The sequence below is a fragment of the Heterodontus francisci genome, chromosome 5 (genome assembly GCF_036365525.1).
Source record: "Heterodontus francisci isolate sHetFra1 chromosome 5, sHetFra1.hap1, whole genome shotgun sequence".
Classification (NCBI taxonomy): domain Eukaryota; kingdom Metazoa; phylum Chordata; class Chondrichthyes; order Heterodontiformes; family Heterodontidae; genus Heterodontus; species Heterodontus francisci.
The window spans coordinates 170,459,206-170,531,294 of record NC_090375.1 but is presented as its reverse complement, the minus strand read 5'-3'; positions in this window follow the sequence as shown (position 1 = coordinate 170,531,294).

Below are 72,089 nucleotides of genomic sequence, written 5' to 3'. Positions count from 1 at the left end.
ACCTGATAATGGTCTTTAAAATTATGAAGGGGTTCGATACTTAGAGATGATGTTTTCATGTGTGGGCAAGTCAAAAGCTAGAGGCCATAAATATAAGACAGACTGTAATAAATCCAATAAGTAGGGTTTGTTTATAAATCCAGCATTTTCCTAATAAATAATCTTAGGCTAATACCATTTTTATTCATCATTACATAGAATTACGTAGACGATATAGCTCAGAACCAGGCCAGTTGGACTAACCAGTTCATTTCAGGATAAACTTCTTCATTCAGAAAGTGGTGAAAATGTGGAACTTCATTATCACACAGAAGGGTTGAGGTGAATTGCTGAGATGCATTTATGGGGAGGCAAGACAAGTGCATGAGGGTTAAAGGAAGAGAAGGATATGATAATCGAGTTAGATGAAGCAAATAGAGTGGGATAAGGCTTGTGCGAAACATTAACACTGAAGTTGACCGGTTAGACCAAATAGCCTGTTTCTTTGCTGCAAATTCAATGTACTTCTGTGTAAATTGCAATGCAAAACGAATCATTAATGTTCATAAAATCTACTACAGTTAGTTAATCTGTTATGCCATTTTAAAAAGTTAATCTGTTACAGTATATTAAAACATAATTAATTTACTGGTCAAGGTTAATGGTGTGAAATAAACACAGAATGTGCAATCCAAATTATTTGTTGTACAATGAATCTTTCAAATATTCCCTATTAAAATCACACATTTTTGATTCAGGCTAATTCACTCATTTAATGGTTTGTTTTATCTGCATTATTAATTATATTTCACAGTGCTTTAAATTAGGGTATTTTGTATAAATCCAGCATTTTCCTATTAAATAATCTTAGGATAATACCATTTTTATTCATTATTACATAGAATTACATAGACGATACAGCTCAGAACCAGGCCAGTCGGGCCAAACAGTTCATTTCGACATTTATGCTCCACTCGAACCTCCTCCCAGCCTTCCTCATCTAACTCTGTCAGAATAAATCTCCATTCCCTTCTCCTTCATATGCTTGTCTTGTTTCCCCTTAAATGCATCTATACTATTTGCTTCAACTTCTCTCTGTGGTAGTGAGTTCCAAATTCTCTCCGGATAAACAAGTTTCTTCTGAATTCCTGATTTGAATTTTTGGTGACTACCTTATATTGATGGCTTCTGGTTTGGCTGTAATTTTTCAGCAGAAGCAGCTTCGGCAGGTGGAGCCAGGGCCACATTCTGCTGGCGGCAGCCAACTAAGTGGCTGCCGCTTGGGCTGCCGTTCCTATTAAAGACAGCGGCCCGCCCCCAAGGGCTGCCAGCCCAATCAGAGGGCTGCCATTGATGGACAGCAGCTTTATAGAGGGGTAAATGGGGTCAGGGGTAGTAAGAGCCAGGTAGGCAGGCCCCAGCGAAAGGGAGAGGGGAGAGTTAGTGCCATTGCTGTCAGCGGTCCTCTCCATGGACCAAAAAGTGCCCAAAAAGGAGGCCTTTAGCCTCTGGAACCTGCTGGGAGGTCGCCAGGTTAGATTGGACACTCTCCCCACATGGCAGCGGGACCCCCAGCTGCCGGCAAAATGCTCACAAAGGCGGGAAGTGGCCCTTAATAGGCTAAATTGGGCTCTGGGTAGGCAGCTCATCTGCCATCTTTCCTGCTGCTGGCGAAATGGCTTGCTGGCAGGACGATGTCAGGCACATTTTAGCCAGCCTTCCCTCCTCCCAGCCCATCCCCAAAGATTCTACAAACCATTTATTAGGTCACCTTGTGGCCTTCTGTTTTCCAAAGACAAGAGATTAGTCTGTTCATCCATTTCTGATAGGTATAACCTTGCAGGTCTGGTATCATCCTTGTAAGTATTTTTTGTACCCTTTCCCATGACTCTATATCCTTTTTAGAATATGGAGACCAAAACTGAAAACAGTACTCTAAGTGTAGTCTAACCAAGGGGTGATAAAAGTTTAGCATAACTTCTCTACTTTTCAATCCTACCCCTCTAGAAATAAACCGTAATGCTTGGTTTTCTTATTTTTATGGCCTTATTAGCCCATGATGCTACTTTTAGTGATGAATATATTTCTACTGCCAGATTCCTTTTCTTCTTTACCGCATTTAAATTCTTATTTTCCAAGTAATATGTGACCTCCTTATTTGTCTTACCAAATCGTAATAGCGTACACTTATCTGTGTTGCAATTCATTTGCCAATTATATTACCACTCTACATGTTTATTAGTGTCTTCTTGAAATTTGTTGCCATTCTCCTCAGTATTGGCTGTTCCCCCCAAATTTGGTGTCAACTGCAAAGCAAGAAATTGTGCTACTGATTCCAAAGTGTAAACTGTTAACATAAATTGTGAATAATAGTGGTCCCAGCACTACTCCTAGTGGGCCACCACTTCCCATGTTCTGCCACTCTGAATAGCTACTCTTTACTCCTACTCTCTGCTTTCTGTCTTGCAGCCAGCTAACTATCCATTCTGCTACTTGTCCCCTGACTCTGCATGGTCTGACCTCAATAATCTATCATCTTCCTATCTAATCTTCTTTCCCCTCTAAATATAAATGCAAGGATAAACTTAAGTTTTCTTTTTGTTACTGTTTGTTTAGAGGATGACATATTAGAATTTTTTCTTTTAATATGTAAGGCGAGGACAGCTTAGATGGAAGCAGACTATTTTCTATTGTTGAAGTCTAAAAATTAAGGGGTTACAGATACAAAAATAAATGTAAGCGATTTTGAAAAGCGGGCAGAAGAAACTTCTTCCTATAGGGAGTTGTGAGGCTGTCAAATTAACTTCCAGGGTGAGTTGCTGAGACAGCAACTAGGTCAATATTCAAGATTAGATTGGATAGGTGGATGAAGGAAAATATTTTTTTTTATTCCTTCACAGGATGTGAGTGTTGCTGGCTAGGCCATCATTTATTGTTCATCCCTAATTGCCCTTGAGAAGGTGGTGGCGAGCCACCTTCTTGAACCGCTTCAGTCCATGTGGTGTAGGTACACCCACATGCTGTTAGGAAGGGAGTTCCAGAATTTTGACCCAGCGACAGTGAAGGAACAGCAATATAGTTCCAGGTCAGGATAGTGTGTAGCTTGGAGGGGAATTTGCAGGTGGTGGTGTTCCCATGCATCTGCTGCCCTTGGCTTTATAGGTAGGTTAAGGTTGCGGGTTTGGAAGGTGCTGTCTAAGGAACCTTGCTGCAGTCCATCTTGTAGATGGTACACAATGCTGCTACTGTGCATCGGTGGTGGAGGGAGTGAATGCTTGTGAATGGGGTGCCAATCAAGTGGACTGTTTTGTCCTGGATGGTGTGCAGCTTCTTGAGTGTTGTTGGAGCTGCACCCATTCTGCCAAGTGGAGACAATTCCATCATACTCCTGACTTGTGCCTTGTAGGAATTGAGTTACTCACCGCATAATTCCTATCCTTTGATCTGCCCTTGTAGACACAGCATTTATATGGCTACTCCAGGTGGATCAGCAACTCGGCACTTCTGGCTGAAGATTGTTGCAAATGTTTCAGCCTTATATTTTGCTAAGATGTGCTGGGTTCCCCCATTTGTGGGATATTTGTGGAGCCACTTCCTCCAATTAGTTGTTTAAATGTCAACCACCATTCACCACTGGATGTGACAGGACTGCAGAGCTTAGATCTGATCGGTTGGTTATGGGATCGCTTAGCTCTATCGCATGCTGCTTACGCTGTTTGGCATTCAAGTAGTCCTGGATTGTAGCTTCACTGGGTTGACACCTCATTTTGAGGTACGCCTATTGTTGCTCCTGGCATGCCCTCCTGCAGTTTACATTGAACCAGGTTTGGTCTCCCGGCTTGATGGTAATGGTAGAGTGGGGGATATTCCAGGCCATGAGGTTACAGATTGTGGTTGTGTACAATTCTCCTGCTGCTAACGGCCCACAGCGCCTAAATGAATGCCCAGTTTTGCTTTGCTAGATCTGTTCAAAAGCTATCCCATTTAGCTCAGTGGTCATGCCACACAACACGATGGTGGGTACCCTCAATGTGAAGACGGGACTTCATCTCCACAAGGACTGTGTGGTGGTCACTCCTACCAATATTGTCATGGGCAGATGCATCTGCGGTAAGCAGATTGATGAGGACAAGGTCAAGTAGGTTTTTCCCTATTGTTGTGTCCCTCACCACCTGCTGCAGACTCAGTCTAGTGGCTATGTCCTTTAGGTCTCAGCCAGCTCGGTTAATAATGGAGCTACCGAGCCACACTTGGTGATGGACATTGAAGTATCCCACCCAGAGTACATTCTGTGCCCTAACCCCCCTCAGTGTTTCCTCCAATTCTGTTCAACATGGAGGAGTACTGATTCATCAGTTGAGGGGAGTGCGGTAGGTGGCAATCAGCAGGAAGTTTCCTTGCCCATGTTTGATCTGATGCCAGGGCAACTTCTTCCCGACTGTGTACCTCTGTGCCGCCACCTCTGCCAGGTCTGTCCTGCCAGTGGGACAGGACATACCTGGGGATAGTGATGGCAGTGTCTGGGACATTGTCTGTAAGGTATGATTCACTGAGTATGACTATGTCAGGCTGTTGCTTGACGAGTCTGTGGGACAGCTCTCCCATCTTTGGCACAAGCCCCCAGATGTTAGTAAGGAGGACATTTTTTTTATTCATTCATGGGATGTAGGCATTGCTGGATAGGCCAACATTTATTGCCCATCCCTAATTGACCTTGAGAAGGTGGTGGTGAGCTGCCTTCTTGAACCGCTGCAGTACCCAAGTGGACAGTATTCCATCACACTCCTGACTTGTGCTTTGCAAATGGTGGACAGGCTTTGGGGAGAAAAGGAAGTAAGTTTCTCACCACAGAATTCCCAGTATTTGACCTGCTCTTATAGCCAAAGTATTTAGTCAATTGGCCCAGTTCAGTTTCTGGTCAATGGTAGCCCCCAGAATGTTGATAGTGGGTGATTGAGTGATGTTAATGCCATTGTATATCAAGGGGAGATGTTTAGATTCTTTCTTGTTTGAGATGGTCATTATCTGGCACTTGTGTAATGTGAATGTTACTTGCCACTTATCAGCCCAAGCCTGAATGTTGTCCAGATCTTGCTGCATATGGACATGGACTGTTTCAGTATCTGAGGAGTTGCAAATGGTGCTGAACATTATGCCATCATCAATGAACTTTCCTACTTCTGACCTTCTGATGGAAGGAAGCAGCTGAAGATGGTTGGGCCGAGGACACTATCCTGAGGAACTCCTGCAGTGATGTCCAGGGACTGAGATGATTGACCTCCAACAACAATCTTCCTTTGTGCTAGGTATGACTCCAACCAGTGGAGAGTTTTCCCCCTGATTCCCACTGGTTTCAGTTTTGCTGGGGCTCCTTGATGCCATACTCAGTCACATGCTACCTTGATGTCAAGGGCAGTCACTCTCTCCTCACCTCTGGAGTTCAGCTCTTCTGTCCATGTTTGGACAAAGGCTGTAATGAGGTCAGGAGCTGAGTGGCTCTGGTGGAACCCAGACTGAGCGTCAGTGAGCAGATTATTGCTGAGTAAATGCTGCTTGGTAGCATTGTCAATGACACCTTCCGTCTCTTTGCTGATGATCAAGAGTAGACTGATGTAATTGGCCGGGTTGGATTTATCCTGCTTTTTGTGTACAGGACATAGGTGGGCAAATTTCCACATTGCCGGGTAGATGCCAGTGTTGTAACTGTACTGGAACAGCTTGGCTAGGAGCGCGACAAGTTCTGGAGCACAAGTCCAGTACTATTGCTGGAATGTTGTCACAGCCCATAGTTGACAGGATATTGGAACACATTGGGTAAATGTTATTAGGACTATTTGCTTGTGCATAGGGTAAACACTTTCAGGGGCTTGTTGGGCCAAATAGTCCGTTTCCATTTTACAACTTCTATGTCTTTCTCTCTTAAGGGGGCAGATTCATGGGGTCCAGCTTCTGTCCCACAAACAATTCTCCAGGACCTTACCCAAATGACCATTCTGTCCAGTGAATGTCAGCAGACCCTTCGATTGAATGGCAAACATACAGATATTTACATGCACACTTTTCAGCAGGGGCTACTGGTTAATGATCTGTTGCAGAAATCCTGATTAAATTCACCCCTTTCCTTCTAACCAGGGGTGATTAATGCAATTATAGCACTCTAACTATCACCGAAGCTGGGATTAGACATAGACTGGGGATTGAAAGTGAGTCCTTCCCCATTTGTGTGTATTAGTGTCATACCGGACAGTACCTTTATCAACTAAACAATTGACAGAAGATGCCACTGTTATCTAACAATAATTTCTATCATACTAAAAATGTTATTGTAGAAGTCTATCAAACTATCATTCCTAAATATGCATCAGTGATACCAAAGAAAGAATAATGAGCATAAAGCTGTGCTTTACGTAATTAATTAATAAAAGGATAAACACATTTTTGAGTAGCATTGGCAAGTATACAGTACTTTGAATCATGCATATAATTGCTAAAAATGAATGTACAGCTAACCCAGTGTTGCTTCACCTTTGCTAACTGATCAGGACATTATTGTTCAAGTTACCTCTTTTGTGCAGTAAATTTAGTTCAATGCATCATCTCTAAGCAATGAGGCTATTACCTGCATCGATATAACAGAATCCTAGAAATATCCTGCTTATTCTGACACTGCATGCAATGTCTTTGCATCAAAGTTTCTAGAGTCATGTTACAGGTTGATTTACAACTTTCTAAGAGATAAAGCAGTTTAAAGAATTAAGGATTTTTGTATCATTGAACTCTTTTGCAAAGTATCACACTGGGCAGTAATAGGCCACAGAAAATGCCATTAGCTTGTTGAGAAAAATATAGGTTGGATATCATTTTCCTCAGTTACTGTAACTTCATGCTGAGAACTGAGCTTTATGATCCCTGCAGGAACTTTCTCATGTTTTGTTATCTTTGAACTAGAAAATTCTAATGATTTAAAAATCTCTATGTGAAAAATGGGCCTCCAAAAGTAAATCAATGATTCATAAAAAGTGAGTTATAGAGTGAATTTTTAGTGCTTGTTAAAGACCTTGTTAAGGTGGTAAATGAGGAACGCTTGCCGCATGCTGCAGTTGCATAGTCACACTGCAAATAAATATTTTATTCCAAGTTAGAACTGAAGTTATTCCAAGTGAGCTGAATGAAGAGAATAATTCTGAAGTATTATCACAGCAGTGAAAGAATCGATAGTTACACAGGAGGGTTTCTTTTTGATAGGCAGCATGGCTGCAATGAGCATTGCCAGGTATTTTGCAGTAGAAGGAGGAGAGAGGAGCCTGGTAGAACAGAGGGCACTGGAGGCTTGACTGTTGTTTGCCATTAGGCCCACAAAGTCCTGCAGAAACAGTCAATCAGTAGTAATGAAAGGTACCACTGTCCTCAATTTAAATGCAACAGGGACCTTTCAGGTATCCACAGGGAACATCTCTGGAGTCAGCAACTTGGAAAACAGTTACTTTCTTTTCTGTACTAAAATGACAGATTATAAGATTTTAAAAAGTAGTGTTCTTAAACTGTGTAATGCGAGTAGTGTATCTCCACAACAGAGCTTACAAGCATGCATTGTTGGTAAAATGGACCTCATGGAAATTTCATGGGTGGATAAATGAACATTTTGACATTTATGCCAACTAAGTGACTCATTAACTGAATGGGAAATATCAAAAGATCATTGCAGAAATACCAATGATTGCTGATAATTTTCTTAATTTCCAACAGAATCACATCTTCAGACTTTCCCAGATTTCATCAGTAAGTCTTGTATTGTGTTGAGCAATGGGCATTTCTGTTGGTGTTTTTTGAATAAAGCATGGCTCATAATTTGGAGTCTTGTTCAGCATTCGCAAAATCTGTGCAGATTCTCACCATTTCATATATTAATACAGAAACTGTGGGCCAGGTGTGATGCTGGGAATTGTGAAGCACCGTACACTTTTAATGCAATAGTGGCTAAGCCAGGTCAAAGAACACTCACTAATATGTGTTCTGTAAATAAATCAGTTCCAATTAAAAAGCACAAATAGGTATAGACAGATGGTCATCGGAATTGAACATTTTGCCAGAGAGCTAATGGGAGAAAATGAGTATAAATAATACAAACAAAGCAAGACAGTTTGCCAAGAGACTGAGCTAATTAAGAATAATAAATATTTCATAAACTGGATGAATTCAGGAAACTCAGATACCACATTAACTGGCTTAGAGTTTGAAGGATTGAAACAAGAAGCTGCTCATACCTTTGTGTGAAAGTAAAAAAGGATGCTGTGCTGTACATTTTAATGGGCATATTGGACAGTGGGTGCCTTGTAATTTGTCTGTGTTCTCTGTTGTAGCCAGCAGACACTGCTTTTATTGTGACTGTGAAAGAGTGAAGCACAGAAAATATGAAGTAAATGCTGCATTACAAACATCTGTATCTGCCAGGGAAGCTTTGTTGCTTGGCATACTGACAATTGTTCTCCTGAAATCTGTAGTTTTACTCAAATTGTTCACTTGATATCAAGATACCACTTATTAGTGGCCTTGTTTATGCTTTGGAAGGATGGGGGGAGCATGGTGGTTAGAGAGGAATGGGATTCTGAAAGAAATGGTTAATATTACGTCAGCAAGGATGGATTTGCTTTTACGAATGTTGGTAAGCTAGCAAATATCATATCTGCAAAGAAAATTATCTATATTTTTTGACATTTTTTAATTTCCTTTTCAGATAACCCATCTCACACATGATGATGGGGCTGAAATTCATTAGGGGTTCAGCTGGTCTCCCATCATATCTCCAGCAGGAGACCAATGGGTTCCCGCTCATCCCCCGAAAGTGACTGAGACACAGTTGCACCTGTCTTGGAATGTGGCAGATCCTCTACCCACCTTTTGCAAGGCAACTATCTTCAAGTTGGGCAGACGTGGCCCCAGGCCAGATTTTCAAATGCTGGCGGGGTCGGGACCGGCTGCGAACATGATTTAAAAATTGTGGTCCCAGATGCAGCTCTGCATCTCGACGCCTCCAGAGCAGACTCCAATTTTTAAGGTGAGGGTTACAGGGAGAGAACAGGGAACCCACTCACCTCCAGTTAAGGCCCATTCAGCTCCTAGAGGAGCTTTTTAAGGGGCCGGGGAGGTCGGGACTGCAATTTTCAAATGGGATTCGGTGAACCCAGACAGTCTGGTGCACATTAGTGTACAGCTGTTGGGTTCGCAGCAGGGTGAAGGGAAATTTTTTTTCTGAGTTTAAAAATGATGGGGCCGTCGGGGATCTTGCACCAGATTGTCATGATTGTATGTGTGGGCTTGAGTATTGGAGAATATATTGCACTTGGGAGGGAAACTGAAAATAACTCAGTGCTTTGGGGAAAACACCTGACCTGGGGGTTGTTGTAAAGTTAAATAGCTTTGCAGCCACAGTGAGAGCAGTAAGCAAGAACTCTGCAGAAGTCTTTCATAAAACATTTGTTAAATCTTTGTTAAAGTTACAGCTGTGATTTCAAGTGTGATTGCTTTCATCCTGGGATGTGACATTGGCAACATGATAAATTCAAAGATATTTAGGATTGTGTCATGACATTTGCTGGAGCTGATATGTCTGCAGTCCAGAAATTTGAGCCATTTGATCTGACGGGTGATGCCCATTCCATCTGTGTAAAATGGAAAATGTGGCTGGAGGAGTTTGAAGCATATGCTGACAATCGCAGTTTGTTATAAAAACAGCAAGTGCTGGAAATATTAAGCAGGTCAGGCAGCATCTGTGGAGAGAGAAGCAGAGTTAATGTTTCAGGTCTGTGACTTTTCATCAAAATTGCAGCACCAGAGATTTAGCAACACAAAATCCATAAGGTGATACAAGGGATCCCAGGAACAGCCAGTATCTCAGATGACATCATTATTCATGGAGCCTATAGAGAGGAACATGGCGAGAGACTGATATTAGTATTGGCCATATTGCAGTCAGAATGACTTATGGTAAAGGCTGACAAGTGCTTGCTGGCCGTGACAGAGCTAAAGCTCATGGGGCATAAACTCACGAGCAATGGAATCAATCCTGCCAAAGACAAGATGGAAGCAATAGCAGAGGCATGTGAACCACAAAATGTCAGCGAAGTGAGAAGTTTTCTGGGACTTGTGAACTATTGTGCGAGGTATATCCCGAACTTTGCTACCCTGGCTGACCCATTGAGGAGGTTAACCAGAAAGGATGAACAGTTCAGAGTTGATGAAGAACAGAAAGCATCATTCAAAGCTTTGAAAGACAGCTTGACAAGTGCTCGAACCCTGGGATACTATGATCCAAATGCACCAATGAAAGTCATTGCAAATGCTAGTCCAGTAGGATTAGGAGCAGTGCTGGTGCAAATATATGTTGACGGTCCGAGAATTATTGCTTATGCGAGCAGATTGCTGACAGATGTGGAGAGGAGATATTTTCAGATGGAAAAAGAGGCCCTAGGATTGGTGTGGGCATGTGAAAGATTCCATGCATACTTGTTTGACATTGGGTTTGAATTAATGACGGATCACAAGCCATAACTGATGATTCATTCTCCCAGATCCAAACCATGTGCCAGGATCGAAAGATGGGTTTTGAGACTCCAGCAATACAAGTACAGGTGGTTCATATTGCTGGAAAGGTGAGCGTTGTTGACTCGCTGTCACAGCTACTGCGGGAGGATCAAACACGCAGATCTTCACTACAGAAAGAAGCTGAATTGTTCGTGTGGTTTGTGGCAGTTCATGTTACACCGGGAGCAATAACAACTAGAGAGATTGAAAGAGAGTTAGACAAAGATCCAGAATTGAATGACTTCAGACAGAGAATCCAAGCTGGAAATTGGGAGAATTGCCTATTCAGAGTACGCATTGTTATACGAGATGAACTATGCACAATTGGGAAGTGAATTCTCAGAGCTAACAGACCTATAGTGCCACAAAAGCTTAGGCCTAGACCGGTGATGCTAGCTCATGAGAGTCAATTGGGAGTGGTTGGTACTAAGCAAAACCTATCAACCAAAGAATGGTGGCCAGGGATGAAGAAGAATGATGAACAGTTTGCCAAAACATGTTATGGATGTCAACTTGTTAGTTGACCCAATCCACCAGAACCAGTACGCAGTATACTGTTACCGGCTGGACCATGGGAGGATGTAGGAGTTGACTTCTTAGGTCCATTTCCATCAGTAGAGTCCATGCTAGTGGTAATTGACTATTACAGGCATTATTCTGAGTATGTGGTAATGAAGTCTACAACAGCAGAGAAAACGGTGTTTGCATTGACTGAAATATCTGCAAGGCATGGTCTACCAGTCACATTGAATTCAGATCACAATTCATTTCACAGACCTTTGCAGATTACATGCAAGTCACAGGTATTCACCATCACAGTGTAACACCTATATGACCACAGGCAAATGGGGAAGTGGAAAGCCAAAACCAGTCCTTAGAGAAATGGATGAGGATTGCTCAGGCCGAGGGTAAAGACTGGAAGGAGGGTTTTTTGTCATATGTGGCCATGTATAGAGCAAATACACACACTATGACAGGAAAGAGCCCAGCTGAGTTGTTATTTGGACGCAAAATACGCACCGATACCAGAGTTGAGGGACATTAGAGTTGATCAGGAGGTTCGAGATCATGATGCTGAGAAAAAGGGTGCTGCAAAGTTATGTGCAGACCACAGAAGGAGAGCTAGACAGTCTGATGTGATTCCAGGTGATGAGGTATTGCTGAGACGGGAGAGTCCGAGTGAGACGGATATACCATATTATCCCAAGCTGTACACTGTCATTGCCAAGGAGGGAAACAGTGTGACTGTGCAGTCGCCAGAAGGAGTAATGTATGTCAGAAATTCTTCATGCATTAAGAAGTATCTTGTTGACAAAAACACAACAGCAGATGAACCAGATGTAGGAGCTAAGGTGAAGATGACATTCAGCAATTCAGAAGTCCAAGCCAGGGATGCTGTTGGCAGGCAGACAAACTGTTATCCAGAGGGAGAAACATTGGTTCCAGAGGGGCCGACGACATTTTCTAATCCTGACAGAGTGACTAGAGTTCTTGAGACAACAGGAAGACCACAGTGTGAGAGGAGACCACCAAAACAATATGAAGATTATGTGTTGTGATTATGTTCAAAAATCATGGACATGATTTGGGTTGATAAGGGCGGAATGTCATCATTGTATGTGTGGGCTTGCGTATTAAAGCATATATGGTAATTGGAAGGGAAACTGAAAGTAGCTTTGTGCTTTGGGGAAAGCACCTGATCAGTGGGTTGTTGTAAGCGCAAATAGCTTTGTAGCCACAGTGAGAACAGTAAGCAGGAACTCCACAGAAGCCTTTAATAAAACACTTTCAAGTGTGATTCCTTTCAGCCTGAGATGTGACACGGATCATCCACATTACCTCAATTTTGGATGTTTGAACACGGTCTTGTTGTTTTATGCTGATGGCCTTCCAGAGTAAAATCAATAAAGACTCACCTCAATGTTTTAAGTCTCTCGCCTCCTTTCCATTTTTCTTGTGTACCCAGCGCCCAGGTGAACCACATGCTATGGCCCATGGGAGATCCTATTCAAATGATAAAATAATCATTTTTCACAAGAAGGTTAATTTAAAAAACAAGAGGGCTAAGTAAATAGGCAAGAACATGGCCAATGGAATATAAGTGATCCACTTTGGATCACTTAAAAGACGGAGTATTTCTTAAATGGTGAGAGGATGGGAAGTGTTGCTGTTCAAAGGGACCTGGGTTTCCTTGTTCATGAGTCATAAAATCTAATATGCAGATGCAGCAGCCAATTAGGAAGGCAAATGGTGTGTTGGCCTTCATTGCAAGAGGATTTGAGTACAGGAGTAAAGATGTCTTGCTACAATTGTATAAAGCCTTGGTGAAACTGCAACTGGAGTGTTGTGTACAGTTTTAATCTTCTTATCCAAGGAAGGATATACTTGCCATTGAGGGAGTGCAACGGAGGTTCACCAGACTAATCTCTGGGATAGCGGGATTGTCTTATGACGAGAGATTGCAGAAACTGGGCCTGAATTCTCTCGAGTTTTGAAGAATGAGAGGTGATTTCATTGAAACTTACAAAATTCTTACAGGGCGTGACAGGATAGATGTGGATAGGATGCTTCCTCTGGCTGATGATTCGAGAACCAGGAGACATAGTCTCAGAATAAGGGTTAGGCCATTTAAAACAGAGATGAGGAATAATTTCTTCACTCATAGGGTGGTAAATCTGTGGAATTCTCTACCTCAGAAAGCTGTGGAAGCTCAGTCATTGAGCATGTTCAAGACAGAAATGGATAGATTTCTGGATACTAAAGACATCAAAGGATATAGGGATAGTGGGGAAAAATGGCATAGATCGGCTATGATCTGTTTGAATGATGGTGAAGGCTCGATGGGCCGAATGGCCTTCTCCTACTCCTATTTCCTATGATCCTATAATACACCAACCACAATCCTGTCTCTGATCAGCTCTTCCCGTAAGCTGCCGTATTCACAATCCTTCACAAGTTTGTACAAGTCATTGAGAAATGAATCATTGCTCTCCTCTTTCTGCTGTGTACGCTTATTAAATATGGCATGCTCCATGATGACATTTTTCCTTACATTAAAGTAAGTCTCGAATGCCTTAATAACTTCTTCATATGTAGTATTCTCTTCATCTATGCCTTGGGTCATGAGGATATCGTCTGCACACTCCCCTCATAGCATACAATAGCATACTGACCTCCTCCTTGTCTGGCTTCTGTGCAAGACCTAATGCAGTACGATACCTTGCAAATCTCCAGACCCATTTCAGCCACGCCTCAGCTTGGTTCCGTCCAGTTACTTTTTTGAAGTTCTCTGGTAAAGGCAAAGATTTTTCCATCTTCTTTTTAATTTTCTGCTGCCACCGTATAATAATCTGGTAACCATTAGGCATAGTACAGAATATATAAGAGTCTGACGTTTGAAATAAGGGGAGTTTATTGAACACATCTTGGATCTATGGTTTCCTCTAGAACTCTCCACGAGGTTCTATACAGATTACATTATGTCACTTCCTGTGATGATGCACACAGTCTATTTATAAAATCTTCCCAGTAACACAAATATTCCTACTTACATAATTTTGGATTAGTACATTGGCCGGCACAGACACGATGGGCCGAAGGTCCTGTTTCTGTGCTGTATAACTCTATGACTCTTTGACTCTACTATATTACATTATATGACATTGACAACAGGCCTGCCAATAAACCAAGCATCTCTGTGTGCACGCCCATCAGCCTTTTCCTCATCTGAATTCTCTGCAGCAGAACTCGTGTGTGTCCTCACCCTCTAGGGAGCAGGTACCTGTGTTATCTTTTCCCCTCCACCCACCGGCCTGGCTGCAGTTCACTTGTGCCCTGTAACTCACCATGTACAGATTCCGACTAGCATCTAAAATTGCCCAGTGCTGGTATCTGAGCTGGTGGCTGCAATTGTCAGATTGAGTGATGGTGTTTCTCAGTCCTCAGTCCACCCACACTGTAGACCTTCAGTATCTGGCATTACTGGCTGACCATTCAGCTATTTGAAAGTATAAATGCACCGAGGGAGCTTTATGGCGAAGGAAGTGGGAGGGAAAACAAGAGTTGCGTAGTTACGCTGTCTGCAGCTTGTACATCATGACAGATTGGGGGTAAAGTGGGATTTGAGAAGATGCATTAGGCAGGAGCACAGAACCATTCTCAAATGCAACAGCCACACTACCTGCCACAGCCACAGTGATGCTACTCCAATTACTCACAGATCCATCTCCTCCATGCCTGTCCCCCACTGGTTAGCTGCTGCTGCCATCTATTATGTACCACCTAGTCCTGCAAAAGAGAGGGAAGTGTGGCAGTGAGTGTGGCGCAATGTGTGTGAGTAATGTGCCTGCCAAAGTTGAATAGCTGGCAGTGTATGCAATCTGTGAGTTGTGATTGTGAGGCTTCCAGCAGTGTTAAGTTTGTGAGGGTGAGGTGAAGCATATGAACATAAGGTTTGAGTCATGGTTGATGTAGGTTGTTGCTGGCGAGTGAAGGGGGTGAGGTGAATGGGGCAATGCGTGAGGCTAGTGGTTGCACTTGGTATGATATGGCACTTGAAGTTACATTCACTGACCTTGACCACTCGTGTGAGGTCATTAAACTTCTTGCAACACTGTATCCAGCTCCTCAGCCAGACTGGTGGTGTTGATGACCACAGCCACCTCACATTGCCTTCTGAGCTTGTCTGGTGGCCCTCCTGATCCTCTCTCCTCTGATCAACCTCCTGCACCAATGATCGAAATGTCATCCGAAAACCTGGGTGTATGCTCTCTGGCCTGCTGCGCCATTTCTGTTCTTTCCTGAGCATTTTCAAATGTTGTCCAAACATTTCCAAACCCTGCTGTAGCCAGAATGCACCTTGCCTTTAAGAGACGTGGTCTGGATTTTATTAGTGCAACCTAGCTTTAGGGGATATAAGTCTTACATGAATGTAGGTCCCTGATCAGGCATGCAGCCACTCAGCAACCTGTTCAGCACTGGGTTGCATGCCACTATCATGGAAATGAGCAGGCAGCATGAAGTTTACTTGTTGCCTGCATCACTTTGAACAGATATGGGGTAATAGTACATGGTGATCACTGCACCCAATTTCAGGGGCTATCCATTTAAGCTCCCACAGGGCTTTGTTGTCGCCAAAATTTTGCAAGATAAGTTATGTACCATGTCACTGAATTGCTGATTTAAATAAATTGAAAATATTTACAGTGCATGGAAAATAAAGATCTGCAATTGGAGTGCAACCTGAGTCAAGACTGCATGAATAATCACATTTTCTTGGACAGCAAATTATCCCTATTTATTTCAGACTAAATAGTTGATACTTTTTTTTCTCAGAGGATTTATAGCTCATTGTTGTACACTGGTAAAATAATATCAGAGTGACACTTATAAACATTATTGATTCTATAAAACCATTTCTGAAGGTTAATCCTTACTCAATGAAATTTGAGCCTTCTTGGATGAAATCAAACACCCAATGCAGAGACTATATAAAGGCATTTAAAGTTCTGTTTGCAACACTTGTTTTTATTGAAAGTGGATTTCATCACAACATTGGTAACCTTAAGCTACTTATGCTTAAGAGAGAGGATCATATTGAATTCCATGAACAAGAAAGCTTAAGGCATCTATGATTTTATTCTTCCAGAATACTGACATCTTATTTAGACCCTGACATGAGAACTTGAAAGACCAGGCAATACCTTTTATTATAGGAGCCCGGACTCTAGTAGAGCGGAAAAATGCTCCTAATGCATCCTCAGAGAGCAGTAACCTCAACAGATGAAAAACACTTCTCTGAAATGGCTTGATATGAAAACTGCGGTTTACAGCCCTGTATGAAAGTCTGAGCCTTCTAATCATAGTCAGTATTGATAGCCATTCACACTGGATTACCTTGCAATTTTAAATTGATCCTGACATTTGAATTCAGAGCAACATGCATTACGCAGTAAAAAAGATGCTCAGAAAAATGTATCATTGTACATTTTTCAATGTGGTATTGATTTCCTTTCATTGTATAAACTACATGTTACGTTAAAATGCACTTACAGTTCAGTAACCAATATTGATCCTGCTTTTGCTACAAACTGAAAATGTCCTGCATCTTCTTAAAGTCATTGATAAAATTGTCTCAAGCAAACATGAGGGATTGCCAGTCAATGCAGCCACAGTGATGGTATTGTTACTAACTCCAGCCTTCAAGAGAGTGCAGTACAATGTATTCCTTTTGATTGCATAATTGGATTTCAACAATGTTTTATACACTTATTATTTGTAAAGCACTTAATATGCAGCTAGGAAGAGTAGATAAAAAAAGTATAGTCATGGTTCATTATGTGTGTAAATGAAGTTATGATACTCAGTTACATTGGGCACACTCTCATAGTCAGTGAATAATGAGACCTTTAATTTAAAAAGGCTACAAGTAAAGGCTGTGGATTTAATTTACAAATCCAATTTATAAAGGTTGGCATTATACTTTCATAACTGCACATGTGTCTTGCTTTTTTCTATCAATTCCTGTAATCAGCAATTGTAATGTTTCTGTGTGGACTTTGCTAAGTATAAATGGAAGTTGACATTAACTTAAATGATGGATTAATGAAATATAACAGCAACTTGTGTTTATATAGCGCCTTTAACAAAGTCAAACATCTCAAGGTGCTTCTCAGGAGCACTCTTCAAATCAAATTTAACATTGAGCCACATAAGCAGATAATAGGACAGATAACCAAAAGCTTGGTCAAATCAGTAGGTTTTAAAAAGTGCCTTAGGGGAGTGAGATAGGTGGAGAGGCAGAAATGTTTAGGGAGTACATTCCAGAGCTTAGGACCTAGGCAGCTGAAGGCACAGCTACCAATGGTATAGCATCAAAATTGGAGATGTCCAAGAGGCCAGAATTGGAGGAGTGCAGAGATCTCGGACATTTGTAGGGCTGGAGAAGGTTACAAAGATAGTTAGGGGTAAGGCCATGGAGTAATTTGAAAATAAATGGCAGATGTGAGTTTGCATTGTGTTTCTCTGTTTACGATCATAATGGACTCACAATATATCATATTCAAAATATAGTTGTGCTATGAGAAGTTAGCACAGTTTGGCCTAAACTGGAGTGAGTGCATATTCAAGTTACTAAATTATAATTTTTGACGAGTAAGCAGTGAACTTGAGATTTTTGTATGTTGTTTCCCAGTTGCTAAAGTAAAGTCTGATATCAAATAGATGAAGAAGCCCTTGGAAACAGGGTGAGGGTATGAACCAGAATTTGTAGTTCATCTCAAAATTGTAGAATCTTATAGCACTGAAGGAGCCATTCTGCCCATTTGCCCATGCCAGCTGTCTATAAGAACTACCAATTAGTCCCATTCCTCTGCATTTTCTCTATATCCTTTTAAGTTTATCTCCTTCATCCACTTTCATTTTAAAGCTATGATGGATTCTGTTTGCAGCTCTGTTTCTGGCAGTCCATTCTGTGCCTTGTGTTTCAAAAAGAATCTAACCTCTCCCTTTACTCCTTTGGTAATGATAATTTTTTGTGGACTGATTTTTGACTGACTGGCCTGTGGAAATACCTCTCCTTAAATTATTTTATCACACCTCTCGTAATATTGTAATAGTGAATATCTCGGTTTGTTCATTTGACAAAAGTCTAATTTTCTCCAGTCTCTTCTCATAGCTAAAACCTCTCATCCCCGTATCATCTTAGTGAATGTATGCTGTATCAGTTTAAAAAATTTAGGACATATTTCCTAACATAAAGCTTTCAAAACTAAACACAATATTCTAACTGTAATTTAACTGATGATTTGTGTAGGTTTAGCATTAATAGTTTGCTATTGTAAGCGATGCTGCACGTATGAAACTTAAGAGAGAATTTAACTCCTGGATGGTAAACTAGCAGAATGCATGGCAGCCCACCAGGGAGCTGCAGCAGGAAGTCTAGTCCAATCTAATGTCCAGGTCTCATTAGCATTCCACCAGCCAGCTGCCAGAACAAAACGGGCATCTGGAAAATTGTTCTGCAGCTTGGTCCTATGAAGATCTGGCATACTGGAGACCACCAGGTCAGCAGTCAGATAAGTCATGGAGCGATGGGGGATCACACAGAGATAAGTTTTAGACTTAGCCTACAGGGTGTCTGCTAGGTTTTACATCAGAGTGCAGTCCCTACTTAGTAGGCAGCTAAAATAGCAGGTTTAAATATGCTGGCGAAGGTACCTGCCTGATTTTCCATGATTCACTGTGCTCAAGTGAACTAATGCACCTAGGTAGAGAATCAGAAAATCTTTTGTTGCTATTCGAAGGGAAATTTCACAAAGCAGTAGCTCAAACCTAACATGGACAAATCACAAGCCATCTTGGAAATCTAAGGCAAGTAGTAGCAGAGACTCTGGGGCAAAATTAGATAGCCCTCTAAATCAGCACTGCGATCATGATACGTGATTATTCCGCACCGGTTCAAAGTGCTGCAGGCAGCAGGTAAACTTTGTGCTGCGTGTTCATTTTCTTGATTATGGCATGCAGTCCATTGCTGAACGTGCTGCTGAGTGGCTGCATGGCTCAGCACGGGGGCCAAGTTTGTGCGAGGTTAGCACCAATTAAAGCTAGCCTACATTATTTAAAGCCAGACGGTACCTGATATAGGTGACACACATGCTGGCTGCAGCAGGGTCTGGAACTGCTTGAACAAGATTTAAGATCTTCAAGAAGTAACAGAAATGGCACAATAGGCCAGAGAGCATGCCTTCAGATTTTTAGATACTATGCTGTAGTCATCAGTGCAGAAGGAGAGAAGTTCTCTTCCCTCAGGGAGACAAGTGCTCAGAAGGCAGTGGGAGGAGGTGCTGAGGACCTGGATGCTGTGCCACAAGAGGTTTAATGATCTCACATGAGTGGTCAAGGTCATTGAATTCATGCTGAAATTCCACATCCTACCAATAGCACCACTAGCCTCAGCCACTGCCCAATGCACCACACCCCCATCACTCACCGACCAACACTTATCTCACATTCATAGACTCACCTCACCCTCACATACTTAGCACTGCTGTAAGCTGCACGGTCACAGCTCACAGCTTGCACACACTGCCAGCTATCCAACAGTAGCAGGCACATCACTTAAACACATTGCACCACACTCAATGACACACTTCCCTCTCTCTTGCAGTACAAGTTGATCCATAATGGACAGCAGCAGCAGCTAACTGGCAGGGGGCAGGCACGACTGCATGTGCTGGCCCCCATGGAGGAGACGGTGCTGAAAATCATTGGAGCGGCCATCACTGAGGTGGTTGCTGGACCCATGGTGGCAAGCGCTGTGCCCTCATGATATCCAAATAGTGGGGGATGTAACAGACCCTAGAAATTGAGACATCTCCTTTAGTGAGTACTGGAGAGCTACTCTTCGGTGGTCCAAGCAGTAGAATCATTGTTGCAGTCCCCCAATTGTCAGCTCAATAACATCACTCATGGCAACATGACTTTCATTGAACAACTACTGGCCACGTGTGATTGGGTTCCAGAGTGCAGTCATCAGCCTGGTATTGAGTGGATAGTCCTTGTCGATGAGCAGCTACCCTCTTTTTCGACATGGTAGCTGAAAGATTGATGGAACAGTGGTCTGGCACAGGATGAACAATTTATTACTGTTACCAGGATTGTGGGCATTCAGCAGCAAGATGTACTGAGCATACTGTTACAATCAGGTGGGAAAGGTGTTTAGGGGTCCCTTTTAGCCTTCACCTGGTCTTATTGTAACAGGGTTTATGTTTTAAACACATTGTGTTTTGAGCCCCCCCTTGGTGAATCCTTGTTCACCACTTTCCAATTATAAGGCAAAGAAATGAGCATAAACAGGCTATCTTAGGTTTAAAGAAGAAAAATAAAAATGATTAAACCTTAAACTTTTACTCTAATTCAGTTAGGCCAGATACACACCCCACGCTAGCATGTATACGCGATACGCACATGCAAATAGGGACAGAAAAGAGCAGAAGAAAAATAAAATGGAGAGGTTTGAGGCAATATCAGAAGAGTTTCTTGTTACTGTGTTTCGAGCTCGCTATAATCCTTTTGTAGGTAATTCTTGCTTTTCGTTGGGGCCCAGTATTCTTCTTAAACCTTGTAGGAGACTTTTCTCTCATGGGGTTCATATGTCTTCAATGGTTTCTGAAGCTGGTGAGAGTGAGATGAGAGCGGACAGGAGAAAGGTCCTTTCAGGAGCAAACAGCTTTCTGTGTTCAAAATTCTCTGTGGTAAGTTCAAATTCAAAAAACTCCAACAGTCAGTTTGCCATGTGACTAAACTGGTCTGACCACGTCTGTTTGTGTATTAGGCCATTTTTGCAGTTAACCTGGAATGCTAGCCTCTCCACCTTCATTTCATTTCTGGTAATCAAAAGTCCATTGTGGATTAAATTGGAGCAGGGAGTGGTCCCTTTGTCCTTTCCAAGTACTGGCTGTTACGATGCAAATGTTTTTCCAGCCAGAGGCTTGGCAACCCCTTGTAGTAGGCTTTCTTTGCTTCCCAGCAGCAATTTTAAGTTTTAATGTTCATGTAGTGAAATAATGTGTGCCTCATTCTTGGCAGGTGGGGGCCTACATGACACAGCAACTAAACATTAAGCGAATGGTAACCTTTGCAGTTTTGGTACATCTCAGCATTGAGATGTGGTGCCAGCAAAACCGTGTGTGTGCAGCTGATGGAACCCTGCACCATGCGGAAGCCCACTGTCCTGGCAAATCTACATGCATGCTCCTCCTGCTTCTCTCAGTTTCGAGAGAAGACAATGAAGTACCCTCTCCTGGCATACAGACCCTCTGTAACCTCTCAGATGCAGCGATGGATGGCGGACTGCAAGATGTTTGCTATGTTGCCTGTTACAGTCTGGAAAAAAAATAAGGGTCACTGTCTACTTGACGGACAGTTTAAGAGAGGGTGCTAACTAGATCAACGAGGTCAAAAATGACAGATTGGTCATCAAATCAGTGTTAGACTCTGACTCCATATATTTACGGAGCTCACACGTAATGACCTCGCTATCACCCTCAGCAACATGACAATCAGCGCAGGCTGAGCTGGAAGTGGTAGATAGTGACACGGATGTCATTCTTCATCTAAGCCAGCTCCTATAGCCCCAAAACTACCAGCACTATGGAGCCAAATTTTGCGGCATCAGGCTATAACTGTCCAAGGTTGTGTCGCAAGAAAAATGTGCGAGAGAGAATTGATGTCACTCTTGACAAAGGTTCATGAAGAAGCATAAAGTTATACACTAATTATAGTTGTTGACAAATTACTAGTGTCTAATGATAAGGGATTAAATTATTAAGGATTTGAAGAAATATGAGTTGATGAAACCCAGTCAATATGAATTTCTAATCGGTTGACTGTGCTTGGCCAAACATCATAGAATTCTTTTAAGAAATAACAAAGAGTAGATAAAGGAAGTTCACTGGAAGCAGTGTCTATGGTTTTTCAAAAAAAAAATTGATAAGGTACAACATAAGAAACTGATGGCAAAATTAAATTCACAAAGAGTTAAGGAAAGTGAGTCCAGATGGATAGAGAGATGATGGCTTAGTGGTAATGTCATTGAACTAGTAATCCAGAGGTCCAGGCTAATGCCCCGGGGACAGGGGTTCAAATCCCACCACGGCAGCTGGTGGAATTTAAATTCAATTAATCAATAAAAGTCCGTAATTGAAAGCTAGTCTCAGTAATGGTTCCAAGAAACCATTATTGATATAAAACACATCTGGTTTACAAATGGCCTTTAGGGAAGGAAATCTGCCATCCTTACCTGGTGTGGCCTACATGTGATTCCAGACCCACAAATGTGGTCAACTCTTAACTGCCCTCTGAAATGGCCTAGCAAGTCACTCAGTTGTCAAGGGCAATTAGGGATGGGCAACAATTGCCGGCGACGCCTTCATCCTATGAAAGAATAAAATAAAACAAAATAAAATAGCAGTAAGTACTACATTTTGGAAGTAAGTATGGTATAAGACTATAAATGAAGTAGCTGAGCAGATGGAAAAGACTTTATTATTTTTTTCATTGGATGTGGGTGCCATTGCAAGGCCAGCATTTATTGCCCATTCCTAATTGCCCTTGAGAGGTGGTTGTGAGGGTGGTAGGTACACCCATAGTGCTGTTAGGGAGGAAGTTCCAGAATTTTGATCCAGCGACTGTGAAGGAATGGAGATATATTATCAAGTCAGGGTGATGTGAGGCCTTGAGGGGAACGTGCATGTGGTGGTGTTCACATGTGCCTGCTGCCCTTGTCCTTTTAGGTAGTAGAGGTCACGGTTTTGGAAGGCACTGTTGCAGGAGCATCTTGTAGATAGTACACACTGCTGCCTCATTGTTCTGCTAGCAGAGAGAGTGAGGGAATGTTTAAGGTGGTGTATGGGGAACCAATTAAGGGTTTTTAAGATGATGGATGGGCTGCTTTGTTCTGAATGGTGTCGGGTTTCTTGAGTGTTATTGGAGGTGCACTCATCCAGGCATGTGGGAGTATTCCATCGCACTCCTGACTTGCGCCTTGTATATCGTGGACAGCTTTGGGGAGTCAGGAGGCGAGTTACTCACCACAGAATTCCCAGTCTATGATCTGCTCTTGTAGCCACAGTATTTATATGGCTGGCCTAGTTAAGGTTCTGGTCAATGGTAACCCCCAGGTTGTTGATGGTGTGGGTTTCAGTGATAGTAATGCTGTTGAATGTCATGAGGAAATGATTAGATTCGCTCTTCTTGGAAATGGTCATTGCCTGGCACTTGTGTGGCACAAATGTTACTTGCTGCTCTTCAGCCCAAGCCTGCAGGTTGTCCAGGTCTTCCTGCATATGGGCATGGACTGCTTCATAATCTGAGGGGTTGAGAATGATACTGAACACTGTGCAATCATAATTGAACATCTCCACTTCTGACCTTACGATGAGGGAAGGTTATTGATGAAGCAGCTGCAGAAGACTGAACCTAGGGCATTGCCCTGAGCAACTCCTGCAGCGATGTCCTGGGGCTGAGATGATTGGCTTACAAAAAACCACAACCATCTTCTTTTGAGCTAGGTATTATTACAGCCAGCAGAGAGTTTCCCCCATGATTCTAAGGTACAGATGTGCAAATCATAGTTATTAAAGCTGGGAACACACATAGATATGGTAATATAAAAAGCACATTGATTTTTTGTACCCAGAGGCATAGAATACAAAAGCAAGGAGGTAATGTTGAACATAAACAAGTGCTTAATTAGGCCTCAGTTGATCTATTGTTTATAGTTTTGAGTATTCAATTATAGGAAGGAGATAAAAGCATCAGGAAAAAGTGCAGCATAAATTTAGTGGGATGCTGTCAAGGACAAAAGGTTATAGTTATGAAGAAACTCTTAAGAAGTTAACGTTTTTTTCACCAGAATGAAGAAGTTTAGGGGAATACCCAGATGAAGGCTGAAAGTTTCTGAAAATTTATGATAAGGTTAGTGGTGATAAATGTTTCCACTAGTCTATGAGATAGCAATGAGAGTGTGGCTCGAATACTGCACACAATCCACATTGAAACTGAGACTATATTTTTTTAAAGTGGGGTGGTAATAACTAGATAGTTGAGACTGAAGTGTATCTCTTCAACTTAACAGTTAAGGGGTCTCGGGAGCAAGTGGGAGAGCTGGATTAGATCAGTTGACTCAAAATAAACAATGGTGCAAATTTGCTTGTTGCTGTGCTGGAACATCCTGTGATACAATAAATTTACTTTGAGTGGACAGACATCTTGTACCAACTCTATGCTAATTTGAAATCACACATTTAGTGGGGAATTTTAACATTCTTATGTTCTGAGAGCTGAAGGGGTCGGGTAGTGCTTGGGAAACCCTGATATTCATGTTTTTCCACATGCTGTGGAGATTCAACTGTGTGTTTCATCATCGGCAGGCTCTGTGCCCGAAAGTCAGTCCAAATGACAGGTTTGACTTCCACTCGGGCGAGTAGCACACCGTTGCAGTATCAGGTAGGTCCGCACCGTGGAGGTAGTTGAGGGTGGGTGTCCAATACCGACAGGGGGTAGGATCCCTGCCCGTGATCAGGATGCGATATGCAATCTTGGGGTGGGGATACCAATCCTGGGGCAGGGTGATGGTGGCAGGTGTTGTGCTATTGTTTGAACTGCTTGAGTACTGGTTAACATACTGTTGAATATGTAAATAGTTTAGTATACATCATCACAGGAAGTGATGCAAACCAACATGTAATATAGGAGTTGGAGCAGTGTTGTAACAATAGACATTTGAAGGACCATTTTTTACAGTTCTGCTCGAGACACACAGCCTTTCTTTGTTTATACTTGTTGATTTGATTGCGGGCATCACTGGCTAGGCCAGTATTTGTTGCCCATCGCTAATTTTCTTGAAAAGGTGGTGATAAGACACCTTCTTGAGCTGCTGCAGTTCTTGTGGTGTAGGTATACCCACAGTACTGTCAGGAAGAGAATTCCAGGATTGTGACCTTGCGACAGTGAAGGAATGGCGTAATAGTCCCAAGTCAGGATGGTGTGTGTCTTGGAGAAGAACTTGCAGTTGGTGGTGTTCCCATGCATCTGCTGCCCTTGTCCTTCTAGGTCTTGGAGGTTGTGGGTTTGGAAGGTGCCTTGGTGCGTTGCTGCAGTGCATCTTGTAGATGTTACACACAGGCAAATGGAGAGTATTCCATCACACTTCTGACTTGTGCTTTGTAGCTGGTGGACAGTCTTTGGGGAGTCAGGAGGTGAGTTACTTGCCACAAATTCCCAGCCTCTGACCTGTTTTTATTGCAATAGATTTTATATGGCTGGTCCAGTTAAGTTTCTGGTCAATGGTGAGCCCCTAGGATGTTAATGGTGGGGGATTCAGCAATAGTAATGCTGTTGAATGTCAAGAGGTGATGGTTAGATTTTCTTTTGTTGGAGATGGTCTGACATGAATGTTACTTGGCACTTATCAGCCCAAGTATGAAAGTTGTCCAGGTCTTGCTGCATGCAGATACAGACTGCTTCAGTATTTGAGGAATTGTGAATGGTACTGAATATTGTGCAATTATCACTGAACATTCCCACTTCTGACCTTATGGTGGAGGAAAAGTCATTTATGAAGCAACTGAAGATGGTTGGGCCTAGGACACTCCTCTGAGGAACTCGTGCAATGATGTCATGGGGCTGAGATGTTTGGCCAACAACCACAACCATCTTCCTTTGTGCTATGTATGGCTCTAACCAGTGGAAAGGTTTCCCCTGGTTCCCATTGACTTCAATTTTGCTCGGGCTCCTTGATGCCACACTCGGTCACATGCTGCCTTGATGTCAAGGGCAGTCATTCTGAACTCAACTCTGGAATTCAGCTCTTTTTCCATGCTTGGACCAAGGCTGTAATGAGGTCTGGAGCCGAGTGGCCCAAGTGGAACCACTCTGGTGCAGAGCACAATTCTTAATGGGATCGTGTATGTAAATCAACATGGCTGATTCTTGGTTTCCCCAATTTCAGACTGAAGAAGATATTAATGTTGCTAGATGCTGTACTGCTGACCAACAAGCCATTATACCTCTGAAAATTTAGTCAAACGACTCCAATACTAAAGTCAATGAATTTTGTAATGCCTCCTTTCCCATAGTTCAACTTGTCCATAAGAAATCAGGGCAATACTAGATGGATATCAATACTATGCCGATGTCAATACCAGTAGTGGTTGGCTACTTAAGTACAAAATACATTGTTGATTGTGAAGTTACCCTTTTTTATAATCTATTGTGTTTTCCTTCTTCCATTATTTTTTGTTGCTATTTAGACCTAATTTTTTCTACATACATGACATTTATTCAAAATCCTTTTCTTACAATCATCTAACCTCCAGCTGCTATATGGCAAACATAGTGATGAAAACAGGGATTCCTTTGAAGTTTCAAATACCATTATTGTACGTGGTTTAAGGAAAAGAGTTTTTGAAGGAACAAGAAAGACAGATGTGACTATAGGCCGAATTTTGTACGGACCTTGATGATGGGAATGGAGTCGGTGGTGGGGGGGGGGGCATAAAGTGGGGACAGGAGGTGTCGGACAGGAAGTCTGACATTGTGACATCCCATCCCAGTTTCGTGCATGGCTGAAAACATGGAGGGCTGAGAGAAGATATTGACAGGGCAGACAGGCAATTAAGGTACTTAAGAGGCCTATTGACAGCGATTTTATTCTTGCTTTTAAATTTCATTAACGGCACATGGGAATCACAGGGCTTCAGAGGCTTGCCTTGGTAAGGGAGGCAAGATGGAGGCAGGAGCTCATTGCTGGCTGCAAAGGGATGCCATCAGGAGAGGCAGCATCTATTGCCAGGCAGGGTGGAGAAGGGAGGGCATACGACATCATCTGAGAAGTGGGGGCAGAGGTCCCAGAACTGTGGGGGGGGTGCCATTCCAAGGAGGGGACAACAGGCAAGTGCTACCTCAGAGGTGACAAGTGAGGGGAAGGAGGGAGGCCGCCTGCAGTGAAGGACTTTCATTTAGAGGGAGGCCACCTATCACCTAGGGGAAGTACGGCAGAGTGGGAGGGAGGTCCCGGCACCTGCAGGGGTACCGCAACAACCTGTGAGGGCACAGGAGGGTCAGCAGAGGCTTCCAGATGGTGGAGTCAGTGTCAGAGGGGAAAGACTGATGCCTCCCTCATGCAGAAGGAGGTACCATCCAGAGAGGGAACTACTGGTCGAGTCTAATCTACCTAGAGATGTCAGAGAGGCAGTGCTCCAGGGAGACCATCACTGATCTATGCGCTATGATGCGGGACAAGATGTGCCCCAGAGTACTTGGTGGAAATCCAATGGCAGTGGCACTGAAGGTAACTGTGACACTGAACTGCTACACCTTTGGACATTCCAGGGACTAGACCATGGCTGGAATTTTACAGCCCCCCCCATCGACCGGGCTGATGGGCGGGGGTAAGTGTAGAATTGAGTGGAAGGTAGGGGGCCATTCCCTTTGCCTTCCTGCCCCGCTGCAAGTATATGCAGAGTGGCAGTGGTGAGAAATGGCCTGCCCACTCTAGGCCAATCAAGCCCTTAAGTGGCCAATTAACTGGCACTTAAAGGTCTCCTCCTGCCGCCTCTGGTATTTTGCCCACGGCGGGGGGTTTGGGGGGTGGGGGGATGGGTGGTGTGACAAAAACCCCAAGAAGGCTGCTGGAAAGCTGGCAGCCTATTTGCGAGCTGGGGGGGGTGGGCCTTCCTGATCAGGCACCCTGTGCCCCATGGAGGACCGCTCCCGAAGCCCCAACTGTTCCCACCGCACAACACTACCCCCCGCACCCCTCCAACCGAACCCCCCCCTTGCCTCACCGGGGCCTGGCCGATTGTCCCCGGTGAGGCCCCAAAAACCTACCTGAGTTCCGGTACCATCCTTCAGCTTGCTTGCGATGGCTAGGTATAATGTCAGCAGTGGTCACCACTCACAGTAAGAGCTATCGGCCCGCTGATTGGCCGGCAACTCCATTAGGCAGGCTCAGCAGGTGGAAGTCTTGCCCAAGACCAATTAATTGTCCGGGGAGCAAAAAATCCCAGTGTGACTCCACAGGCCCGGCGAAGGCGGGCTCGCACCCGACTTTTCAACCGGTGGGCAGGGCCTCCCGCCCAATACAAAATTCCAGCCCATGTGTGGGATCTCGCATGGGTCCCATCGGATTCAGGGCCATCACTGGATTCCCCAAGGTGCGGGGGGGTCATCAACTGCACGCATGTGGCCATCAAGGCTCCTGCACACCAGCCAGCAACCTTCATCAACAGGAAGGGTTTCACTCCCTCAATGTACAACTGGTCTCACACATCATGTACTCACCTGCCCTTGCCACAAGAATCTCACTGACTGACACAATGCCAGAGGACAGCCAAATTTAATTCTTCGACTTCGCAGAGCAGGTAATCAGATAAGTAAAGAAATATTTGCATTTGTGTAACTCCTTTGACAACACAGAATATCCCAAAGTGATTCATAGCCAATGATGTACTCTTCAAGTGTAGTCACTATTGTAGTATAGGGAACTATGGCAGTCAATTTATGTCCTACAAACAGCAATGAGATAAATGACCAGATAATCTGTTTTAGTGATTAATTGAAAGTATGGGGATAAATATTGGCCAGGGCAATATGGGGAGTGGTGCGTGTTCCTTGAACCTCTGTGCTAGTAGAGACTGTACACAAAGACTGACCACTCCAGATGGGATCAGTAACACAATATTGTGTTTTCTTTACTGTGTAATGTTAGAGAAGCTAGTACATCGAGATATTCACTGTACAGGTGTTTCTTCAAGACTGTCAGACTCTTCGAATCAAGTGGTGTGTTACATCATAGCTTTTCCAAGACTAACGTGTTCTTTGTAGCCACACCTCATAAAAGTGTACACACACAACAACCCCCTTTTCCCAAAAGGAAAAGAAGAGGAATATATTTACAAATTTAAACATCTCATTTAGGCAAATAGAAATTAACTATATACAGTTACAGAAAAGTATTATGAGATGATACAAAAGAAACAATAAGAATATGCAAGAACATCAATCACAAAAACGTATAGGTGGTTTGATAACTCTGCTAGATTTAGAATCAGTGCAGCAATTCTCGGACACTGGAACAGATGTTAGTGAATTGGATTTCATGGAAGAAGAACGTGTAGACTCTGAGATATAATCGTCGATCTTTTCCGAATTGCAATGGAGTTTTCCGTGGATTTGGAATTATGAACAGCTCTGATTTGACCTCGGTTATGACTCAATATAATGCCAGTAGGTGTAGTTACTTTGTGGTTCTGGTCAAACTTTGGAGACAGTTGTAGAACTTCATGTACTAGTGAAAGGGTTTTGAATGGTAATTTGCTGACCAATAGCTAATTTGGGAAATTCACTTCCAGTGTTATGCCAGGAGAACATCTGTAACTTCATACACTGTATACTGTTCGCACTGGAGGCGCTGTATGTCAGATGTAACATCCTCGTCCTTGTTCTCACTCTTAGGAACCTTGAAACCACAAGATGCGCAGAAGTTGAAAAGAGCTTCTATCTTCTGGCCACAATATTGGCAAAAATTGGAAAACCATTGGAGAAATCATGACCTGCATTGCACTCCTTTGTTACAAGGCTCCTTCCAGTCACGGTCTGGGGACTGGAGGAGATAGTACTTAGTGTCACCCAATGCTGTGGATGGTAATCGGGGTTAGGTCACTGTATGTTCACAGTCCAGCGATAGCAGGTCCAGTCGTTTGAACAACATAGAAAAGTTGGGGTTTCCAATCCAAATCATTCTAACACCACATAATCAAAATGGATCCGAGACACGGGATCAGGGACCCATTGTAAGCAGTTAGCTGAGCATTGGTCGGAGTTATCATGGCATGCCATTTACCTGGATACATGCTCTTTAGGATGTATAGGAGTAAAATATTTGCACTGGCACCGTGTCCACTTTTGCCCAGAGTAAATCAGTGCCCTCTTTTCCTGGACATGAAATACGAATGGATGCAAATGCTTCTAGTGGAGTAATCGAATCAATGTGCTTGGTAACATTGACAACATGGAATATCTATTCCGCTCGCTCACTTATACTAATACTCTGAGCTTCAGGATCAGTAGTGCTAGTGTCACCCGAAACTTCATGGTTGGATCTGTTGTATTGTGACAGAAAATTGTAAAGTTTGTCAGGGCGCGAAGATGTCCTGCAGTTCGACTGTTTGTAGTCAGGATTCTTACCCGCAGTGTCTGTCTTGACTTTGCGATATTGTCGCAAAGTGTCCCCTGACACTGCATGCTTTGCATATGGAGTTAAGTGCTGGACAGGCTTTAGGCGAATGTAAAAGCCGGCATGTTGTACATGGTGTCTTGGATTTGGAATCCTTATTCATTTCACCTATAGTATTTGTAACAAATAGAGACTGAAGACTTTGTTGAGCAGCAATGATGGACTCATATTTGCAGCACTACTTCAATAAGGCGTCAACTGTGTACTGTTTCGGTTTGTCGAAAAGATCCTTTTGGTGGAATTCCTTCGTGTAGATGCAATCACAAGCTCGATGATGCGATCTGCCAATTTGGTGTCAGTAATATCACATTCTCAGTCTTTGGCATGACTATGACTGACAAACTGGTCTATGGATTCACGAGGCTGTTGTCTGTAAGACATAAATTGTACTCGAGAATTGAGGTTGAGGTGTAATTGTTCTACAGTGGACCAAATCTTTGCAGGACCCTTCTGTTCTTTGCCATTAAAAGCAGAGCAGTTGAGACGATGTAGTCCTTCATTGCCAATAGCTATGGGCATCTTTTCTGCTTGCTTCTGTGGATCATTGATGGCTAGGTGGTTGAAACAAAGCTTGACTCTCTGCTTTAAAAGAAGAAACTCTGAAAGCAGGTCAGATGTTTTACAATTAATGGTAGGGAAAAGGTGTTGCCATAATTGCAATGTCTCTGTGCCATAGTATCTACAGGAGAAAAGAAAAGTTGTGACTACAAATAGTTGGAAGACTTGCAGTACCAGTTCTGGACAGACTTGGATGGTGTGATGCTGTCTTTTGCAATGATAAAAAAAGAGTTTCAGTTCCACTTGTGAACTTGTCTGGAGGTTGTGGTGCTGCCTCTTGCTGTGGAGACATGTTGCAGTACCACAAATGAACAGACTTGGAGGTTGTGGTGCTGCTGCTGAATTTGTGCGCTTTTGGCTTAGTCCTGCCTATGATGGGTGGACATGGCGCGAAGAAAAATAGAAGGACCAAAACTGTAATGGCTATTTTCCTTCGAAAAATAGCAAGAATGATCACTCCTTCTGCAACAACAATAAAGACGTTCCTCTGTTCCGTGTCTTGACTGTCGCCCGTTCCGCTGCTCACTGATGGATCTCAGCGCTCCCCGTATTGAAATATGCTGATTTTGTGCTCAACCCCTTAGCCCACTGCTGTGATAGCACTCAATCGTCTGATGCCCCTTGCGAACATAATGGGATCTGTTACCTCTGTACAGTGTCCAACTTGCCCGGACTTCCTGCTAATGCTCCTGATGCGAGAAAAAGATTGTAGTATAAGGACCTAGAATCATAGAAAGTTTACAACATGTAAGGGTTAATGTTGGAGACAGTGAGAGCAACACCTCCCATGGTAAATATTATGATGCAGTAATCACACGGCAATTGTTTTTGGAGAGGAGAGAGTAGCAGCACGAAGTGTGCTAGCTAAGGAGGCTTGAGGGGAGTGTAAATAATAATGTATATATAATAAAGACTTATTAGTTGGCCTAACACAGACTCCGAGACTTTATCTACAACACCCTAGCTACACTACAACAACGATTACAACCACATGCAACATAGTGGCACTGGTTAAATTGACCAGAAAATATTGAAATCACCTTACCTCATGCAGTAATGCTAGGAAAACAGCAGATCCCGTCAGGAGACTGCTGCAAACTGCAGAGCTGCTCCACAAATGAAGAAGGTGCAGCCAGTCGGTGAATCAGCTGTGCAGGCATTCAGATCGCACCACAGTCTGTGGTCTGCAACAAAACATTCAGGTCCAGCAATTGAGTTCCAAGTCTTAGCACTGGGCCACCATCCAGGATCGGGTGAAAGAATTTCAAAGGGGCCATTCTTGGCTAACGGCGCAATGGCGAGAGGTTGATTAGGTGACAAGGCGATTAGGGAATCAGGCGGAGGTGGCAGCCATTACTCAACCAGACTACAGAGAGAAGCACAGGAATGGTCAGAAAGCACAGGAAAACCCCAGAAAGAGTGCAAACACCTCCATTAAAGCCAGTAAAATTTAAAAAGAATGGGGAACACCCTAAAAAACCTAACAAAGCATAAGGAAAAGAGTGGATTCAAAATTCAGAATGACTGAAAGCTTCCACAATCAGGAAAGACTCAATCAGGTACAAAATTGGTCCATATGGAGAAAAAGATTCCTACGATTTAGAATAGCTTCCCAGTTGCATACTAGATCAGAAGCAGAACAAGTAAATACCCTCTTATATTCTATGAGTTCGATTGCGGATGACGTGACCGTAAGGCAAGGTATAAATGAGGCATCTGATAAATTTGAGGCTGTGTTTCAAGCCTTTGACAAATATTTCAATTTACGCAGTAACAAAATTCTGGTAAGAGCAAAATTTAACAAGCGAGTCCAGAGAATAGGCGAATCTGTTGATTCTGTTATAATTGATCTGTATAGCCTGGCAGAGGGATGTGACAAAGAAGAATTAAGGGACCGAATATTTGTCTGCACAGCTGATGAGTCTCTGTCCGATTTCTTGAAGTCCAATGATGACCTTACACTCGAGAAGGCAATTCAGATTGTACAGCAGGTGGAAGTAATAAGACAAAACAGTGCCATTCTGAGAGCTGAAGAGAAGCCTTGGATTAGATGCCAACCAATTACTGTACAGTTCCTGAAGCCAAAGACAGAGAGATAATTTATTGAGAAGAAGACACACACAGGTGAGAAGATGCATGACACTGGGAAAGCACGCCAACACTGTGGAGCCAAGCAGACCCACAGAGGGGAGCAGTGTCCTGCTAGTAAAGCAAAGTGCTTCATCTGTAACAAGACTGGGCAGTATGGAAAAATGTGCCACAGCAAGACCTCTTCGCTTAAAGTTGTAAAACAGAAGACCTTCACACAGAAAGTGGTGAACGAAGCACATCAACTTCCAGCAGAAAAGGAACCAGGAAACGTTAATGACCAAATCAAGGATATTGAGCGGTGGTTATCTATATAAATGGATACCGAACAAATTTTAATATGAACACAGGTGCTAGTGTCACAGTTCTGTCGGACCAAGAGCCAGGGTTGGTGAGACCCAACTGAAAGTGAAGGGTAAGCTTCAAACAACTCGCCAATATAGAAGGAGATAAATTATGGAAATCTTATACGTCTTGCAAAACCAAGCATTTTCCTTGCTAAGTAGAAAAGGGTGCTCAGACCTGCATCTGATCATGATTGACAAAGTCAAATAGCCACAGGTAAACAGGAGAACACCCAAAACTTTTCACAGGTTACAGAAGACTCAAGACAGAGTATAGCACTACACTCAAGGACAATGCCAGACCAATGTGTATGTTTACACCCAGAAAGATACCTCACCCATTGATGAACCAAGTTCAAGACCAGTTGGAAGAGATGACCAGACGGAGTCATTTCTCCGGTTGCACAACCAATGGAGTGGTGTTCAACCATGGGCCTGCCCCGAAACAAAATGGAACTCTGTTTATTTGTGTGGATTTAATGCAGCTTAACAAAGCAGTCGTGTGTGAGATTCATCCAATGTTCACAGTGGATGACAGCTTAGCAAAATTGTCTCAGAGCACCATCTTTACCAAACTCAACACAAAGTGGGTTTTGGCAGGTTCCCTTAGATGAGATCTCACGATTAATAACCACATTTATAACACTTTTCAGGAGGTTTTGTTTCAATCTGTAAGCATTTGGAATAACTTACACACTAGAGATCTTCCAAAGATCTATGTCTAGCAGTTTAGAAGGGCTCAAAGGAGTTATTTGTCACATGGATGATATCTTGATACATGGGCGGACAAAGAGGAACATGACAAAAGAGTCTGAGGAGTTCTACAATGACTTCAAGAAGCAGAGCTAACATTGAACAAGAAGTACAAATTCTCCAAGACTACAATCCGTTTCTTGGGACACATAGTGAGCAGTAAAGGTATAATGGCAGATCAACAGAAGACACGAGCCATTACAGAATTCCCTACTCCTAACTCCATTCAGAAATTCCAAAGATTCCTGGGAATGGTGAATCAATGAGCAAAGTTTTACCACATTTAGCGCAGGTAACAGAACCGCTAAAACTTCTCAGAAAAGAGCAAGCATGGTGTTGGAGTTCACACCAAGAACAAGCATTCCAGAAAATTAAAGAAATGCTCATTTCGTTGGACATCTTGGCAAGCTATAACCCTACACTAGCAATGACGATAGTGACAGACACCTCCTCAACTGGACTAGGGGAAGTCCCTTTCCAGGAGCAAACTGATGGTTCTTGTAGGCCAATATACTATACATCTAGAGTTTTGTCTGAGACAGAGACAAGAAATGCAATCGTTGAAAAAGAAGCACTTGCGGCCACATGGGCATGTGAGAAATTTTCTGATTATATTGTCGAATTGAGAGTCATCATCAAGACAGACCATGAAGCTTTGGTATCTTTACTGGATGAGAAGAAGATCACAAAAATGCCTCCAAGAATCCAAAGGTTTTTTTAAGATTGATGATATATACGTATGAGACAGTATATGTCCAGGGGAAGATACATTCTTCTATTGTTGCGCTATCAAGTGTGAAGGTAGAACATCCAACATGACAATATGTGAATCATGTGCATGAAATAGAGTCATACTCGCAGGATACTGCACATAATCGTCCAGCTACCATACAGAAAACCATGAAGAATGTATTCGTATAAGATAGTATTGCACACAAGGGTGACCACAAGAATAACCTTGTGGGAAAATGATGCAAACTTTCTATGAATATAGAAGATACTTCATAATTAGTGGCACAGTGGCGTAGTGATTAGCACTTCAGCCTCACAGCTCCAATGATCTGGGTTCAGTTCTGGGTGCAGTCTGTGTGGCGTTTGCAAGTTCTCCCTGTAACCTTGTAGGTTTCCGCTGGATGCTCCGGTTTCCTCCCACAGCCAAAGACTTGCAGGTTGATAGGTAAATTGCCCCTCGTGTAGGTAGATGGTAGGAGAATTGTGGGAATATGGGATTGATGTAGGATTAGTATAAATGGGTGGTTGTTGGTTGGCACAGACTCAGTGGGCTGAAGGGCCTGTTTCAGTGCTGTATCTCTCTATGACTCTAATTATTGATGATTTGCTGGTTTATAATGACAGACTAGTCATTCCCAGTTCACTGAGATTGGAGATCTTAGAACATCAAGGCCACATGGGGATAATGAAGTGCAGAGCAAGGGCACAATAATCAGTGTGGTGCCCAGGAATATCCAAAGACATTGAAAATGTGATTCAGAACTGCCAGATCTGTGCAATACAAAGACCCCAGAACAGTGTGAACCTCTGTTAACTACTCCATTTCCAACCAGACTATGGGAACATCTAGGTATGGATTTGTTCATGTTCAATGGAAACTCCTACATAATCATCATTGGTTACTTCTCAGGGTGCATAGAAGCGAGAAAGTTACATTTGACTACAACTGAAGCAGCTACAAAAGTCCTACAAGCTATCCTTGCAACACATGGGGCTGAATTTTATTAGCGTGCCGCACATCATGGTGGTGCATTTTGAAGTCTGTGGCCTTCAGGTATAGAAGAGCATTCACTGAGCGCCCACAATTTTTCATGCAGTGACTTTTTTAAATGGAAGGGGGGGGAAAGCGCCAGCACCATTTTTAAAGGGCTTCAAGCCCTTAACAAAAATAAGCATTTTAAAAGTTTCATCACTTTGCATTTTGTTTGAAAAAACAATTAAAAGCTGGAGGCCCTTTCCCAACCCCCCAATGTTTTTTTTTTATTGGTCTTTATCAGGTACATTTACTTTAATTCCAACCCGAAGTCTCCCCCCACAACCTCGTCACATTTTCCCTTCAACCCCTTCCCACCATCCCCACAGCCAATAAAAAATGTTTTGCTCACTCCTCCCCCCTCCCCACCAGTGTCTCACCTCGGAACTCCAAATGGAGTTCCGAAGGTGCGTGAGTTGCAGCGGCTGGCACTGCTTTGAAGGTTAGAAGAGTTGGAGTGTTGGAGATCCAGATTGTTGCTGAGTAGACTTGAGTGAAAAAAAAACACTTGCAATGTGGTCTAATCTTCCAAGAGGTAAAAAAGCATGCTCTCTTCAGAAGTCTAACACCGTTATCAGATTGTAATGTATATAGTTCTTTTAAAAACTCAGCAGTTGTAGAGAGATACAGCACTGAAACAGGCCCTTCAACCCACCAAGTCTGTGCTGATCAACAACCACCCATTTATACTAATCCCATATTCCCTACCAAAAACCTACACTAGTGGCAATTTACAATGGCCAATTTACCTATCAACCTGCAAGTCTTTGGCTGTGGGAGAGCACCTGGTGGAAACCCACATGGTCACAGGGAGAACTTGCAAACTCTGCACAGGCAGTAGCTAGAACTGAAACTGGGTTGCTAGAGCTGTGAGGTTGCAGTGCTAATCACTGCACCACTGTGCTGCCCAAAATGCTAATGTGTTGCATCTTTGGGTCTTCATAAATCTCACTGCTGCCAACATATTGTATGTTCTTTTAACTTTTGTGTTCGTAGAGACTGTTCACAAAGACTTACCACTCCAGATGGGATCAGTAATGCAATGTTGTGGTTTCCTTATTGAGTAATGGTAGAGCAGCTAATGAATCAAGATATTCACTGTACAGGCATTTCCACAAGACTGCCAAACTCTTAAAATCATGTGGTGTGTTACATCATAGATCTTACATGACTAACATGGTCTTGCAGCCACACCTCTTAAAGGTGTACACACACAACAGGGAGGATTTCCCTGCTATCCTTCAGATGATGCCATGGGATCTTTTATGCGCACTTGAATAGTTTACTGTATAATCTGACAACATAACATTCCCCTCGTGCTACACTGAGGCATCAGCCAAAAGATTTCGGTCAGATCTCTGGGGTGGGGCTTTGAACCCACAACCTTCTGACTCAGAAGCGAGCGTGCAACCACTGATAACCTGTACAGTGCCTCCAGTTGTTGTGTTGTCCACTACTGCATTCAACTTTAACGCCACTGGCAGCATATGCCAAGTTTGCCAGTCGGTTGTCCAAAAACTTTATTTTTAACGCATTTATCACTTTTCCTGTGGAAAGAAGGTATCAGTTTGACAGGGCACAGAATGTTTCCCAGGTAACATTCTGAAGAGTGCAGATGTCTCTTAGACATGTATATTGCCATCCTCTGCAGTACCAAATTAAGTGGACTTTTCACTCTCAAGTCCAGCAGCATGTCCACTTTTCCATCCATCAAACAGGGGATATGATACTGTGTCACTTCTTCATGTGCCCACAGGCTCCATTTCATGGCTCCACATTATTTCCTGGCATTTTTTGCCCTCACCACACTTAACAAAGACTGACAAATATTTCAAGTCCATTTCGAATCATTAGGAAGGCTGGAATAATGTTTGGTCCTGTATGCGACCATCTAATTTCTTTGAATTTGAACTGCTAGGCAGTTTTTCCTTACCCCTTAATAATCCACCTCTCAGAGGAAGTCTGAAGCTGCAGTGGAAACAATGCTAATTATTTAAATGAACTGACCCTGTAAAAGAGCACATCATTTGAAATATCTATGCAAACATTTTCCCTGATCTTGTCTGTAATTTTTTTGTTGGCCTTTTGTAAATGGATGGCCCAGTATCTATTTTTCCCTTGTGTTCCAATTTAAACCTAGCACAACATTTGAGATCATTGGTGCTCTTACAGTTATATACAATTCAACCAATTTTCGAGTAATGCACCATCTTTCTCATAATTCTGGCCACTGCCTTAGCATGGTCAAGTGGCCATGATAAAATTGATTTGCTGCCTAGAAAAAAAATCTTTTTACATTCTGTTGTAATTTTAGACAAGTATCTTTTCTAGCAGTTCCGAAGAAGGGTCACTGACCCGAAACGTTAACTCTGCTTCTCTTTCCACAGATGCTGCCAGACCTGCTGAGTGGTTCCAGCATTTCTTGTTTTTATTTCAGATTTCCAGCATCCACAGTATTTTGCTTTTATCTTTTCGAGCCACTATATTCAACAATTTCTTTAATTGTGATTTTACTTGCTGTTCTTTGCGTAAGTTAAGTGGTTCATTTGTGGGATAAAGCTTAATTGGGGTCACTTTCACCATTGAGCCAGAGAATTATAGGCTCAAGTCCCACTACAGTGCATTATCCAGGTTGACAGTTCGGTGCAGTACTAAGGGAGCACTGCCTTTTCAGAGGTGCTGTCCTTTGAATGAGATGTTAAACTGAATCATCTTCCTACTCAGGTAGATGTAATAGGTCCCTTCACACTATTTTGCGAAGTGTAGAGAGTTCTCCCAGCATTATGTCAAGATGCTTCTTTCAACCTATACCCTCCAAAAGTATTTGTTGATTTATTCATTTATTTTTATGGGATCTTGCTGAGTGCAAACCCTTATCCTGAGGCTGTGCCCCTGTGTTCTAGATTCCCCAAATAAGGGAAACAACCTCTCAGTGTCTACCCTGTCAAGCCCCTTCAGGACTTTTGTGTTTCAATGAGGTTACCTCTTCTTTTAAACTCCAGAGAGCATAGGCCCAATTTACTCAGCCTTTCATCACAGGACAATCCTCTTATCCCAGGAATTAATCTACTGAACCATTACTGTACCACCTCTAACGCGAGTCCTATATAATTGTAGCAAGACTTCCTTATTCTTGTACTCCAATCCCCTTGCAATCAAAGCCAACATGTATTTGCCTTTCTCATTGCATGTTGTACTTGCATGTGAACTTTCTGTGTTCCTTGTGCGAGTCCACCCAAGCCTCTCTGAATATCAATGTTTAAAAGATTCACACCTTTTAAAAAATCTTCTGCTTTTCTATTCTTACTACGAACGTAAATAATTTTGCACTTCCCCACATTATACTGTATATCGAATGGAATAAAAGGCACAGTGGCAGTATGGATACAAAGTTAGCTGAGTGATAGGAAACAGAATAGTGGTGAACTTTGTTTTTCAGACTAGAGGAAGTCATATAGAGGGGTTCCGCAGGGGTCAGTATTCGAACTACAGATTTTCTTGATCTATATTGAACTAGACCTGGATGCGCAGGGCATAATTTCAAAATTTGCAGATGACACAAAACTTGGATGTATTGTGAACTGTGACGAGGATAGGGATAGACTTCAAGAGGACGGCTGGTGGAATGGCAGATATGTGGCAGATGAGATGTATTGCAGAGAAGTGTGAAGTGATACATTTTGTTAGGAAGAATGAGGAGAGACAATATAAAATAAAGGATACAATTCTATCAGAATTCAGAAACAGAGGGACCTGGAAGCATAAGTGCAGAAATCATTGAAGGTGGCAGGGCAGGTTGAGAAGGAGGTGAGTAAGGCACACAGGATCCTGGGCTTTATAAATAGAGGCATAGAGTACAAAAGCAAGAAAGTTATGTTGAACCTTTATAAAACACCTGGACTATTGTGTCTAATTCTGGGCACCACACTTAGGAAGGATGTGAAGACACTAGAGCTGGTGTAGAAAAGATTCACTAGAATGGTTCCAGGGATGAGGGACTTCAGTTATGTGGACAGATTGGAGAAGAGAAGGTTGAGAGGAAACTTGATAGAGGTTTTCAAAATTACGAGTGGTCTGGACAGAGTAGATAGGGAGAAGCTGTTCACATTGGCAGAAGGGTCGAGAATCGAAGGATTTAGGGTGAATGGCAAAAGAACCAAAGGCGACATGAGGAAAATCTTTTTAATACAATAGGTGGCTAGGATCTGGAATGCACTGATTGAGAGTGTGTTGGAAAAAGATTGAAACATGGCTTTCAAAAGAGAATTGGATAATTATCTGAAGGGAAAAGCATTTGCAGGGCTATGGGGAAAAGGGAGAAGTGGGACTAACGGAGTTGCTCTTGCAGAGACCTGACATGGCCATGAAGGACTGAAGGGCTGAATGGCCTTCTTCTGTGCTGTAAGCATTCTGTGATTCTCATCACCACCTTCTCAAGGACAATTAGGGATGAACAACAAATGCTGGTCTTACCAGCGAAGCCCAGATCCCCAAAACAAATTTAGAAAAATTTTATGATCTGCCTCCTTGTTTTCCGCTCACTTAACCTGCCTGTATCACTTTGCAGCCTCTTAGTGTCCTCCCTACAGCTTACATTCGCACCTAGGTTTGTATCATCAGCAAACATTACTCTGGCTCTCTTCGTCTAAGTCATTAATACAGTTTGTAATTGGCTGAGGCCTCAGCATTGATCCTTGCAGCCTGCCAACTTGGAAATGCCTTGAAAATCCCTACTCTCTGCTTCCTGTCCATTAACCAATCTTCCATCCATGCTAATATATTACCCCCCGTTCCATGAGCCCTTATCTTGCATATTATCATTTTGTGTGGCACATAATTGAATACCTTTTGAAAATCCAACTATACTATGTCTACTCGCTCCCATTTATCTAGTCTATAAGTTACATTCCCCCAAAAATTCTATTAAATTTGTCAAACACGATTCCCCTTTTGTAAAACAATGCTGCCTCTGTCTGATCATACTATGATTTTCTCTGTGCCTTGTTAAGACATCCTTAGTAATAGATTTCAGCATTTTCCTGATGACTGGTGTCAGCCTAACTGGCTTGTAGTTTCCTGTTTACTCTTTCCCTCCTTTTTTGAATAGCGGTGTCACGTTTGCTAACTTCTAATCCACTGGGACCATTCTAGAATCTAGAGAATTTTGGAAAATCATAATGAATGCATCACTATCTCTGCAGCTACCTCTTTTTGAACCAGAGGATGCAGGCCACCAGACCCTAGGGAAATTTTAGCATTTAGTCCCTTAAGTTTCTCTAATATGTATTCTCTGTTGATATTAATTGCTTTAATAAAAGTTCCTCACTTTTGTTAACCCCTTGGTAGCCCTTTGTTTCTGGAAGTAAATTGTGTTTTCTATTGTGAAAACAGACACAAAATATTTGTTCAACATCTTTACCATTTCCTTATTCTCCATGATAATTTCTCCTGTCTCTGCCTTTAATGAACCAATGTTTACTTTAACTACCCTCCTCCTTTTTCGATGCTTGTAAAAGCTCTAACAATTCACTTTTATGTTCCTGGCTAGCATGTTCTCATTCTATTTTTTTCTTTTTTAATCACATTTTTGGTCACCCTTTACTGGCTTCTAAAACTCTCCCAATCTGCTTTTTACTATTATTCACAACATTTTAAGCCTCTTCTTTTAATCTGATACTATTCTTTACTTCCCTCATAGGACACAGATGGATCTTTCTCACTGATATTTAGTTTCTTAATGCAATGTATTTTTGTTGAAAATTTTGCATCAATTCTTTAAATGTTTCCGGCTCTTTATTTACCATCATACTTTTTAGTCTACTCACTCAGCCTTAGTTAGCTCTTCCCTCATACCTATGTAATTAGCTTTGTTTAAGTTTCAGATCCTGGTTTTGGACTTGAGTGTATCGCTTTCAAACTTAATATGGAATTCAATTGCATTATGATCAATTTTTCCCAGAGGATCTTTTACTATGAGTTGTCTAAATAAGCCTGCACAGATGCATTAAACAATACTAAATCTAAAATAACTCTGTCCCCAGTTGGTTCCACAATGTACTGTTCCAGCAATCTGTTATAAAACCATTCTACAAACTCATCTTCCAGACAGCCTTAGCCAATTTGATTTGTCCAGCCTATATGAAGATTAAAGTCCACCACAATTATTGCATTGACTTTGTTACACAAGCTTCAATTATTTTTTCTTTAATGCTGGTCCAATGGTGTAACTATTATTAAAGGGCCTATAAACTACTCCCACCAGCATTTTCTGACCCTTGTTATTCCTGATCTCCATTCCTGAGGCATAGTGTGGCTTTCGAGCAGAGAGATCCATCATTGACATGCTGTTCTCTCTTCACCAGCTACAGGAGAAATGCCGCGAACAACAGATGCCCCTCTACGTTGCTTTCATTGATCTCACCAAAGCCTTTGACCTCATCAGCAGATGTGGTCTCTTCAGACTACTAGCAAAGATCGGATGTCCACTAAAGCTACTAAGTATCATCACCTCATTCCATGACAATATGAAAGACACAATACAGCAGAGCAGCGCCTCATCAGACCCCTTTCCAATCCTGAGTGGTGTGAAACAGGGCTGTGTTCTCGCACCTACACTGTTTGGGATCTTCTTCTCCCTGCTGCTCTCACATGCATTCTTCAGAAGTCTTCAGAAGAAGGAATTTTCATCCACACAAGATCAGGTGGTAGGTTGTTCAACCTTGCCCGTCTAAGAGTGAAGACCAAAGTACGGAAAGTCCTCATCAGGGTACTCCTCTTTGCTGTCGATGCTACATTAACATCTCACACCGAAGAGTGTCTGCAGAGACTCATTGACAGGATTGCAGTTGCCTGCTACGAATTTGGCCTAACCATCAGCCTCAAGAAAACGAACATCATGGGACAGGACGTCAGAAATGCTCCATCCATCAATATCGGTGATGACGCTCTGGAAGTGGTTCAAGAGTTCACCTACCTAGGCTCAACTATCACCAGTAACCTGTCTCTCGATGCAGAAATCAACAAGTGCATGGGAAAGGCTTCCACTGCTATGTCCAGACTGGCCAAGTGAATGTGGGAAAATGGCACACTGACACGGAACACAAAAGTCCGAGTGTATCAAGCCTGTGTCCTCAGTACCTTGCTCTACGGCAACGAGGCCTGAACAACGTACGTCAGCCAAGAGCGACGTCTCAATTCATTCCATCTTCGCTGCCTCAGGAGAATCCTTAGCATCAGGTGGTAGGACCGTATCTCCAACACAGAAGTCATTGAGGCGGCCAACATCCCCAGCATATACACCCTATTGAGCCAGCAGTACTTGAGATGGCTTGGCCATGTGAGCCGCATGGAAGATGGCAGGATCCCCAAAGGCACATTGTACAGCAAGCTCGTCATTGGTATCAGACCCACCGGCCGTCCATGTCTCCGCTTTAAAGACGTCTGCAAATGCGACATGAAGTCTTGTGACATTGATCACAAGTCATGGGAGTCAGTTGCCAGTGATCACCAGAGCTGGCGGGCAGCCATAAAGGCGGGGCTAAATTGTGGCGAGTCGAAGAGACTTAACAGTTTGCAGGAAAAAAGAGAAAAGCGCAAGGGGAGAGCCAACTGTGTAACAGCCACGACAACCAACTTTATCTGCAGCGCCTGTGGAAGAGTCTGTCACTCTAGTATTGGTCTTTATAGCCACTCCAGGCGTTGCTTCACAAACCACTGACCACCTCCAGGCGCTTACCCATTGTCTCTCGAGACAAGGAGACCGAAGAAGAAGAAGAAGATTCATGCTAATTCTATTTCCTGATCTTTTGAGCCAAAGACCTTTCTTACTACTGTCCTGATGTCATCTCTTATTATCTTGGCTACTGTGCCTCCTTGTCCAATCTATCTGTCTTTTGGAATTGTTGTGTACCCTGGAATATTTATTTCCCAATCTAAGTCACCTTGCATGGGCCAGGTAACAATCCAGAGATCATTTCCTTTGACGTTCTGAATTTTAAATTGGGCCCTAACTCCTCAAATTCTCTCGGCAGAGCATCATTCCTAATTCTACCTATGTTGTTGGTCCCTATGTGGACCACAACACTTGATCTTCCCCCTCCCACTCCAAGATCATCTCCAGCTTGAGGTTAACACGACAGAATTAAAATGCTCTTTAGCCCTGTGATTCAAATAGTGCTCAATTTAACTGCGTTTATTGTATTTTTTTTCATATTCCTCCTTGCCCCACTTTGAGAGTTTGCTAGGTTTGGGATCTCTCTGTGGCCTGTCCTTTTGTCCCATTTCCTTCCTGTTCCACATTTGCTTTTCAGCTTTGTTTTCAAGAACCTGCATGTAGTATTTTTGTTACAAAAGTTAATTTGTACAGTTCGTTGCATATGTGTTGGTTTATGATTTTGAAATATTGACCCCGGAATGGTGGGCTCACAGCTCTTTCCAAAACGATTTCTTCACAGCAGTGATAAATTTGCCCAATGTGGTCAGTTCCAATGGAAAGTTTTGCTTAGATTGCAGTTTGCTGTTTAATTTTTTAATGAATATTTGTGAAGGTAAATTTAGCTGTAAACTGGAGCCACATCAGTGCAAGCTCACTTATTGTTCTGTGCTGATGGCAGTGAAGGTTTAGATTTAACAAAGTCAGTTTTGCAAGGCTCATCTGAGGGCATGGATCAGAAAAAATGGACAATCAGCCTTGTATTCCTGATTTGCAGGGCATCAGATTTCCTGTTAGGCTATTTGGGGTCAAGTGATGTGACTGTACTACTGGCTTTAAATACAATGATCGAGGTGCGCTATGTGTAATTTTGCATTTTCAGGCAAGGCTCCGACAGCAGTGTGAGCATCGTTCAAACAAACTGGAGACCTCCTGATCCCAGGGCTTGGCCTACTGAAGCAGGCTTCTTAATAAGCAAGGGCACATCTTTGTTGAATTATTTTTTGGTCGAGAATTGCATTTCATCTACCCATTCTATATTTTACTCCACATATTTGCTAGTTTTGCAGGGTAGTTCTTTATCTTTAACAAAAACAAGAAATGCTGGATTCACTCAGCAGGTCTGGCAGCATCTGTGGAAAGAGAAGCAGAGTTAACGTTTCGGGTCAGTGACCCTTCTTTATCTTTACTGCCTATCAGTACTTGGCCTCATTATTTTTGGTTGCTGCTGGTTTTCATGTTGCACCTCATGAAGTAGTGAGGCAGTAGTATTCCTCTGAAGGTTCTAAATGTGTTGCATGATCAAAATGAAGAAGAGCAGTTCATGAAGGAGCCAATCTTCACTATTCTTCCTTTATAGACACCTGCACATTTATCTATATGTGTCTGAAGAGATGTGATTTGCCAGCTCCATGCGAGAAATCAAACTGCTATTGAGTTGGGCCAACTTCTGTACAGTGACAAGAGCATAACTCCTGGATCAAGGGCGGATCTTCCTGTAGAAGTGAAGATTGCCAAATCATTAGGGTTTTATTCTACTCCATGCTTTCCAGCCACCCCAGGAGACATCTGTCACAACAGTCAGTCTGTAGTGTATCCATACATTGTGTAACTGATAACTGCTACAATTACAAACTTCGGGTCTAACTCTCAGGAACAAAATTGCTATTCACTCCTCAAAATGTATTGAGCATGTTAGCATGAAATTGTGCTCCATAGCACTGCTGGTGCCCGGGCTATGGAAGCCCCAAACTCACGGTCCATTCAAAGCCTGTGCTAATCACTTACAGTTGCACGAAGAACCCCCACTTTAAAAGGTCAGGCATCCAACTTGCAGGCGAGGTGCTTTTGACTGACTTCTGCTTTTGGAATGTTTGTATAAGTACTCTGCCTTGTTTCTGGAATTGTTTTTGTGAGTGTTATTATCCCCATGTAGATCAAAAAAACCAAAAGCACCAAATTTACCAAACAACCCAAATACACAAGAACACAAGAAATAGGAGCAGAAGTAGACCACATGGCCCATCAAGCCTACTCCGCCATTCAATACGATCATGGCTGATCTTGGACTTCAATTCCACTTTCCTGCCCGCTCCCCATATCACTTGACAGCCTACGAGACCAAAACTCTATCTATCCCAGCCTTAAATGTATTCAGTGATGGAGCATCCACAACCCTCTGGGGCAGAGGATTCCAAAGATTCACAACCCTTTGAGTGAATTGGAGTAATTTCTCCTCATCTCAGTCCTGAATGATTGACCCCTTATCCTGAGACTGTGCCCCATGTTCTAGATTCCCCAACCAGTGGGAACAATCTCTCAGCTTCTACCCTATCAAGCCCTTTCAGAACCTTGCATCTCTCAATTAGATCGCCTCTCATTCTTCTAAACTCCGGAGAATATAGGCCCAATTTAATCAGCCTCTCATCATAGGACAACCCCCTCATCCCAGGGACTAATTTAGTAAATGTTTTCTGCACTGCCTCCAGTGCAAGTATATCCTTCCTTAAATGTGGAGACCAAAACTGCACCCAGTATTCCAGGTGCGGTCTCATCAAAGTCCTGTACAATTTTGGTAATACTTCTTTCTTCCTGTACTCCAATCCCCTTGCAATAAAAGCCAACGTGCCATTTGCCTTCCTAATAGCCTGCTGCATCTGAATGTTAACTTTGTGTGTTCCTTGTACGTGTACCCACAAGTCTCTCTGAACATTAATACTTACCAGTTTCACACCTTTTAAAAAAATGCAGAATTGCTTTTCTATTTTTACAACCAAAGTGAACACCTTCACACTCTCCTACGTTATACTCCATTTGCTATCCTGTTGCCCACTCACTTAACCTGTCTATATCTCTTTGCAGCCTCTCCACATTCTCCCTGCAGCTTACCTTTCCGCCGAACTTTGTATCATCAGCAAACTTAGATACATTACTCTCTGTCTCTTCATCCAAGTCATTATTACAGAGTGTAAATAGCTGAGGCCCCAGCACTGATCCTTGCGGCACCCCACTATTCACTGCCTGCCAACTTGAGAATGCCCCATGTATTTCCACTCTGTGCTTCCTGTATGCTAACCAATCCTCTATACATGCTAGTATATTACCCCCAACACCATGAGCCCTTATCTTGCCCATTAATCTTTTATGTGGCACCTTTTGAAAATCCAGGTATACTACATCTACTGGTTTCCCCTTATCTACCCTACTAGTTACATCTTCAAAAAACTCTAATAAATTTGTCAAACTGGATCTCCCTTTAGTAAAACCATACTGACTTGTTTGAATCATCCTATGCTTTTCCAAGTGCAATGTTAAGAATTCTTTACTAATAGTTTCCAGCATCTTCTCGATGTCAGGCTAATTGGCCTCCAGTTCCCTGTTTTCTCTCTACCTCCTTTCTTGAAAAGCTGCGTAACATTTGCCAACTTCCCATCTGATGGGACCATTCCTGAATCTAAGGAATTCTGGAAAATCATAGCCAGCACATCCACTAGCTCTGCAGCTATCTCTTTTAGAACCCTAGGATGTAGGCCATCTGGTCCTGGGGACTTGTCAGATTTTAGTTCCTCAAGTTTCTCCAGTACTTTTTCTCAACTGATATCAATAGCATTAATTTTCTCATTCTTTCTAGCCCCTAGGTTACTGCCTATTTCTACTGTGAAGACAGACACAAAATATTTGTTCAATGCCTCTGCCATTTCATCATTCCCCATGATGATTTCTCCTGTCTCTGCCTCTAAGGGACCAACGTCTACTTTAGTTACTCGCTTCCTTTTTATATACTTATAAAAGCTCTTACAATCTGTTTTGATATTGCTGGCTAGTTTACTCTCATTCTATTTATTCCCTTTTTATCAACTTTTTGGTGGCCCTTTGCTGATTTCTAAAACACTCCTAATCCTCAGACTTGCTACTATTTTTTTGCAACATTGTAAGCCTCTTCTTTTAGCCTATTACTCTCCTAATACTCCCTGAGTGAGCCATGGATGTGTCTTTTTGGATGAGTTTTTGTTTTTGAATGGAATATACTTTTGTTAAACCCTTTGAATTGTATCTTTAGATGTTTCCCATTGTTCATTTACTGCCATACCTTCCAGTCTATTTACCCAAATAACCTTAGCCAGTTCTCCCTTCATAGCTTCGTAATTGGCTTTAAGTTTAAATAAATAAGACCAAATGGACAAGATTTCACATTTATAACTTCTAGTTTAATAATCAAACCAAAATCAACATAAATTAAACATGAATTAACAGATATATCACAGTCAATATATATGTTACAAATTGCATATTAACTGGGTGTTGGCTAGCTTAGATGGCTAGAGTATGGTGCAGAAAAATGCCAACAGCACAGGTTCAATCCCCATACTGGCTGTGGTAGTTCATGGAGACCTGCTTCCTCACTTTGCCACATGCATGAGGAGTGGTGATACTCAAGCTATATATTGCCAACTGTCTCTGTCTAATGGAGAGCAATGCAGGCATCAGCATGTTTGTGATAAACAATTTTGAGGTCCATGACTGTTAATTTCACAGATGAGAAATTTCCCATTGGCTTCTTCAGACCGGCTTTTCAAAAAAAATCACAATTCTTTTTCATTCAAGGGATGTGGGCATCACTGGCTAGGCCAGCATTTATTTCCCATTCCAAAATACTCTTGAGAAACTGAGTGGTTTGCTAGGCCAATTCAGAGGGAATGCATGAGTTAAGCACATTGCTTGTGGGACTGGAGTCACATGTAGGCTAGACCAGGTAAGGTCAGCATATTTCTTTTCCCTAAAGGACATTAGTGAATCAGATGGGTTTTTACAACAATTGACCATGGGGGAACAGAGAAAGAAAGGAGGACAGAGAGCTCAGTGTAACACAGAGAGGTGGGGACAACACGGGAGGAGGGAGGCGGGCGATGACACAGGGAAGGGGGGATGACTCAGTGGGGGGAAGCAACACAGAGAGGGGAGGGAGCAGCAGTGCCAGTGAAGGCTGCAGCTCTCCAGAGAGTCCATCACTGACATATGTGCCATGCTGCAGGATGAGCTGCAACCCATGGGCTTTGGTGGGCATGAAGATTACTGTGGCAGTCAGCTTTTACGCCACTGGCTCTTTTCAGGGATCCACTGGGAACATGTGTGGGGTCTTCCCAGGTAGCAGCCCACCGCTGCATCAAGGAGGTGATCAACGCTTTGTTCAAGAAGGCAGGCGATACCAGACCAACCCTGATAGTCAGGCTGAGAGGGCCATTGGCTTCGTGGCTATTGCTGGATTCCCCCATGTGCAAGGTGTCGTCAATTGCACACATATGACCATCAAGGCTACTACAGAGCAGCCAAAAGCCTTCATCAATAGGAAGGGATTTCATCTCACCAACGTAAAACTGGTCTGCGACCTCCAAAAGTGTTTCCTGCAGGTGTGTGCCCAGTTCCCAGGAAGCAGCCGCGACACCTACATACTTCGACAGCCCCAGGTGCCACTGCTTTTCTGGCCCCCGACTCACCTTCAGGGTTGGGTTCTCGGGGGCAAGGGCTACTCATTGAAGACATGGCTACTCACGCCTGTGAGGAACCCATCACAATGCAGCAGAGGAGACGTACAGCATGTGCCATGGCTCCACCTGAATGACCATTGAATGGGTCATTGAGCTGCTGAAGATGAGATTCTGTGGCTGGATCGATCCAGTGGAGCCCTGTAGTATGCTCTAGTGAGGATCTTGCATATCGCAGTGATCTGCACATTCGGCCCACTGGACACGTGACGTGTGGCAATACCGTCTCCATCTGATGCCACCTATATGTGCAAAAATGCAACAGTTATAGTCAAGGCTTCAAATGGTACATCACAGAGGTTTGTACAATGTCTACTACCAATACATCCCTGCCTGTCAGCTGTGGCTCAGTGGGTTACCTACTTACCTCTCAGTCAGACGGTTGTGGTTTCAAGTCCCATCTCAGGGACTTTTGCTATAAAATCTTGGCTGATGCTCCAGAGGAGTATTGTGGAAGTGCTGCATTGTCAGAGGTGCCATTCCTAGGCTAACATGTTCGATCACAGCCCTGTTTTCCCTCTCAGATGGATATGAGCAATTTCATAGTAAAAATTTTGAAGAAAAGCAGGGGCATGCTCCCCAGTGTCCTGGTCAATATTTATCCTTGAAGGAACATCACTGAAACACATTATCCAGTCGTTATCACTTTGCTCTTTGTGGGACTTTGCTGTGGGCAAAGTGGCTGCCATTTCCCCTACATTGTAACAATAACTGTAAATCAAAAGTACTTAGCTGGCTGTAAAGTGCTTTGTGAAATTCTGAGGTCATGAAAGGCATAATATAAATGCAATTTCTTTCTTTTTGTCTATTCCTTATTTGCAGCCCAGGACAGGGAGCCAAGTATTAATTCAGTTTGTGATCCATGCAGCTGGTACCTCTGCTTTTGTGGGAGAGTGGCCATCAGATCTAAATAGTGCTGCAGTTCTTTGGTACACATCCTACATAAGTTGCCTCTTCTGTCACCAACAATAATTGTACTTTCATGGTGAGATGCAGCTGCTTTGCAGCAGGAAAGAGCAGCTGACTCTTTGGATATTGCAATTCTCAGACAAACTCGTTTCAAACCAAGCTTTTCAGACAAGTCGTTCCTGTGCTGACAACCTATTCAAATTAGGGGAGCAACTCATAGCGCAAAATTCAGTGTAGCTTAGATCCACATTGCCAGCACACCACTTAATTGTGCAGCCATATTTTCGCCAGGATCATAAAACTGGGCCAACCTTTTCTACTAATATATGATTATGCAAACTCAAGTTAAATGGCTTATGCACTGACTCTTTTTCTATTAAGTCAGGGTTGTCAGGGTATACATCTTCATCATCTACAGGTGCTCTGATGGGGAAACAAAAATCTTAATTCTTTCAATTATTCTAAGATACATTGTGGTCAAATATTTGCTGCTGGTTCATCCCAACTTAAGTACCAAGATGCATATGTCTGGGATTTTCCAATGCTGACACTTTGGAAGTGTTTTGGTCCCAACTTCTTAATGTCACTCACAAGTCTAACCAGCTACTGGGGTGAAATTGGTCTATGCTCTTCGTACAAAATCAGAAGCCCGTTTTACTTATGCCTGATTTTCTTTTTCAGCAAAATCATTTTATTCCTCTTGAGACGCCGAGGCCTATAATGTTGGATATAACCTGGGTTAAAAAATAAACGAGGAAACCAGGCAAATCATGAAATCGTGAATCTGTTACAATAAGCTCGGGTTTTAAAAGACTGAAATTTATAGGACTTATTTTGGAGCAAAATTCCAGGGTTTTGATCTTCTGAAAGAATGAGCTAAAGTAGGAGAGTATTTGGTGGATTGTGATTTCAACATTGTAAAGAAACAAGGAAGAAGAAAGTATATAATGAAAGAAAAACTTGCATTTATATAGTGCCTTTCATGACATCAGGATGTCTCAAAGTACTTTACAGCCATTGAAGTACTTTTAAACTGTAGTCACTGGTGTAACATAGAAAACACGATAGCCAATGTGCTCATAGCAATATCCCACAAACAGCAATAAAATAATGATCAGATAATGGTCACAAAATTCATCTATGGAGCACTGGTAAGTTTGCTGATATGCTGGTTTAGTACCAAAATGGCGTCTGTGCCTATCGCACTCACTTCCAGCATGGCCCAGACTGAACGCCATCTTGGTGAGGCATTAACGTAGGCATTATGAACACGCGCCAGAAGTATGCAGAGTAGGCAGCTTGTAATGTTAGTCACCATGTTATTCTGATTTGATGCCAGTGCTGCTATTTTGGACCCCGTGGCTCTGGTTAACGCCTGCTCTTAAATATGTAGAGCTGAACATGTGTTTAACAGCAGGAAGGACCCATTCACCAGTGCTACTTGCAGGGATCAGCAAGAACTTGCAGATTAATTGTTTCTACTGGCTCTGTTTGAGTTTGTTGAAGTGCTGGTGTTTTGAGGGGTTGGCTACAGTTGGTGAAATCTGCAGGGAATGGTGCTGCATGCGCGGAAGGCATTGGTTGTGACTGCAAGGGCTCTGGACACACCACTTGCTCCCAGTCATGGGTGCCATACTAGCAGTCAGTCTTGGGCTGCAGCATCAGAGCAAGATGGTGCAGGCACAGCAAATTAAAGGATAAACTGATGGCGGAGGAAGAGGGAGAAGGACTCTCAGCAGGTGGCCTGATCAATCTCGGATCTTCCAAGAACACTTTTCTTCCTTCATCTAAGCTAGCAGGGTGCACACCATCTGCCATTCATAAAGGAGGTGATCACAGAATTTTAGCACCTGCAGCCCCAGAGCAGGGCAAGGGTAGCATTGCTAGTCGCGGTGAAGGTGACCGTGACCCTGAATTTCTTTGCCTCAGGATCCTTCCAGGTTGGAGGATCAACATCCAACATCTCCCACATCTAACACTGCCGTCCATTGCTGCATCAGAGAGGTGATAGGGGCTCGTTATACCAGGAGAGGTGAGTTTATTGTGTTCTCTCTGAACAGAGAGAAGCAGGTGGAGTACAATTTCCCCACAGTGTAGGGCGCCATTGAGAACATACACATGGTTTTGTGGGAGCGGCACTTCAGTGGTGAAATGTACCACAACCACAAAGATTACTGCTCCCTCAATGTACAGTTGGTGTGTAACCAGCTCAGCACATCATGCTGGTGAATGCCTGCTATCCTGGCAGCAGTCGTGATGCAACCGTTCTGTGCCAGTCTGTTGTTCCAACAATCTTTTAGCCACCATGTCAAACCAGGGGGTGGCTGCTAGGCAACAAGGACTATTCACTTTACACCTGGCTCATGACTCCCCTATGCAATACAACCACACATGGCCAGCATGCTGCCAGAAGAAACATCATTGAGCAGATGATGGGGGTGTTGAAGCAATGGCTCTGCTGCCTCGACCATTCTGGAGGAGCCCTCTAGTACTCGCCAGAGTAGATACCCAATTCCTGGTGGCATGCAGCATCCTCCACAACATGGCTATCATGAGAGCACAGCCCTTACCACCAGGAATTTCAACAACCACCTCATAAGGAGAAGGAGGAGGAGGGAGAAGTAGGAGCAGAAGGAGGAGGAGTAAGGAGTAAGCACATTCACATTTGGCTTGGCTGTCCCTCAGCACCTAATTCAACTCTGATTCCTGTAAATACAACTCCAAATCTCCATTGTTCAACAGTCCCACTGTTGCCATCCCTTAATCACAGACTATCACAGAGTCCACTTGGCTACAACCCTGAAATAAAAATCACCACAAAAGAACAATTCCATGCCAACTTTATCCAACAAAATAATCAACCAATATTTTATATGAAACTGAACTAATCACTCTTTAGTGCCTGTCTTGCCAATGCTTTTGCCTGGCCTTGTACTCCTACGCAATGCTACCCCAATGACTGAAGCATGGCTGGTGGATGCTGCTGACTTTCAGTGGGGGAAACTGCAGATGGGCTTGCAGGATGACCTCGAGCAGCTCTGTACCCAGATGACCCGGCTTTGGACTGCACTGTCTCAGCAAGGGTGGCAGTAGCAGGGCTGCTTGGCTGGCAGGCAACAGCAAGAGCACTGGTGGAGTGGCAGTGGTAGGAACAAGAATACTTTCAACCTGAGAGAGGACAGCAGGTTCATGCCCTGGGCTGTGCCTCAGCAACCTGAATAATCTGCTGGACCACTGTGTGAGACTGCAAACCACTTTGAGCACTGGTATCCAGAGCCATGATGGCAGCAGTCTGAACCTGCATGGTAACAGCTGGCCTTGCATGACCTCAGTCTGATCTTCCACTGCAGCACTCAGAGGCTGCATGGCTTCTGCTTGTGCAGCAATGGAAAAACTGAGACATCAGTCATCAGACACTGTATCATCGTCAGGTCCACAAGTGCTTGAATGGAGTTGGCCACCACTTCCACACTGGAAAGGATGGGCTCCAAGCTCTTGGTGAAGTCCTGTGCCAAGTTTAGTTTAGAGATACAGCACTGAAACAGGCCCTTCGGCCCACCGAGTCTGTGCCGACCATCAACCACCCATTTATACTAATCCTACACTAATCCCATATTCCTACCACATCCCCACCTGTCCCTATATATTTCCCTACCACCTACCTATACTAGGGGCAATTTATAATGGCCAATTAACCTATCAACCTGCAAGTCTTTGGCATGTGGGAGGAAACCGGAGCACCCGGAGGAAACCCACGCAGACACAGGGAGAACTTGCAAACTCCGCACAGGCAGTACCCAGAATCGAACCCTGGTCGCTGGAGCTGTGAGGCTGCCGTGCTAACCACTGCGCCACTGTGCCGCCCGAAGAACACTATCACCAACCCACAGCCACCACAGTTTACAACAAGTTGGAGCTGGACTTCTTCATGCTCCTTGACAGTGACACCAGGCTTCCTGTATCATCTGCCAATGCACCAAGCCTTTCTGTGTGCATGCCCATCAGCTTTTTTCTATGCCAGTCCACTGAAATCCTCATCTGAGTCCTCTGCAGCAGAAACCTGTGTACAACCTTGTCCCCCGGAGAGCTGGGACCTGTGCGATCCTTTCCCCCCTCCCCTGGCTGCAACTTGCTCATACCTGGTGTTGCACTACGTGAAGATCCCTCCTCTATGCTTCCCTTTAAAATTCGCACAGTGCTAGTATCTGAGCTGGTGGCTGTGAACGTCAGATCGAGTGATGGTGTTTCTCCTTCATTGTTTTTGTTCTTCCTTTGTGACCTCAACCTCCTGCACCACTGACTGATCAGGTGGCAGTTCATAGAGTCATGGAATCATAGAAAGTTTACGGCACAGAAAGAGGCCACTTGGCCAATAAAAAGAGCCACCCAGCCTAATACCACTTTCCAGCAGTTGGTCAGTGCCCTGCCGGTTACAGCACTTTGGGTGCATATCCAGGCACCTTTTAAATGAGGTGAGGTTTTCTGCTTCTACCACCCTTTCACGCAGTGGGTTCCATACCCCCACCACCCACTGGTTGAAAATATTTTTCCTCATCTCCGTCTAATCTTTTTACCAATCACTTTAAATCTATGACTCCTAGTTACTGACCCCTTTGCTGGTGTAAATAGGCCCTTCACCTCCTCTCTCAGGCTGATCAAGGTCAACACCATTACAGGAGGCATCCAAAAAAAAGCACAGGAAACCCCTGAACGCTGCAGAGTATCCATTGAAGTAGTGAAGCTGAAATATCATTGAACCACTCACTGTGAAGAAGATAAATAAACTGTAGCAAAAAAAAACAAAGGGGAAAGCTCTTGAATTGCCTATCAAACAGCTGTGTAAACATACAGGCTGAAGTGCTGAAAGCTATATAAACAGGGAATACTGTCAAGCACCTATTACTTTCCATCAAAGCAGCTAGTCGAAATAAAAGAGAATTTCTTAAAGGGGAAAAAGTGCAGAGTTAGTAGAACCAGTTTCAAGCCACAAATAGAAAAGTCATAACAAATACAGTGCTGGAGGCACACACAGAGCTGAACAAAGGTAAATACAGAGCAGAAAGCTAAAGAACAGCAGAAAGATGGATATCAAATTTCCCAGCATGAACTGGAAGGACATTGATATTCAATCTGAGTTCAAACTTTTTAAACAAAAATTGCAACTATGCTTCTCAGACCTAGCGGTTGTAGAACCAGAGAAGCAGGATGTGAAAATACTGATATGCAGTTGGAAATGAGGGCTTATACAGAATTAATACTCTGGCTTATCTGAAAAGGACCAGAAAGATTACGCAAGATATGGAAAGTGCTAAAAGATCAGCTTCAGGTAAGAGTGAATTTTAGAATTCATTACTTGGAATTGATGCCCTACAGGCAACAGCCACAGGGATTAATAGGTCAATTCATCAGTAGATGCCGTAGTAAGCACAACGAATGTGATTTTTCAGAAACTGAACGATCAAAGTGAATAATGCAGCTGCTGATGGTCTCAACACCTATTGAAGCATTTCAAAAAGACCTCCTGGGGAATAAGAAATGTCATAGCAGTGATGTGCTGCTAGAAGATGGCAGGAAATATAAAGCCATTGTAGCTGGACAATAGCATCTGCAAGCACTAGCTGCAGTCAACAGTATTGGCCCGATAACCTGGTTGCAAAAAGCAAGCAAGCTGTGTGGTAAATGTGGTTTGTCCCACTCACTGTGCATTTCAAGATCTGTGCAAGGCGTGCAGTGTAAAAGGGCACCGGCCCCGCCTATGCAAGAAATCTGGCTCCAAAGATGCAGCCAGAAATCATAGGACACAAACAAACAGAAGACAGTTACAACAATATGGCAACAGCAGCAAGGAGAATGCCAGAGGCCTGCGTAAACACAAGCTGATACATGAAGTCCACAGCGAAATAGACCTGAGACATGACTCAGAGTGGAGCAATTCTCAGCCAGAAGATGAGCAGGCATTTCACATTGTGAACCTGAAACGTTGTGTTGATAAAGTCAAACAATTGGAGGTTTTTGGTACAATCAGTATCATGTGCCCAAATAAAGTTGGAAAGCACACATTCAGGACTAAGATTGACACGGGAGCTAGTGCAAATATCCTACCAATCCGATATGTACCGGGCCGTTGGAAATTAATAATACAACCGCCAATTGCAAAGCTAACTGCATACAATGGGTCACCCATCCCTTGCAGTGGCACACTAACTATGCAATGCAGCTATGGCAAGTCGGCATGGAAACCACAAATAATTTACCTGCTAGACATGAGCAGACCAGCAGTGGTAGGACTGCCAGCGTGTAAAGACTTCAACATTGTGACTATCCACGAGGTCACCAAGATACCCATTATAGCAGAAGAGACCAAGGGTACCTGCATTTGAGTCAGTCCATGACCTACAACAAATGTACCCAGACAGGTTTGACGTCATAGGAGATTTCAAAGGCAATGGCGTACTGCACCTCAGAGAGGATGAAATTCCATCAATCGACCCTCCCAGAAAATGCAGCGTGCACATACAAGAAAAATTTAAGTATTAGTTAGATGACATGGGATGCAATGGCATCATCCATCATGTGCATCATCACACAGACTGATGCAGCTCGATCATATGCATACTGAAGAAGGGTGGAGCAATCAGGCATCTAAATCTCTCCCTAAAGAGATGCCCCCACAAGATTCCAACACTAGACGAATTGAATCCCAAGTTCACAGGAGCCTAATTCTTCTCCAAGTTGGATGCTAAATATGGATATTGGTCGGTACACTTGGCTAAAGAAGCTCAGGAAGTCCAGCAGATTCAGGACACCATTTGGAAGATATTGCTTCCAAAGGCTACCCTTCAGCTTATCTGTCAGTCAATATCTGTTTCAGCAACCTATGGACAGAATTATAGAGAATGTGCCTGGATGTATTTGCATTGCCGATGACATTGTGGTAATGGGCAAAACCAAAGAAGAGCATGATTAACATCTTCATTCACTGATGGCAGTAGCTCATCATGAAGGGGCTTGTTTTTAACAGCAAAAAGTGTCCGGTGAATATATGTCTGATCAATTTTTTTGGCTCCATCTATTCAGGTTGCGGAATTAGTCCTGACCCAGCCAAAGTCGAGGATGTAAGGCTTACTCCACAAGACAAGGAAGATCTGCAGGGATGGCTTGGATTTTTCAACTTCTTGGCACCATACACGACAAATTTTTCTGACAAAGCGTCATCATTGAGAGAGCTCTGAAAGAAAAATGTTCCATATGTACAGCAGGAGGACCATCAGTATGTGTTTGAGTTGCTCAAACAAGCATTGTCAGCAGAAACCTGTACCCTGCAGTACTATGATCCAAGGAAGATGTCAAGCCTGGAAGTCGATGCCTCACAAAAAGGGCTAGGAGTCTGCACCCTGCAGGATGGTAAACCAATGACATTCGGCACCTCCGCCACTCAGCAACGGGACCGCACTTTAAATATTTAGATACATTAAAATACCTGAATTAATTAATTTTACGTCAGCTCCTGATGTCCGGCCGTGATCTTCACCTCAGCGGCTGGCACTGCCGTGCCTTCAGATTCCCGTCTGAGGAAACAAGGCGGAACACTTGTGGGGAGGGGGTGAGGTAAGTTTATAGGTGTGAGGGGGGGGGAGCGGAGTCAAATTAGCGTCATGGGTGTAGGGGATAGTGGGAAGGGTTGTAGGTGAATGTTCGTGCAGTTTGGGGGGGGGAAGGTCAGATGGTAAAGCTAAGTGTTTTGAGGGGGAAAGGGCAAATAATTAATTTAATTGTTATTGGGGTAGGTGAGGGGCAAAAGAGATGTATTTATTTTTTTAAATTCCATTTAACTTTAAATAATTAAAATTCCCGGTAGGGCTGACAACTCTTTAAAAATGGCATCATGCCTGCGCACAGGGCAGCCCGCCTCCTTCATGTGATAGGGGTTGTGGGGGGCCTGCCCCGGCTATTTGAAATATCTGCTGCACTTGGAATCGCGCCAGTTTTTTCACCCGCTGCTGATTTCGGCAGCGGACTTATAAAATTCAGAACATTGTGTACCATATTCAGTCTATTCATAGAGTTATAGAGTCGTACAGCATAGAAACAGGCCCTTCGGCCCACCGTGTCCATGTCGACCATAATGCCTATCTACACTAGTCTATTTTCCTCCACACAAGATCAGGTGGCAGGTTGTTCAACCTTGCCCGTCTAAGAGCGAAGACCAAAGTAGGGAAAGTCCTCATCAGGGAACTCCTCTTTGCTGACGATGCTGCATTAACATCTCACACTGAAGAGTGTCTGCAGAGACTCAGCGACAGGATTGCGGCTGCCTGCAATGAATTTGGCCTAACCATCAGCCTCAAGAAAACGAACATCATGGGACAGGACGTCAGAAATGCTCCATCCATCAATATCGGCGACGACGCTCTGGAAGTGGTTCAAGAGTTCACCTACCTAGGCTCAACTATCACTAGTAACCTGTCTCTTGATGCAGAAATCAACAAGTGCATGGGAAAGGCTTCCACTGCTATGTCCAGACTGGCCAAGAGAATATGGGAAAATGGCGCACTGACACGGAACACAAATATCCGAGTGTATCAAGCCTGTGTCCTCAGTACCTTGCTCTACAGCAGCAAGGTCTGGACAACGTATGTCAAACAAGAGTGACGTCTCAATTCATTCCATCTTCGCTGCCTCCAGAGAATCCTTGGCATTAGGTGGCAGGACCGTATCTCCAACACAGAAGTCCTCGAGGCGGCCAACATCCCCAGCATATACACACTACTGAGCCAGCGGCGCTTGAGATGGCTTGGCCATGTGAGCTGCATGGAAGATGGCAGGATCCCCAAGGACACATTGTACAGCGAGCTCGTCACTGGTATCAGATCCACCGGCCGTCCATGTCTCCGCTTTAAAGACGTCTGCAAATGCGACATGACGTCCTGTGACATTGATCACAGGTCATGGGAGTCAGTTGCCAGCGATTGCCAGAGTTGGCGGACAGCCATAAAGGCGGAGCTAAAGTATGGTGAGTTGAAGAGACTTAGCAGTTGGCAGGAAAAATGACAGAAGTGCAAGAAGAGAGCCAACTGTGTAACAGCCTTGACAACCAATTTTATCTGTAGCACCCGTGAAAGAGTCTGTCACTCTAGAATTGGCCTTTATAGGCACTCGAGGCACTTCTTCACAAACCACTGACCACCTCCAGGTGCTTACCCATTGTCTCTCAAGACAAGGAGGCCAAAGAAGAAGACTAATCCCACCTGCCTGCCTTAATTCCATATCTCTCTATGCACATGCGTGTTCTCCAACAAGGATTTTTGTGAATGTTACTGACAGAATTGATAAAGGGGAGTCGGTGGCCGTAGAGTCATAGAGTCGTACAGCATAGAAACAGGGCCTTCGGCCCACCGCGTCCATGCCGACCATAATGCCTATCTATACTAATCCCATCTGCCTGCACTAATTCCATATCCCCCTATGCCTTGCTCATTCAAGTACCTGTTCAGATGCCTCTTAAATGTCACAACTGTTCCTGCCTCCACCACCTCCTCAGGCAGCTCATTCCAGATACCCACTATTCTTTGTGTGAAAAATCTACCCCTTTGATCCCCTTTAAATCTCCTCCCTCTCACCTTAAGTCTATGCCCTCTAGTTTTAGTCGCCCCTACCATGGGAAACAGACTCTGGCTATCTACCCTATCTATGCCTCTCATAATTTCATATACCTTTATTATGTCCCCTCTCATCCTCCTTCGCTCCAGGGAAAACAGACCCAGCCTATCCAATCTCTCTTTATAACTCAAGCCCTCCAAACCAGGCAACATCCTTGTGAATCTTTTCTGCACCCTCTCTAGCTTAATCACATCTTTCCTGTAGTGAGGCGACCAGAACTGCACACAGTACTCCAAATGCAGCCTAACCAACGTCATGTACAATTGTAACATGATGTCCCAACTCTTGTACTCAATGCCTCGGCCGATGAAGGCAAGCATGCCATACACCTTCTTCACCACCCTGTCTACCTGTGTTGCCACTTTCAGGGAACTATGCACTTGCACCCCAAGGTCTCTCTGCTCAACAACACTCCCCAGGGCCCTGCCATTCACTGTATATGTCCTGCCCTGGTTTAACTTCCCAAAATGCATCACCTCACACTTGTCTGCGTTAAATTCCATTTGCCACTCCCTTGCCCACTTTCCCAGTTGATCTATATCCTGTTGTAACCTTAGACAACCTTCTTCACTGTCCACTATACCACCAATTTTGGTGTCGTCTGCAAACTTACTAATCATGCCCCCTACATTCACATCCAAGTCATTAATATATATGACAAACAACAGAGGGCCCAGCACCGATCTCTGCAGCACACCACTGGTCACCGGCCTCCAATCTGAAAAACAACCCTCCACTATCACCCTCTGCCTCCTATCACCAAGCCAATTTTGTATCCAATTTTCTACCTCGCCCTGGGTTCCATGTGTTCGAACCTTCTGGACCAGCCTACCATGCGGGACCTTGTCAAAGGCTTGCTAAAGTTCATGTAGACAATGTCCATCGCCCTGCCCGCGTCAATCCTCTTGGTCACCTCCTCGAAAAACTCAATCAAATTCGTGAGACATGATTTCCCACGCACAAAGCCACACTGACTATCCCTAATCAGACCATGCCTTTCCAGATGCATATAAATCCTGTCTCTCAGAATCCCTTCCAATAACTTTCCCACCACTGATGTAAGGCTCACCGGCCTGTAGTTCCCTGGCTTATCTCTGCTGCCCTTCTTAAATAAAGGCACGACATTAGCTATCCTCCAGTCTTCTGGTACGATGATACAAAAATCTCTGCCAGGGCCCCAGCAATCTCCTCCCTTGCGTCCCATAGCATCCTAGGATCCTCCTGGTCAGGCCCTGGGGATTTATCCACCTTAATGCGCTTCGAAACCTCCAACACCTCCTCCTTTGTAATGTTGATGTGCTCCAGGATATCGCTGTTCCCTCCCTTGAACTCACTAGCTTCCATGACCTTCTCCATGGTAAATACTGACGAGAAGTATTCATTTATGACCTCGCCCATCTCCCGTGGCTCCACACATAGATTGCCACACTGATCCTTAAGGGGACATACTCTCTCCCTAGCTACCCTTTTACTCTTAATATACTTATCGAATCTTTTAGGATTCTCCTTTATCTTATCTGCCAGGGAAATCTCATGGCGCTTTTTTGCCCTCCTAATTTCCTTCTTAAGTGTACTCCTACATCCCCTATCAGTGCACCTGAAGAAATTATTTTGGACAATGGACCACAGTATACGGGCCGACCTTTCAGGGATATGTGCGCCAAATGAGACATAAACCATCTGATGTCCTCACCACATTACACTAGATCTAATGATCTTGCTGAGTGAATGGTTTGCACAGAAAAATCACTTATCCTGAAGTGTAGGGCAACAAAACAAGATTTTTGTGTTGCCATGCTACACCTCAGAGCTACACCTATGAATATGGGCTTACCATCACCAGCAGAGATCATGTTTGGCAGACAAGTGAGAATGATTATGTCAAGCCATCATCTGTCTAAATTCTCCGAGATGCGGGAGACACTGCTCAAAAAACAGGGAAGAATGAGGATGGTGCAGGATCGACGTATAGAGGCGGAACTACCTCAGCTACACGTAGGACAAAAGGTCAGGGTCATACATCCCACAATGAGAACATGATTATCTGTAGAGGTATCTAAGTATGCAGTGAGCCTAGGTCCTACGACGTTATGACATCTAGCGGAGCATGTTGAGGAGGAACCGACGTCAATTCAGAGAAGTGCGCAATACTCGAATTGTGCACAGCAGACTCAAAAGAACACATTCCGCGATGAGGGTGTGATGGAACAACAGGACAACAACGAAGATATTGACAACTTGTTTGCAAACCAATAACAGCCAACGGTGAAATCCACATCCCCAGAAGGTTATACCAGAACAAAATCTGAAAGAGTTGTCAAACCACCAAAATGATAGCTGGACTCTTAAGCTTCTGCACTCGTAAATTTCACAATCCCTATCCTCATACTTGTAAATGTTATAATCTCTATCCTTGTAGAACTAATTTTGATGTTATCCAATGTTATGTGTTTTTACTTCTAGCGTATGAGACTTATCTTTGGAAGGAAAGGCGATGTTGTATGATTGCTTCAAGTGTGATGTCCCTTTAAGAACTCAGTATGCTAATAAGTTAAGTACCAGGATGTAGTCATGTGATTAGAAGCCATAGTCACTCTGCAACTGTAACACCCTTGACAAAAGTTCTGTACATAGTTTGCTCTGTAATGTATATAATAGTTTAGCTGTTAATAAACCTGTTAGAGATATTCAAGGCACTGAAATAACATCACACACAGAGCACGTGACAACCTCCTTCTGTAAGAGAGATGAAAGTGTGTCAGTGAGTGTGGTGCAATGTGTTTCTTTGATGTCCCTGCCACTGTTGACGAGCCTGCAGTGTGTACAAGCTGTGAGATGTGAATGCCTGGCTTGCAGCAGTGCTAAGTGTATGAGGGTGAGATAAAGCTATTGATGTGAAGTATGAGTTGTGGTTGATAGAGATTGTAGGTAGGTGAGTGAAGAACATGTGATGAATGGAGCAGTGTGTGAGGCTACTGGTTTATTTTGAAATGGCATGTGAAGATACATTCACTGACCTTCACAACTCATGTGAGGTCAGTAAACGTCTTCCTGCACCACATCCAGGTCTTCGGGGCTAGACTGCTGGCATTGACTGCAATGGCTACCTGCTCCCATTGCCTTCTCAGCTTCTGCCTGGAGGGCCTCCTGGCTCCCTGAGAGAAGAGGACCTCATTCCACCTATGCACCTCCTTCACCAAGGCCTCCAGTGCTGCATCGGAGGACCTAGGGGCCTGCTCTCTGACCTGTTGCACCATCTTTCAAGGCTCTTTAACTGCTCTTTCAGCATTTCCAGCTGCTACTGCAGCCAGAATACACCTCCCCTTGAAGAGGTGCAGGCTGGCCTTAAATATTGCAGATTATATTTAAATAGTGCTAGCCTCATACAAACTTGTGCCCCTGTTGAGGCATGCAGCCACTCAGTCACGCATGGGTGCATGCCACTATTGTTATAATTAGCAGGCAGCATGGCGTTTTCATGCTACCTGCATGCCTTTGAATGGTATGGGTTAACTGTGCATCATGATGCCCGTGTCTGATTTCGGAGGCTATCCAATTTTGCTCCTAGTCTGTTTTAGTGATGTTGATTGAGGCATACATTTTAGTCAGGACACTAGGAAGAACTCCCCTGTTCTGTCTCGAATAGTAGCATGGAATTTTTTACATTCACCTGAGAGGGTGGACAGGGACTCGATTTAACATCTCATTTGAAACATGGTACCTCTGACAGTATAGCACTTCCTCAGTATGCACTGGAGTGTAAGAGTAGATTTGTGCTCAAGTCTCTGAAGTGGGATTTGAACCCACAACCTTCTGACTCAGAGGTAATGCCTGATATATGTCACTTCAGTAATAAACAAAGCAGAAACTCTTGGAACATGTTAGTGATCTTTGTCACTCTTGCAGATAAATGCCACTCATAACATTGAATCAATGTTATGAGTGGTATTTATCAGCAAGAGTGAATCAATGCTATCCATAAATCACAAACTCAAACTATAGCAACACAGTGTACTTGTTGTTAATGTTAAATGACTCTTATCCAATCTGAATACTGAGCTCTGCACAGTGACAAGCTGAAGGAAACACAAAAATCTTCCACAAGTATTCCTGACAGTAAAAGACATGTATGCCTACATTTTAAAATCAGACACACTTGTACTAATCCCCTTATTACAATATAGTCTGCCTCAGGAACCATCAACTTTCAATTCATACCAAATTCTATATTTCATCCTTTGCTGTAAAATTTATTTAGGTCAAATGGGGCCAAATTAATTTGGTTTCTTTAAGCGCTAGGTGAAAGAGGTTTTCCTTTCAGGATGTGTGTAAATACACTTCTCCATCCAAAATTACATTATATTTAGAATCTGCTCCTAGCTGTGAAAATTTTGGATTAGTTTAGGAGCCTTTTGAAGAATAGCTAATCAAAATATAGACTCTTTAGGCATTGCTTTAACTGGCGTTTCCTATCAGAGGCATATGATCACTTAGGGCCAAGCTATTCGCAATGCCAAATTAATGTTAGATGATGCAAATCTCATCCTATGATAGAGTTAATATATGTATGGACAATTTAATAGTTAATTGCAGGCATGCAACTTCCCAGTAAATTGACCAAGAATTTCCCTATAATTTCCCTCCCATCAGGAAGGCCTACTAAAATGGATCTCACAATTTTGCTTTGTCCCAGAGGCATGCAAACTCCTTGGGGTACATCTTGACTTTGTGCGACAGTGTGAAATGGGTGATAGTGAGTTGGCAGCCCTGTAATTGAAGCAGTTTATTTGTTCACTCTGATTAACTTGTTTATTCTTTATTGTAAATAAAAAACTTTGTAGTTCAAAAACTTTTCTCAGATATCCCATCGACAGTTGCATTTGCTCTCCCCAGTTGTACTTTTCCCCGCTACTTCAAGGCCAGAAATGGACCTTTTCCCATAATATTAAAGTACACCAGTATACCTTCTCTATCATCAAGAGGTTCTAGTGGAAGCTGAAGATTGAAAAAATGTTTTTCCACAGCCCACTTGGACCTTGTGACCTATTCACTCCACCTTAGAAGTGTGGATCAGGTTGATGATCAGTAACTGCTGCTGATGTGCACCTGTCAGGCAGAATTTTATTATCCTGCCGCCGGTAGTGGTGGTGGGCGAAAAAAATGGCGATCCACAAGCACGGGCCACGCGCTGCCACGGTGCCACGATCTAGTGCACGGTGCCTCATTTAAATACGAACGGCGGGCTGACCTCCCTAATCACGAGGCAGGGGAGGCCTCAATGACTCAGTGAACAGCGTCATCTGTGTATGCGCAAGCGCTGGCGCCATTTTTAAAGGGCTGCCAGACCTGCCATAAAAAGTGCAGAGTTGAACCCCATACCCCCACCCCACCACTACACTGCAAATAAATTGTTGCCCCATTCCCCCCACCCAAAACACTTATATTGCATAGTTGCCCTCTCTCCCCCCCAAAACACTTAAACTGCTGAGTTGACATCCCCCCTACCAACTACACAAAGTGCAAAGGTCACCCCTTCCCCCCACCACACGAGAAATGTAGAGTTGACCCTGTTTCCCCCCCTACCCCACTACACAGAAAGTCAAAATCATTAGCTCCCCCCTTCACCACCTTGGTGGTGCCAGCATTCCCTGGACGGGAAAGTAAAGGCGTGAATGCCAGCCATCAGTAAGTAAGATCCCAGACAGCTAGTAAGATAGCGGTTTTGGTTGGGGGGAGTGGGGCAACAACTTATTTGCGGTGTAGTGCGGGGGGTGGGGTATGTGGTTCAACTCTGCACTTGTGAATGGTATTTAAATGTATTCATTTCCTTTATTTAAATATTTAAAGTCAGGTTCTGTCGTCAAGCTGCAGGGGGGCCATTGCGGAACCTCGCCGCTGGGAAGATCGGGCCTGGCAATCCCGGTGTCAGGCTACACGGCAGGCCACTGCCACTGCGACCTTCCAGCCCCCCCACCAGGGAGCCCAACAAAATCCAGCCCATAGACTCTGGCGGTGATAATGCAATTAGCTATGTCTCCTGAACTTGGGGTAAGGGGTAACTATGGACAGTGATTCCGCTCCACTACGCTTACACTGGCCTTCAGGAAATTCCAGGCCATAGAGTTTATTTATTTTTTATTTGGAGATGCAGCACTGAAACAGGCCCTTCGGCCCACCGAGTCTGTGCCGACCATCAACCACCCATTTATACGAATCCTACATTAATCCCATATTCCTACCACATCCTCACCTTCCCTCAATTCCCCTACCTATACTCGGGGCAATTTATAATGGCCAATTTACCTATCAACCTGCAAGTCTTTGGTTGTGGGAGGAAACCGGAGCACCCGGCAAAAACCCACGCGGTCACAGGGAGAACTTGCAAACTCCACACAGGCAGTACCCAGCGTTGCACCCGGGTCCCTAGAGCTGTGAGGCTGCGGTGCTAACCATTGCGCTACTGTGCCACAGTGGGTGCTGCAGTCCTTCCTTACAGAACATTCACGTCTTTAGTAGATCTGAAAAGGTGTGCTGTGATCTGGAGACTCTGGTAAAGGCTTGCTTCTGAGTTAGTCTTCTTCTTTGATGTAATCTTATCCTGCCTGCTTTTCCCATTTCTTCCTTGTTCTGCTCTAATTCTGCCTCCAACGGAACAACAGATATGGGAATGCTCATAGGGGAAAATAAAACACTTCCCTGCCTGAAACTGCTGAAAAGCAGCCCGGGGAATCTGCTCTTAACAGCAAAATGCAAACTGTTCTACTCAAAACTGAGGTGTCAACTCTAATATATATGAACAAAGCCTGTGAAAATAACCAGTTCCTGGTTTGGTAACTCATGCAGGTAACATGCTTTTTCTTATAAAGGCTTGAGTTAAGTCAGTGCATTAGTAGAAATTTTGATGGATCAGGTTATTCCTTAATTACCTTGTTGTTTGCATATTTTCACTACTGTTGTACCTTCTGCCTACTTCCATTGGAACTTATGGAATATTTTAGAGTTGGAGGAACTCTGTTCTATTTCAGTCCTGCTTCAAAAAGTCTCTGGAGTTTCTAAGCTTCTGGCTTCAAACAGAAGTAGTGAATCTTTGTCTGATGCCCATCCAATGAGTATCATAATGGCAGTGCCCTGGGCCCAACCATCTTCAGCTGTTTCATCAATGACCTTCCCTCCTAATGTCATCATAATGTCAGAGGTGGGGAGGTTTGCTGGTGATTGCACAGTGTTCAGTACTATTTGTGACTCCTCAGATACTGAAACAGTCCGCTGCCACATGTGGCAAGACCTGGACAACATCCAGGCTTGGGCTGATAAGCGACAAGCAACATTCATGCCATGCAAGTGCCCGGCAAAGACCATCTGCAACAAGAGAGAATCTAACCATCTCCCCTTGATATTTAACGGCATTACCATCACTGAATCTCCCACCATCAACATCCTGGGGATTACCATTGACCAGAAACGTAACTGGACCACCCAGATAAATACTGTGGCTACTAGTGCAGGTCAGAGACTGGGAATTCTGTGGCGAATAACTCACCTCCTGACTCCCCAAAGCAGGTTCATCATCTACAAGACACAAGTCAGGAGTGTAATGGAATAATCTCCAATTGCCCGGGTGAGTGCAGCTCCAACAACACTCAAGAAGTACGATACCATCCAGGACAAAGCAGACCACTTGATCGGCACCCCATCCACCATGTTAAACATTCATTCTTTCTACCACCGCTACACAGTGGCAGCAGTGTGTACCATCTACAAGATGCACGGCGGCAACTCACCAAGGCTCCTTTGACAGCACCTTCCAAACCTGCGACCTCTACCACTTAGAAAGACAACATCAGCAGACACATGGAAACACCACCACCTGCACATTCCTCTCCAAGCCACACACCAGCTTGACTTGGAACTATATTGCCATTCCTTCACTGTCGCTGGGCCAAAAACATGAAACTCCCTTCCGAACAGCACTGTGGGTGTACCTACCTCTCATGGATGGCAGCAGTTCAAGAAGACAGCTGACAACCACCTTCTCAAGGACAATTAGGGATGGGCAATAAATGCTGGCCTAGCCAGCAACACCCATATTCGATGAATGAATTTTAAAAAAAGTAACCTCTGTTTGGTCAAGCAAAAAGGTGGATCATGCATAGAAGAACACTTTATAGCTGCATGAATGTTTGCTAGTTTTCTTGAAGTGAATCTAAGAAGTGTCAGATGTAGCTTAAATCAGGATGTACAAGCTACTTTAAACAGACCCAATTCAAATGACAGGAGGTTCGAAATGTGATTTTGGGCTCCCTCTAATGTGATTACTCACAAACCTATTTGATTGAAGGACAACTTTTCAAATGGATTAGTAATCATGGATCCTCCCTTCCAAGTTAAAGTACTATATCAGTACTATATAATACTCATAATATGAAAATACTGACTGTAAAGACTGTTTTAATACTGTTTGGAAGAAAATAAGTAATTATTTGCAGATATCAGAAAGATGGGTAAGCCTGCTTCTCACTGCAGTGCCCATCTACTTTTGGCAGGAGCATGGAGAAAGCAGGAGCATGGAGAGAGCAGGAGCATGGAGAGAGCAGGAGCATGGAGAGAGCAGGAGCATGGAGAAAGCAGGAGCATGGAGAGAGCAGGAGCATGGAGAGAGCAGGAGCATGGAGAAAGCAGGAGCATGGAAAAAGCTGGAGCATGGAGAAAGCAGGAGCATGGAGAGAGCAGGTGCATGGAGAAAGCAGGAGCATGTAGAGAGCAGGTGCATGGAGAAAGCAGGAGCATGGAGAAAGCAGGAGCATGGAGAGAGCAGGAGCATGGAGAAAGCAGGAGCATGGAAAAAGCAGGAGCATGGAGATCGCAGGAGCATGGAGAGATCAGGAGCATGGAGAAAGCAGGAGCATGGAAGAAGCTGGAGCATGGAGAAAGCAGGAGCATGGAGAGAGCAGGTGCATGGAGAAAGCAGGAGCATGGAGAGAGCAGGTGCATGGAGAAAGCAGGAGCATGGAGAAAGCAGGAGCATGGAGAAAGCAGGAACATGGAGAAAGCAGGAACATGCAGAGAGCAGGAGCATGGAGAGAGCAAGAGCATGGAGAGAGCAGGAGCGTGGAGAAAGCAGGAGCATGGAGAGAGCAGGAGCATGGAGAGAGCAGGAGCATGGAGAGAGCAGGTGCATGGAGAGAGCAGGTGCAGGAAGAGAGCAGGAGCATGGAGAGAGCAGGAGCATGGAGAAAGCATGAACATGGAGAGAGCAGGAACATGGAGAGAGCAGGAGCATGGAGAGAGTACTGCATGGAAAAAGCAGGAGCATGGAGAAAGCAGGAGCATGGAGAGAGCAGGGGCATGGAGAAAGCAGGAGCATGGATAGAGCAGGAGTATGGAGAAAGCAGGAGCATGCAGAGAGCAGGAAAATGGAGAGAGCAGGAACATGGAGAGAGCAGGAGCATGGAGAGAGCAGGTGCATGGAGAAAGCAGGAGCATGGAGAGAGCAGGAGCATGGAGAGAGCAGGAACATGGAGAAAGCAGGAGCATGGAGAGAGCAGGAGCAAGGAGAAAGCAAGAGCATGGAGAGAGCAGGAGCATGGAGAGAGCAGGAACATGGAGAGAGCAGGAACATGGAGAAATCAGGAGCATGGAGAGAGCAGGAGCATGGAGAGAGCAGGAGCAAGGAGAAAGCAGGAGCATGGAGAGAGCAGGAGCATTGAGAGAGCAGGAACATGGAGAGAGCAGGAGCATGAAGAGAGCAGGAGCATGGAGAGAGCAGGAGCAAGGAGAAAGCAGGAGCATGGAGAGAGCAGGAGCATGGAGAGAGCAGGAAGATGGAGAGAGCAGGAGCATGGAGAGAGAAGGAGCATGGAGAAAGCAGGAGCATGGAGAGAGCAGGAGCATGGAGAAAGCAGGAGCATGGAGAGAGCAGGAACATGGAGAAAGGAGGAGTGTGGAGAGAGCAGGAGCATGGAGAGAGCAGGAACATGGAGAGAGCAGGAGCATGGAGAGAGCAGGAACATGGAGAGAGCAGGAGCATGAAGAGAGCAGGAGCATGGAGAGAGCAGGAACAAGGAGAAAGCAGGAGCATGGAGAGAGCAGGAGCATGGAGAGAGCAGGAAGATGGAGAGAGCAGGAGCATGGAGAGAGAAGGAGCATGGAGAAAGCAGGAGCATGGAGAGAGCAGGAGCATGGAGAAAGCAGGAGCATGGAGAGAGCAGGAACATGGAGAAAGGAGGAGTATGGAGAGAGCAGGAGCATGGAGAGAGCAGGAACATGGAGAGAGCAGGAGCATGGAGAGGGCAGGAGCATGGAGCGAGCAGGAACATGGAGAGCAGGAGCATGGAGAGAGCAGCAGCATGGAGACAGCAGGAACATAGAGAGAGCAGGAGCATGGAGAGAGCAGGAGCATGGAAAAAGCCGGAGCATGGAGAGAGCAGGAACATGGAGAAAGCAGGAGCATGGAGAAAGCAGCAGCATGGAGAGAGCAGGAGCATGGAGAATGCAGGTGCATGGAGAGAGCAGGAGCATGGAGAGAGCAGGTGCATGGAGAGAGCAGGAGCATGGAGAGAGCAGGAGCATGGAGAAAGCAGGAGCATGGTGAAAGCAGGTGCATGGAGAGAGCAGGAGCATGGAAAAAGCCGGAGCATGGAGAGAGCAGGAACATGGAGAAAGCAGGAGCATGGAGAAAGCAGGAGCATGGAGAAAGCAGGAGCATGGTGAAAGCAGGTGCATGGATAAAGCAGGAGCATGGAGAGAGCAGGTGCATGGAGAGGGCAGGAGCATGGAGAGAGAAGGAGCATGGAGAGAGCAGGTGCATGGAGAAAGCAGGAGCATGGAGAGAGCAGGTGCATGGAGAGAGCAGGAGTATGGAGAGAACAGGAGCATGGAGTGTGCAGGAGCATGGAAAAAGCAGGAGCATGGAGAGAGCAGGAACATGGAGAAAGCAGCAGCATGGAGAGAGAAGGAACATGGAGAGAGCAGAAACATGGAGAGAGCAGGAATATGGAGACAGCAGGAGCATGGAGAGAGCAGGAACATGGAGAGAGCAGGAGCATGGAGAGAGTAGGAGCATGGAGAAAGCAGGAGCATGGAGAGAGCAGGAGCATGGAGAGAGCAGGTGCATGGAGAGAGCAGGTGCAGGAAGAGAGCAGGAGCATGGAGAGAGCAGGAGCATGGAGAAAGCAGGAACATGGAGAGAGCAGGAACATGGAGAGAGCAGGAGCATGGAGAGAGTACTGCATGGAAAAAGCAGGAGCATGGAGAAAGCAGGAGCATGGAGAGAGCAGGTGCATGGAGAAAGCAGGAGCATGGATAGAGCAGGAGTATGGAGAAAGCAGGAGCATGCAGAGAGCAGGAAAATGGAGAGAGCAGGAACATGGAGAGAGCAGGAGCATGGAGAGAGCAGGTGCATGGAGAAAGCAGGAGCATGGAGAGAGCAGGAGCATGGAGAGAGCAGGAACATGGAGAAAGCAGGAGCATGGAGAGAGCAGGAGCAAGGAGAAAGCAAGAGCATGGAGAGAGCAGGAGCATGGAGAGAGCAGGAACATGGAGAGAGCAGGAACATGGAGAAAACAGGAGCATGGAAAGAGCAGGAGCATGGAGAGAGCAGGAGCAAGGAGAAAGCAGGAGCATGGAGAGAGCAGGAGCATGGAGAGAGCAGGAACATGGAGAGAGCAGGAGCATGAAGAGAGCAGGAGCATGGAGAGAGCAGGAGCATGGAGAGAGCAGGAGCAAGGAGAAAGCAGGAGCATGGAGAGAGCAGGAGCATGGAGAGAGCAGGAACATGAAGAGAGCAGGAGCATGGAGAGAGAAGGAGCATGGAGAAAGCAGGAGCATGGAGAGAGCAGGAGCATGGAGAAAGCAGGAGCATGGAGAGAGCAGGAACATGGAGAAAGGAGGAGTATGGAGAGAGCAGGAGCATGGAGAGAGCAGGAACATGGAGAGAGCAGGAGCATGGAGAGAGCAGGAGCATGGAGAGGGCAGGAGCATGGAGCGAGCAGGAACATGGAGAGAGCAGGAGCATGGAGAGAGCAGGAATATGGAGAGAGCAGGAGCATGGAGAGAGCAGGAGCATGGAGAGAGCAGGAACATGGAGAGAGCAGGAGCATGGAGAGAGCAGCAGCATGGAGACAGCAGGAACATAGAGAGAGCAGGAGCATGGAGAGAGCAGGAACATGGAGAGAGCAGGAGC